General features: G+C 51.8%; 1 protein-coding gene and 1 pseudogene across 1 annotated transcript; one reads left to right on the forward strand and one right to left on the reverse strand.

Moving 5' to 3' along the window:
* The first annotated feature begins 17,532 nt into the window (after window positions 1-17,532).
* Window positions 17,533-45,065, forward strand: tex261 (testis expressed 261). Its single transcript, XM_085976372.1, has 6 exons — window positions 17,533-17,713; window positions 28,301-28,380; window positions 35,437-35,590; window positions 42,083-42,150; window positions 43,922-44,024; window positions 44,546-45,065. The coding sequence occupies exons 1-6, from the start codon at window positions 17,644-17,646 to the stop codon at window positions 44,659-44,661; spliced, it is 591 nt and encodes a 196-aa protein (XP_085832498.1). The 5' UTR covers window positions 17,533-17,643; the 3' UTR covers window positions 44,662-45,065.
* Window positions 45,066-51,163: 6,098 nt separating this feature from the next.
* On the reverse strand, window positions 51,164-54,215 carry LOC147123838 (uncharacterized; annotated as a pseudogene).
* Between the last annotated feature and the right edge of the window lie 6,733 nt (window positions 54,216-60,948).

A 60,948-nucleotide genomic window follows, 5' to 3' on the forward strand; every position in this document is an offset into this window, starting at 1 on the left:
TTCTCTATCCAAGTCAATACCTTGCCCCCAATCCCATGTGCCTTAACTTTACATGCTAATCTCTTATGTAGGACCTTATCGAAAGCCTTCTGAAAGTCCAATTACACCACATCCACTGGTTCTCCCTTATCTATTTTACCAGTTACATCATCAAAAAATTCCAGTAGATTAGTCAAGCATGATTTACCTTTTGTAAATCCATGTTGACTTTGTCCGATCCTGTCACTGTTTTCCAAGTACTCTGCTATTACATCTTTTATAATGGACTCTAACATTTTCCCCACTACCGATGTCAGGCTTACCGGTCTGTAATTCCCCGTTTTCTCTCTACCACCTTTTTTGAATAGTGGGGTAACATTAGCTACCCTCTAATCCATGGGTACTGTTCCAGAGTCTATCAAATTTTGCCTTGTAAACATTCAAATTCATTTTCTTCCAGGCACATTGGCTGAAGCTTATCTTTTGTAAAACAATTAACAAACTTAAAACAGCACACGCTTGTCCATCAGTCAAGACAAGTCTTGAAAGGGTTAAACAGCTTTTAACTCTCTGTACAAAAGAGTGGGCGGAGCTAAAACAAACACAACAGACACTTTCTTTCAAAGACAGAAAACTTCCACACTTAAAACACACACTTTCACACAAACTGAGATGCCAGCATTCCTGTTAAGATTCCTTTCACTCAGCAAATCCTGTATTTTACTTGTTTTGGACAGAAACTGATAGCGTCTATGTCGATAAAACTTATAAGTTTCCCTCTGCCATTAGCCATTTTGGTTTTTGGTCCATATTCAAGTACGTCTACTCAACTCATAATATGCGCAAGCCACTAAAATGATGGCCTTTTCTTTCTTTAATTTTGTTTCCTTGGCCCACCATTCTCTTTGTTTGGCTGGTGAGTTGTTCGGTTGCCAATCATTTTTAACCATTTTGTCAATTAATCTTTTATTCTTGACCGTTAAATAGTGTGTCAGAGACCCCACCGGTCCCCTCAAGTTTTTCACTTCCCGTGGTTAATTGTTGTCAGAGGTACGTCCCTGACTTACTCTCGCAGAGTGAGACGGTACTTGTAACTGGCGTTGTCAGAGGTACGTCCCTGACTTTACTCTCGCAGTGTGAGACAGTACTTGTAACTGGCGTTGTCAGAGGTACACCCCTGACTTTACTCTCACAGCGTGAGACCTTACTTGTAACCGGCGTTGTCAGAGGTACGTCCCTGACTTTACTCTCGCAGAGTGAGACCGTACTTGTAACCGGCGTTGTCAGAGGTACGTCCCTGACTTACTCTCGCAGAGTGAGATGGTACTTGTAACTGGCATTGTCAGAGGTACCTCCCTTACTTACTCTCGCAGAGTGAGACGGTACTTGTAACTGGCGTTGTCAGAGGTACCTCCCTTACTTACTCTCGCAGAGTGAGACGGGACTTGTAACTGGCGTTGTCAGAGGTACGTCCCTGACTTTACTCTCGCAGAGTGAGACGGTACTTGTAACCGGCGTTGTCAGAGGTACCTCTCTTACTTACTCTCACAGCGTGAGTCCATACTTGTAACCGGCGGGTTTTAGAGGTACCTCTCTTACTTACTCTCGCAGCGTGAGACGGTACTTGCAACTGGCGTTGTCAGAGGTACCTCCCTTACTTACTCTCGCAGAGTGAGACGGTACTTGTAACTGGCGTTGTCAGAGGTACGTCCCTTACTTACTCTCGCAGAGTGAGACCGTACTTGTAACCGGCGTTGTCAGAGGTACCTCTCTTACTTACTCTTGCAGAGTGAGACGGGACTTGTAACTGGCGTTGTCAGAGGTATGTCCCTTACTTACTCTCGCAGAGTGAGACCATACTTGTAACCGGCGTTGTCAGAGGTACCTCTCTTACTTTACTCTCACAGAGTGAGGCGGGACTTGTAACTGGTGTTGTCAGAGGTACCTCCCTTACTTACTCTCGCAGAGTGAGACGGGACTTGTAACTGGCGTTGTCAGAGATACCTCCCTTACTTACTCTCGCAAAGTGAGACGGTACTTGTAACTGGCGTTGTCAGAGATACCTCCCTTACTTACTCTCGCAGAGTGAGACGGTACTTGCAACTGGAGTTATCAGAGGTACCTCTCTTACTTACTCTCGCAGCGTGAGACGGTACTTGTAACCGGCATTGTCAGAGGTACCTCTCTTACTTACTCTCACAGAGTGAGACCGTACTTGTAACCGGCGTTGTCAGAGGTACGTCCCTTACTTACTCTCGCAGAGTGAGACGGTACTTGCAACTGGTGTTGTCAGAGGTACCTCCCTTACTTACTCTCGCAGCGTGAGACGGTACTTGTAACCGGCGTTGTCAGAGGTACCTCTCTTACTTACTCTCGCAGTGTGAGACAGTACTTGTAACTGGCGTTGTCAGAGGTACGTCCCTGACTTACTCTCGCAGAGACAGTACTTGTAACTGGCGTTGTCAGAGGTACCTCTCTTACTTACTCTCGCAGTGTGAGACGGTACTTGTAACCAGCGTTGTCAGAGGTACGTCCCTTACTTGCTCTCGCAAAGTGAGACGGTACTTGTAACTGGAGTTGTCAGAGGTACGTCCCATACTTTACTGTCGCAGAGTGAGACCGTACTTGTAACCGGCGTTGTCAGAGGTACCTCTCTTACTTACTCTCGCAGAGTGAGACGGTACTTGCAACTGGCATTGTCAGAGGTACGTCCCGTACTTTACTCTCGCAGCGTGAGACCGTACTTGTAACCGGCGTTGTCAGAGGTACCTCTCTTACTTACTCTCGCAGAGTGAGACCGTACTTGTAACCGGCGTTGTCAGAGGTACCTCCCTTACTTACTCTCGCAGAGTGAGACGGTACTTGTAACTGGCGTTGTCAGAGGTACCTCTCTTACTTACTCTCGCAGAGTGAGACGGTACTTGCAACTGGCGTTGTCAGAGGTACCTCTCTTACTTACTCTCGCAGTGTGAGACGGTACTTGTAACCAGCGTTGTCAGAGGTACGTCCCTTACTTGCTCTCGCAAAGTGAGACGGTACTTGTAACTGGAGTTGTCAGAGGTACGTCCCATACTTTACTGTCGCAGAGTGAGACCGTACTTGTAACCGGCGTTGTCAGAGGTACCTCTCTTACTTACTCTCGCAGAGTGAGACGGTACTTGCAACTGGCATTGTCAGAGGTACGTCCCGTACTTTACTCTCGCAGCGTGAGACCGTACTTGTAACCGGCGTTGTCAGAGGTACCTCTCTTACTTACTCTCGCAGAGTGAGACCGTACTTGTAACCGGCGTTGTCAGAGGTACCTCCCTTACTTACTCTCGCAGAGTGAGACGGTACTTGTAACTGGCGTTGTCAGAGGTACCTCTCTTACTTACTCTCGCAGAGTGAGACGGTACTTGTAACTGGCGTTGTCAGAGGTACCTCTCTTACTTACTCTCGCAGTGTGAGACGGTACTTGTAACCAGCGTTGTCAGAGGTACGTCCCTTACTTGCTCTCGCAAAGTGAGACGGTACTTGTAACTGGAGTTGTCAGAGGTACGTCCCATACTTTACTGTCGCAGAGTGAGACCGTACTTGTAACCGGCGTTGTCAGAGGTACCTCTCTTACTTACTCTCGCAGAGTGAGACGGTACTTGCAACTGGCATTGTCAGAGGTACGTCCCGTACTTTACTCTCGCAGCGTGAGACCGTACTTGTAACCGGCGTTGTCAGAGGTACCTCTCTTACTTACTCTCGCAGAGTGAGACCGTACTTGTAACCGGCGTTGTCAGAGGTACCTCTCTTACTTACTCTCGCAGCGTGAGACGGTACTTGTAACTGGCGTTGTCAGAGGTCCCTCTCTTACTTACTCTCGCAGAGTGAGACGGTACTTGTAACCGGCGTTGTCAGAGGTACCTCTCTTACTTACTCTCGCAGCGTGAGACGATACTTGCAACTGGCGTTGTCAGAGGTACCTCTCTTACTTACTCTCGCAGCGTGAGACCGTACTTGCAACAATTTTGTTCAGGTAATTTGTTGTCAGAGGTATGATTAAACCTTCTGCACTACTTGCAACTCATACCACGCCTATACATCCGCGCGGTTCACCCGAACCCCATGAACGCTTGACTTATCAATTCAAACCTTTTAGTTCTTTGATTCCAAAGGGGGTGGTGGACATGAGACGGTTTTGCCTTGCCCTAACTGTATGTGGTATTTGAAAGTACTCACGTTTTTTGGCTCAGCTTCACTCGCCCGTGCCTCCCGTCCGTGTGGAATCCTGTTCGTGATGCCAATTGATGTGGAGTATTTTAAACCAACACTCGACACAAGGTTTTCAGATCGCTAGTCAAGTTGTCTTTATTACACCGGTGGGGAGACAATCTACTCTGTCTTTAGCCAGACTTCTCCAAATTGTTACAGCAAGCCCTACATTTTTATACATTCAAATAAGCACGGCAGCCTCGTGCACAATTCATTCCCGCAACCTGATTGGGGATCTTGGCCCGCATGCACCTTCACGGATTGGGTTACATGTCCTAAGGTAAGCTGCATACTCAATTATTAGCGCAAACTGCTGAATGCTGATTAAAAGATAACTTGGAAGCATTGTGACCCAGATAATAAAACCCTAAGGGCAGCTGAAGTGCCAGACATCATGGGCTCGATTTTTATTGAGCCGTGGAGTCGGGCTTGGAGGCATGCGGGGGGTTGAAATTGCAAAAACTGGCGGGCAGGCGGGACCCCCCCCCCCCGGCCTGGTTCCCCACTCCGAGTAATTTTAACTCAGGCGTGTCTGATGGTCCCGACTCCGTCCTGCATCCAACAGGTGGGACTGGTCTTTAAGCCCTTAATAACCACTAAATGGCCTCTATTAACCTATTTTAACAGGCCCTTGCAAATTTAACCCTTTTCCCACGTAAAACACGCCTAGTGGGAAACACGAATGTGAAACCTGGCGGGAGCACTATTGGATTGCTGACTATCAACTGCAGGTCAACCATTGAAGAAATTTGATCAGCCATCATTTGCAGGTGCCAGGACTTAGTGGTCTCAGGTCTGGGGCAACTTTTAGAAGGCTTAACCACACCTGTGGAAAGTTGGAGCCTCACACCCATCTCCAGTGTGACCTCCTGGGAAACCCCTCTCACCACCTTCACTCAGCGCTTCCTCAACGGAGGCATATACCAGAAGCATGGGAGCCATTTATTTCCTTCCCATCTGGGCATTAGAGGAGCTCGAGCACCAGCCACGGCAGCAGCAGAACCAGGAGCAACAGCAGCACCAGCAACAGCAGCAGCAGCAGGAGCGCCAGGCTGCTGCTCACCCACCTGAAGCTGCACAGACCAGAAGGGGCCAGCGCCTGGAAGTGGCTGGAGTGCACCTTGCTGCACATCAGGGGGGCCATGGGGACCCATATCTGCAATGGCAGTCCTACTCAGAAGGACTTCTATGAAGGTCTGGTTTATCTGTTCAATAGATGCCCATCGCTCCTCAAGAGATGTCATTCTATTCTGAACAATGACCATGTTTTTCATACCCTGGCGACTAAGCTCCTCCATGGCCGTAGCCATCCTCTCCTCTACCGTAGCCATCCTCTCCTCTACCGTAGCCATCCTCTCCTCTACGGTAGCCAGCCTTACCATGGAGGTAGCAATCCTTTCCACGGAGGTAGCCATCCTTTCCGTGGTGATGTGTTCATGCGCCAATGACTCCACAAAGGCTGTGCTCATGTTCACTATGGACTCCTCCATTCACTCCACGCTCGCAGCGACCCTAGAGACAAAACCTGCCAGAGACTCCTGCATCTGTGCCTGGAGTTCCATCACCTCTGATCTTATGGCTGGACCCAGAGGCAGAGGGTTGACATGCTGCTGAGCCGAGCTGGCAGAGTCCTGCGCCCTCCAACTAGGACTCTCCACTGCTGTCCCTGTCTCCACAATCTGCTGATGCTCACTTGTGAGCTGTGATACACCAGGTGACAACACTACTCTATGTCCCGAAAGTCCCACCGAGGTGTGAGTGTCTGCGCTGGTGCTGGGTGTGCTGAATTCTAGTGACGCTGCGCCCTCAGAGGTTGCAGCTTCCTCTGAGGAGTCTGGCTGCTCAGCCTCTTCTTCCTGGCTAGGGGGGATGGATGCTTGTGATGGTCCTGTGGGGGTGTAAAGGAAAGAGTCAGAGATGTGATGCAAAGGCTACATGCACATAGCTTTTTGCAGATGCTCATAAGTCCATCTGTTACAGCTTCACAATCATTATCAGCGACTCATGCAATGTCAAAGAGAGAGATGGGAAACTTTTCTGTCACCAGCTTGCTGTGATGCACCCATCTGTCCATCCCCCACGCGCGAATCATCCTCAATGCCCATGATTTCCAGGATGGCCTCCTCCCAGGGGGTCAGGTGGGCTATTGAGGCTGTCCCTCCTCCTGTCCTGGCTCGCGCTCTTTTGTTGTGAGCTCTCTTTTCCTGCAATGAGACAAGTGGAGGTTGAGTGAGAATGAAGGAGTGAGTGTAGAGATTGCATAGCATAGATACTTAGAAAGAGAGAAAGATGGCGTGAGGTTGCAAGACCAAGGGCCCTCCCTGTGTGTTGTCAGTTGTGTTCAAAGCATCAGAGTGATAGGGAGTGTGAGGGCTGCATGGTCGAGTAGTTATGTGAATGTGAGCATAGAGAGAGAGGGAATGGGCAAGGGTGCATGGATGTCAGTGTCAAGTGGGATGTGGAGGAAGAGATTGCTAAAGCTGAGTGCTGGTGAGGAAAGGCAATGGGGATCAGATTGAGGGTGATGGGAAATTCATACTCACTTTTCCAGTGCGCTGAAGGTCATGAAATCTTTTCCTGCACTGTATCCAGGTTCTGCGGGTGACTCCCAAGGAGCTGACCTCCTCAGCCACCTGCATCCACACTGCCTTGGTCTGAGTGGGAGGCCTCTTCCTCCCTGAGGAAGGGAAGAGCACCTCCCTGTTGGCCCAAGCCCCATCCACTAATGCCCCGTCAAAGCGAGGAGCTGATCTGGCCCTCCCGCTTGTCATTTTTGCTGCAGCTCCCTCACACTGCACAGTCAAGAAGCTTGGCAGTCTGCAGCAGAAGCAAGGCTTGCTGTGGACCTTAAATGCAGCAGCAATGATGACGTCATCGGAGGGGACTTTCAGTCATGAAAAACCTATTTGCAAAGGCTTCCCACACGTTGGAAATCAATTGGCCAATTGAGTTAAAATTGCATCAATCTCCCACATCCACTTAGATTCGTGTGGGAAACACAAAATTCAGATAACATGACACCATCCCGCACCTGAATTAAAATCCACCCCCCCACCCCACAAGTCTCAACCGAGTTGTTTTTAGTCTCAAAGGTCAGTTATCTTGACCACACCTTATGGATGTGGTCTTTCATGTCAGCAACTGCCTCTCTTACACCATTCTGTGAGCTGCCAGCGATGTTATTTTAAATCTTTCCCCACTTCAGCTTGCATCCCAGGTTGCTAAGGGAACTGGGGGAGGAGATTGCCGAAGTGCTTGCCACATTTTTCCAATCTTCCCTAGGGGGAGGTGCCTGAGGATTGGAAAGTGGCAAATGTGACACCATTGTTCAAGAAAGGGTGTAAGGACAATCCTAGTAACTACAGGCCGGTCAGTTTAACATCAGTGGTGGGTAAAGTTTTAGAAACAATAATCAAGGAAAAAATTAACGGGCACTTTGGAGAGGTTTAAGCTAATTAAGCGGATTTGTAAAAGGCAGATCGTGTTTGACTAATCTAATTGAATATTTTGATGAAGTAACAGGAATGATTGATGAAGGGAATGCAATGGATGTTGTCTACATGGGTTTTAGGAAGACGTTTGACAAAGTACTACATAGAAGGCTGGTTAATAAAATTGAGGCTCATGGAGGTGGGTCAGTGGCAGATTGGATAAGGATTTGGCTTAAGGACAGAAAACAGCGAGTTATGGTAAATGGCTGTTTTTCAGACTGGAGGATGGTAGACAGTGGTGTTCCCCAAGGGTCAGTGCTGGGGCCACTGCTTTTTTTGATATATATAAAGGACCTGGATATTGAAATACAGACTAGAATTTCTAAATTTGCCGATGACACCAAACTTGGGGGTGTGGCAAACAGTGAGGATGATACCAATCGACTGCAACAGGACATAGAAAGGCTAGCAGAATGGGCAGACAAGTGGCAGATGGAATTTAATACAGAGAAGTGTGAGGTGATGCATTTTGGCAGAAGGAACAGGGAGAGACAATATACACTTAATGGCACAGTTTTATAGAGTGTGCAGGGACAGAGGGACCTGGGAGTTAATGTGCATAGGTCCCTGAAGGTGGCAGGACATATTGAGAGAGTGGTTAGCAAAGCATATGGGATCTTGGGCTTCATAAATAGAGGTATTGAGTACAAAAGTAGAGATGTTATGCTGAACCTTTATAAAGCGCTGGTTAGGCCACAACTGGAGTATTGCGTCCAGTTCTGGTCACCACACTTTAGGAAGGATGTGAAGGCCCTTGAGAGGGTGCAGAGGAGATTTACCAGAATGGTTCCGGGGATGGGGGATCTTAGCTACAAGGACAGGTTGGAGAAGCTGGATTTGTTTTCATTAGAGCAAAGGAGGTTGAGGGGTGATTTGATCGAGGTGTACAAGATTATGGCAGGTTTGGATAGGCTAGACGGGGAAAGGCTGTTCCCACTAGTTGATGGTACAAGGACTAGGGGACACAGATTTAAGGTTCTGGGCAAGAGATACAGGGGGGAAGTGAGGAAAAACTTTTTTACGCAGCGAGTGGTGAGGACCTGGAACTCGCTGCCGACGGAAGTGGTGGAAGCGGAGACACTCAATGTTTTCAAGGGGAGACTGGATAGGCACTTGAGGGAAATAAACTTGCAGGGCTACGGGGATAGAGCGGGGGAACGGGACTGACTGGATTGCTCAACAGAGAGCCGGCACGGACTCGATGGGCCGAATGGCCTCCTTCTGTGCCATAATGACTCAATGAAACACATTCTCTTCTCTCTCACACACACACACACACTCTCACAGTCTCTCTCTCTCTCACTCTCTCTCTCACACACTCTCTCTCTCTCACACTCTCTCTCACTCACACTCTCTCTCACTCACATTCTCTCTCACTCACACTCTCTCTCTCACTCACACTCTCTCTTTCTCACTCTCTCTCACACACACTCTCTCTCTCTTACACACTCTCTCACTCACTCTCACACAGAGAGTATGTTAGTTCATTTAACCCTTAATAAACCACAAAGTATTTTGAGTGTGTTTCCAACTCATTATTGGCTCACAGACACGACTGCAGCCTTTGCCTGTACAGTGCAACACGAACACATTCCCAACAGGGTGACTGTGGAGGGCGGTCAGTGCTTGTGGAAACCCTACCCCAGCGAGAATCAGCGCCTTCAGGAGACGGCTGAAGAGAATTGGCAGGGCAGGATGTACCACTTGGGGCTAAGGAGAGGGGGGAGACAGCAGAGGTTCCCACATCTGGAGGCTCTCTGTGGGGCAGCCCAATCGCAAGCTGTGCCAAGTCACCTGTATGTATAATCACAAGCCCTTAACACAGCTTGAGATCCATAAATTCCTCCTCATCTCAGTCCTAAATGGCCGACCCCTTATCCTGAGACTGTGACCCCTGGTTCTAGACTCCCCAGCCAGGGGGAAACAACCTCTCAGCATCTACCCTGTCAATCCCCCTCAGAATCTTGTATGTTTCAATGAGATCACCTCTCATTCTTCTAAACTCCAGAGAGTATCGGCCCATTCTACACAATCTCTCCTCATAGGACAGCCCTCTCATCCCAGGGATCAATCTAGTGAACCTTCGCTGCACCGCCTCCAAGGCCAGTATGTCCTGACTCAGATAAGGAGACCAAAACTGTGCCCAGTACTCCAGGTATGGTCTCACCAAGGCCCTGTACAATTGTAGCAAGGCTTCCTTACTCTTGCAATAAAGACCAACATGCCATCTGCCTTCCTAATTGCTTGCTGTACCTGCATGCTAACACTCTGTGTTTCCTGTACGAGGACACCCAAATCTCTCTGAATACCAACATTTAATAGTTTCTATAGTCTTATAATAGACATTGATAAATTGATCTAGTGTTAGTAAATTGATCGTTACATCTGGCTTCAATTGTGATGCCTGGCAACAGGGTGTATTGCACTCAGCTCTGTACATCATTCTGGTTGTGATTGGTTTAGGCTTGTGGAATTTAAAAAAAAAATTTGTTCATGGGATGTGGGTGTCACTGGCAAGGCCCGCATTTATTGCCCATTCCTAATTGCCCTTGAGAAGGTGGTGGTGAGCCGCCTCCTTGAACCGCTGCAGTCCGTGTGGTGAAGGTACTCCCACAGTGCTGTTAGGGAGGGAGTTCCAGGATTTTGGCCCAGTGACGATGAAGGATCGGCCGATATATTTCTAAGTCAGGATGATGTGTGACTTGGAGGGGAACTTGGAGGTGGTGGTGTTCCCATGCGCCTGCTGCCCTTGTCCTTCTAAGTGGAAGAGGGCGCGGGTTTGGGAGGTGCTGCCGAAGAAGCCTTGGTGAGTTGCTGCAGTTGCATCTTGTAGATGGTACACACTGCAGCCACGGTACGCCGGTGGTGGAGGGAGTGAATGTTTAAGGTGGTGGATGGGGTGTCAATCAAGCGGGCTGCTTTGTCCTGGATGGTGTCGAGCTTCTTGAGTGTTGTTGGAGCTGCACTCATCCAGGCAAGTGGAGAGTATTCCATCATACTCCTGACTTGAGCCTTGTAGATGGTGGAAAGGCTTTGCGAAGTCAGGAGGTGAGACACTTGCCGCAGAATACCTAGCCTCTGACCTGCTCTTATTGCCAGTATTTACGTGGCTGGTCCAGTTAAGTTTCTGGACATTGGTGACCCCCCAGGATGTTGATGGTGGGGGATTCGGCGATGGTAATGCCGTTAAATGTCAAGGGGCAGTGGTTAGACTCTCTCTTGCTGGAGATAAGAACTTAAGAAATAGGAGCAGGAGTCGGCCATTCGGCCCTTCGAGCCTGCTCCGTCATTCGATGAGATCATGGCTGATCATCCAAATTCAGTACCCCGTACCTGCCTTCTCCCCATATCCCTTGATCCCTTTTGCCTTAAGAAATATATCCAACTCTTTCTTGAATATACTTAATGAACTGGCCTCCACCGCCCTCTGTGGCAGAGAATTCCACAGGTTCACCACTCTCTGGGTGAAGAAATTCCTCCTCATTTCAGTCCTAAATGGCTTACCCCTTATCCTTAGACTATGACCCCTGGTTCTGGACTCCCCGGCCATCGGGAACATCCTTCCTGCATCTAGTCTGTCCAGGCCTGACAGAATTTTACAGGTTTCGATGAGATCCCCTCTCAATCTTCTAAACTCCAGTGAGTATAAGCCCAATCGACACAATCTCTCCTCGTACGTCATTCCTGCCATCCCAGGTATCAGTCTGGTGAATCATGGCTGATCTTCTGCCTCAACTCCATTCACCGGCCCTATCGCCATATCCCTTGATGCCCTTACTATTCAGGAATCTATCGACTTCTGTTTAGAATATACCCAATGACTGAGCCTCCACAGCCCTCTGGGGTAGAGAATTCCAAAGATTCACCACCCTCTGTGTGAAGAAATTTCTTCTCATCTCAGTCCTGAATGGCCTACCCTTTATCCTGAGACTGTGGCCCCTGGTTCTAGACTTCCCAGCGAAGGGAAACATTCTCCCAGCATCCACCCTATCAAGCCCTGTAATAATTTTGTATGCTTCAATGAGATCCCCTCTCATTCTTCTGAATTCAAGAGAATACAGGCCTAGTTTACTCAATCTCTTCTCATACGACAGTCCCGCCATCCCAGGAATCAATCTCGTGAACTTTCATTGCACTCCCTCTATGGCAAGTATATCCTTCCTTAGGCAAGGAGACCAAAATTGTACACAGTACTCCAGGTGTGGTCTCACCAAGGCCCTATATAATTGGAGTAAGACTTCTTTACTCCTGTACTCAAATCCTCTTGTAATGAAGGCCAGCATAACATTTGCCTTCCTAATGGCTTGCTGCACCTGCACATTCACTTTCAGTGACTCATGTACAAGGACACCCAGGTCCCTTTGAGCATCTGCATTCCCCAACCTTTCACCATTTAGGAAATACTCTGCCTTTCTGTTTTTTCTACCAAAGTGGATAACTTCACATTTATCCACATTATATTCCATCTGCCATGTTCTCGCCCACTCACTGAGCCTGTCGAGCTCCCCTTGAAGCCTCTTCACATCCTCTTCACAACTGACACTGTCACCTAGCTTTGTATCATCAGCAAATTTGGAAATGTTACATTTAGCCCCCTCATCCAAATCATTGATATAGATTGTGACTAGCTGGGGCCCAAGCACCGAACCTTGCGGTGCCCCACTAGTCACAGCCTGCCATCCTGAAAGAGATAGTCATTGCCTGGCACGTCTGTGGCACGAATGTTAACTGCCACCTGCCAGTCCTAGCCTGGATGTTGTAGGCTGGCATGGGCTGCTTCGTGTCGGAGGAGGTGAGGATGGAGCTGAACATTGTGGAATCGTCAGCGAACAGCCTGACCTTATGACGGCGAGAAGCCCATTGATGAAGATGGTTGGACCTAGGACACTGCCCTGAGGAACTCCTGCAGCGATGGTCTGGGGCTGTGATGATTAGGCGATAGACCTGTCCAATGTTTCCATTATTTTTGAACTACTTTCAATTCCTTGGAAGGTTTATTCGGCTTGTTCAGTGGCAACAAGAGTCAACCACGTGGGCCGAGCTGGGACTGGACCATGTGGGCCATAGAAACATAGAAGATAGGAGCAGGAGTAGGCCATTCGGCCCCTCGAGCCTGCTCCGCCATTCAATGCGATCATGGCTGATCATCCAAATTCAGTACCCGGTCCCTGCTTTCTCCCCATACCCCTTGATCCCTTTAGCCTTAACATAAGAACATAAGAAATAGGAGCAGGAGTAGGCCAATCGGCCCCTCGAGCCTGCTCCACCATTCAATAAGATCATGGCTGATCTGATCCTAACCTCAAATCTACGATCACTCTCCATCCCACCCGAACCCATGTGATCTCCCGGGAGAGGCGAAAAACCAGATAAAAAACCCAATGGCCAATTTGGGAGAAAAAATCTGGGAAATTCCTCTCCGAACCATCTAGGCGATCGAAACTCGTCCAGGAGATCACTCTGTCCCTGTATTTCCTACAGTACTTACCTTCTGTAAAAGGTGATCTCCACCCCAGCCAGGAACAGGCCCAATTTACTCTTGAAGGACTCCTAGCTGGCAGCCTGTTCGATGTCTCCACTAATCCCTGTGAATAGAACCATCTCCTGAAATCTAACACAGAATTAGAACACAAGAAGTAGGAGCAGGACCAGGCTACACGGCCCCTGGGCCCGCTCCGCTACCCACAGGGCCATCACCGTTCCAAACCTAGACTCATGTCCAATTTCCTGCCCGCTCCCCGTATCCCCTAATTCCCTTTACTTCTAGGAAACTGTCTATTTCTGTTTTAAATTTATTTAATGATGTAGCTTCCACAGCTTTCTGGGGCAGCAAATTCCACAGACCTACCACCCTCTGAGTGAAGAAGTTTCTCCTCATCAGTTTTGAAAGAGCAGCCCCTTATTCTAAGACTATGCCCCCTAGTTCTAGTTTCACCCATCATTGGGAACATCCTCACCGCATCCACCCGATCAAGCCCCTTCACAATCTTATGTTTCAATAAGATCGCCTCTCATTCTTCTGAACGCCAATGAGTAGAGTCCCAATCTACTCAACCTCTCCTCATATGTCCATCCCCTCATCCCCGGGATTAACCGAGTGAACCTTCTTTGTACTGACTCGAGAGCAAGTATGTCCTTTCTTAAGTATGGACACCAAAACTGTATGCAGTATTCCAGGTGCGGTCTCACCAATACCTTGTACAACTGCAGCAATACCTCCCTGTTTTTATATTCTATCCCCCTAGCAATAAAAGCCAACATTCCATTGGCCTTCTTGATCACTTGCTGCACCTGCATACTAACTTTTTGAGTTTAATGCCCCAGGACCCGCAGATCCCTTTGTACTACAGTACTTTCCAGTTTCTTGCCATTAAGATAATAACTTGCTCTATGATTTTTCCTGCCAAAGTGCATAACCTCACACTTTCCAGTATTGTATCCCATCTGCCAAATCTCTGCCCACTTACTTAGCCTGTCTATGTCCCTTTGCAGGTTTTTTATGTCCTCCTCACTCACTACTTTCCCTCCCATCTTTGTTTCATCTGCAAACTTTGATATGTTACACTCGGTCCCCTCCTCCAAATCGTTAATATAGATTGTAAAGAGTTGGGGACCCAGCACTGACCCCTGCGGAACATCACTAGTTACTGATTGCCAGTCTGAGAATGAACCATTTATTTAAGAAATATATCCAACTCCTTCTTGAATACATTTAATGAACTGGCCTCCACCGCCTTCTGTGGTAGAGAGTTCCACAGGTTCACCACTCTCTGGGTGAAGAAATTGCTCCTCATTTCTGTCCTAAATGGCCTACCCTTTATCCTTAGACTGTGTCCCCTGGTTCTGGACTCCCCGACCATCGGGAACATCCTTCCTGCATCTAGTCTGTCCAGTCCTGTCAGAATTTTATAAGTTTCAATGAGATCACTTCTCATTCTTCTAAACTCCAGCGAGTACAAGCCCAATCGACCCAATTTCTCCTCATACGTCATTCCTGCCATCCCAGGTATCAGCCTGGTGAATCTTCGCTGAACTCCTTCCATGGCAAGAACATCCTTCCTTAGATAAGGCGACCAAAACTGCACACAATACTCAAGATGTGGTCTCACCAAGGCCCTGTACAACTGCAGCAAGACATCCTTGTTCCTGTACTCAAACCCTCTCGCTACGAAGGCCAACATACCATTTGCCTTCTTAACCGCCTGCTGCACCTGCATGCTTACCTTCAGCGACTGGTGCACAAGGATACCCAGGTCTCATTGCACTTCCCCTTCTCCCAATCTATTGCCATTTAGATAATAATCTGCCTTCCTGTTTTTGCCACCAAAGTGGATAACCTCACATTTATCCACGTTATATTGCATCTGCCATGTTTCTGCCCAATCACCCAACATGTCCAAATCATCCTGGAGTTTCTCGACATCCTCCTCACAGCACACACGCCCACCCAGCTTTGTGTTATCTGCAAATTTGGAGATATTACATCTAGTTCCCTTGTCTAGATCATTAATATATATTGTGAATAGCTGGGGTCCTAGGACCGATCCCTGCGGTACCCCACTAGTCACTGCCTGCCACTCGGAAAAAGACCCGTTTATTCCAACTCTTTGCTTTCTGTCTGCCAACCAGTTCTCTATCCAAGTCAATACCTTGCCCCCAATCCCATGTGCCTTAACTTTACACGCTAATCTCTTATGCGGGACCTTATCGAAGGCCTTCTGAAAGTCCAGATACACCACATCCACTGGTTCTCATCTATTTTACCAGTTACATCCTCAAAAAATTCCAGCAGATTAGTCAAGCACAATTTACCTTTTGTGAATCTATGTTGACTTTGTCCGATCCTTTCACTGTTTTCCAAGTGCTCTGCTATTACATCTTTTATAATGGACTCTAGCATTTTCCCCACTACCGATGTCAGGCTTACCGGTCTGTAATTCCCCGTTTTCTCTCTACCACCTTTTTTGAATAGTGGGGCAACATTAACTACCCTCCAATCCATGGGTACTGTTCCAGATTCCATCGAATGTTGGAAGATGATCAGCAATGCATCGACTATTTCTAGGGCCACTTCCTTAAGTACCCTAGGATGTAGATTATCAGGCCCTGGGGATTTATCGGCCTTCAATCCCATCAATTTCCCGAACACCATTTCCCTACAAATACTGATTTCTTTCAGTTCCTCCCTTTCATCAGACCCTATGTTCCCCGGCATCTCTGGGAGGTTATTTGTGTCCTCCTTTGTGAAGACAGAACCAAAATATGTACTTAGTTGGTCTGCCATTTCTTTGTTCCCCATTATAAATTCCCCTGATTCTGACTGCAAGGGACCTACGCTTGACTTCACCAATCTTTTTCTCTTCACATATCTATAAAAGCTTTTACAGTCAGTTTTTATGTTCCCTGCAAGCTTACTCTCATATTCTATTTTCCCTTTCTTAATTAATCCCTTTGTCCTCCTTTGTTGAATCCGAAACTGCTCCCAATCCTCAGGATTATTGCTTTTTCTGGCCAATTTATATGTCCTCTCCTTGGATCTTATGCTATCCCTAATTTTCCTTGTTAGCCACGGTTGGATCAGCTTTTTTGTTTTATTTTTATGCCAAACTGGGATGAACAAATTCTGTAGTTCACCCAGAGAGTGGTGAACCTGTGCAATTCTCTACCACAGAAGGCAGTTGAGGCCAATTCATCAAATATATTCAAGAAGGAGTTGGATATATTTGTTAAGGCTAAGGGGATCAAGGGGTATGGGGAGAAAGCAGGGACAGGGTACTGAATTTGGATGATCAGCCATGATCGCATTGAATGGCGGAGTAGGGTCGAGGGGCCGAATGATAGCTTTCTGTTAACCAAATGTATTAAGGGACATGGGGCAAAGGCGGGTATATGGAGTTAGGTCGCAGATCAACCATGATCTCAATGAACGGCGGAACAGGCTCGAGGGGCTGAATGGCCTACTCCTGTTCCTGCAGGCAGCGCTGTCCCTGGAGGTTCCGGTGATGCCATTTCCAGGCTCTCCGCCAGGTGGTGCTATACCCGGACGTCTCCACGCTGTCGCACTCGCCCTATCCACCAGGTGGGGCTATGGGAGGAGAGCATTCTGTTCTGCCGCTCTCTTCCCCACCGGCGACGGCGCTGTCTATGGAGGTCTCGGCGCAGCTGATCTCCTCCCCGCCGCGGGTGGCGCTGTATCTTGCGGCGCTGCCGTTCTCCTCCCCGCCGCCGGTGGCGCTATCTCTGGAGGTCTCGGCCCTGCTGCTCTCCTCCCCACCGGGGGCGGCGCTGTTTCTGGAAGTCATGACGCTGCCGTTCTCATCCTCCCCGCCTGCAGCGCTGTCTCTGGAGGTCTCGTCGCCGCCACCCTCATCCCCGCCGCGGGTGGCGCTGTCTCTGGCGGTCTCGGCGCCGCCGCTCTCCCCGCCGCTGTCGGCGCTGTACCTGGAGGTCACAACGCTGCCGCTCTCCTCCTCTCCGCTGGCGACGCTGTATCTGGAGGTCCCGGGCGCTGCCGCTCTCCCCGCCGCTGTCTCTGGAGGTCTCTGCGCTGCTGCTCTCCTCCCCGCCGCGGGCGGCGCTGTCTCTGGAGGTCTCCGCGGTGCCACTCTCCTCCCCGCCGCAGGCCGCGCTGTCCCTGGCGGTCACAACGCTACTGTTCTCCTCCTCTCCGCCGGCGGCGCTGTCCCAGGAGGTCACGACACTGCTGTTCTCCTCCTCTCCGCCGGCGGCGCTGTCCCAGGAGCCCCCGGGCGCTGCCGCTCTCCTCCCCGCCGCTGGCGGCGCTGTCTCTGGCGGTCTCGGCGCTGCCGCTCTCCTCCCCGCCGCTGGCGGCGCTGTCTCTGGAGGCCCCGGGCGCCCGCCCCGCTCTCCCAGGCCCGGCTGTCGGTGTTTATTCCCGCCCAGTGCCAGGCCGCGGGCCCCGGGCGGTAGGATGTGGTTCCTCTACCTCCTTAGCTGGCTCTCGCTGTTGCTGCAGGTCGCCTTCGTCACGCTGGGGATCGGTGAGTACCGGGGGTCCGAGGCCTCTTACTCCAACTCCACCCGGGGCCTCGGCCTCTCGCTGGCTCGGCACGGCCCGCGGACCCGCACACCCGGCTCCTAGCCACCCCCCGTTATTGCTACGGCCGGCGGGGCGGTTGCCATGGCTCCGGGTGTGCAAGAGGGGCATTTTACCCCCAACTGGGGCAACTGTGGGGGGCAGGGAACCAGCAACGTAGGCACAGGCCTCCCAGCCAATCACAGCGCTGGATACTTCGGGTGGTGAGCAGCCTAGCCAATTAGCGTACTGTATACATCAGGCGGTGGGAGCCGGACCAATCAGGGAGCTCCATAGATCAAGAATTCCATTGGTGCTTAGGGGAGGGGAATGCAGCCAATTAGAGGGCGCTATAGATTGGGCGAGGAGCAGTTCAGCCAATCAGAGAGGCTGTTAGTTGGGGCGCTAACTTTCCAAAGTCCCATTGCCCCCAACATCAAAGTAACACAGGAGCAGCAGGAGGAGGCCATTCAGCCTCTCGAGCCTGTTACACAAGAACAGGAGGAGGCCATTCAGCCCCTCGAGTCTGTTACACAGGAACAGGAGGAGGCCGTTCAGCTCCTCGAGTCTGTTACACCAGAACAGGAGGAGGCCATTTAGCCCCTCGAGCCTGTTACACCGGAACAGGAGGAGGCCATTCAGCCCCTCGAGTCTGTTACACAGGAACAGGAGGAGGCCGTTCAGCTCCTCGAGTCTGTTACGCAGCAACAGGAGGAGGCCATTCAGCCCCTCGAGTCTGTTACACAGGAGCAGGAGGAGGCCCTTCAGCCCCTCGAGCCTGTTACATAGGAACAGGAGGAGGCCATTCAGCCCCTCGAGTCTGTTACACAGGAACAGGAGGAGGCCATTCAGCCCCTCGAGCCTGTTACACAGGAACAGGAGGAGGCCATTCAGCCCCTCGCGCCTGTTACACAGGAGCAGGAGGAGGAGGCTATTCAGCCCCTCGAGCCTGTTCCACAGGAACAGGAGGAGGCCATTCAGCCCCTCGAGTCTGTTACACAGGAACAGGAGGAGGCCATTCAGCCCCTCGAATATGTTACACAGGAACAGGAGGAGGCTATTCAGCCCCTCAAGCCTGCTCCCCCATTCAATAAGATCATGGCTACCTCATCACCACTTTCCCACCGGATCCCCATATCCCCTAGACTCTAAATATCTATAGATCTCAGCCTTGAATATACTCCCTGACTGAGCATCCACAGCACTTTGGGGCAGAGAATTCCAAAGATTCACAACCCTCTGAGTCACCTGGGGGTATATGCACACAAATTGTTGAAGGTGGCAGGGCAGGTTGAGAAAGCGGTTAAAAAAGTATGGGGTCCTGGGCTTTATAAATAGAGGCATAGAGTACAAAAGTGAGGAAGTTATGATTGAACCTTTATAAAACACTGGTTCGGCCTCAACTGGAGTATTGTATCCAATTCTGGGCACCGCACTGTAGGAAGGATGTTGAAGGGGCGCTAGGAATTAAGGTGATTGGCAGAAGAACCAAAGGTGACATGAGGAAATACTTTTTAATGCCGCGAGTGGTTCGGATCTGGAATGCAATGCCTGACAGGGTGGTGGAGGCAGACTCGATCACTGCTTTCAGAAGGGAGTTGGATAAGTACCTAAAGGAGAAAAAAATTGCAGGGCTATGGGGAAAGGGTGGGGGAGTGGGGCTAGAAGTAGGGAGTAGAAGAATGAGAGGTGATCTCATTGAAACATACAAGATTCTGAGGGGGATTGACAGGGTAGATGCTGAGAGGTTGTTTCCCCTGGCTGGAGAGTCTAGAACTAGGGGGCATAGTCTCAGGATAAGGGGTCGGCCATTTAAGACCGAGATGAGGAGTAATTTCTTCATAGGAACATAGAAACATAGAAGATAGGAGCAGGAGTAGGCCATTCGGCCCCTCTAGCCTGCTCCGCCTGGATGAGTGCAGCTCCAACAACACTCAAGAAGCTCGACACCATTCAGGATGAAGCAGCCCGCTTGATTGGCACTCCATCCCCCACCTTCAACATTCACTCCCTCCACCACCGGCGCACTGTGGCTGCAGTGTGTACAAGATGCACTGCCGCAACTCGCCAAAGCTCCTTCAACAGCACCTTCCAAACCCGCGACCTCTACCACTTAGAAGGACAAGGGCAGCAGACGCATGGGAACATCACCACCTACAAGTTCCCCTCCAAGCCACACACCATCCTGACTTGGACCTGTATCGCCGTTCCTTCACTGTCGCTGGGCCAAAATCCTGGAACTCCCTTCCTAACAGCATTGTGGGTGTACCTACACCATATGGACTGCAGCGGTTCAAGAAGGCGGCTCACCACCATCTTCTCAAGGGCAATTAGGGATGGGCACTAAATGCAGGCCTAGCCAGCGACGCCCACATCCCAGCAATGAATTAAAAAAATGAGATCATGGCTGATCATCCAAATTCAGTACCCGGTCCCTGCTTTCTCCCCATACCCCTTGATTCCTTCAGCCTTAAGAAACTCCTTCTTGAATATATTTAATGAATTGGCCTCCACTGCCTTCTGTGTCATAGAGTCATAGAGTTATACAGCACAGAAAGAGGCCATTCGGCCCATCGTGTCTGCGCCGTCCATCAAGCCCTGTCCAATCTAATCCCATTTTCCAGCATTTGGTCCATAGCCTTGTATGCAATGGCATTTCAAGTGCTCATCCAAATGCTTCTTGAATGTTGTGAGGGTTCCTGCCTCTACCACCCTTTCAGGCAGTGAGTTCCAGACTCCAACCACCCTCTGGGTGAAAAAGTTCCTCCTCAAATCCCCTCCAAACCTCCTGCCCCTTACCCTGAATCTATGCCCCCTTGTTATTGACCCCCCCACTAAGGGGAAAAGTTCCTCTTTATCGACCCTATCTATGCCCCTCATCATTTTGTACACCTCAATCAGGTCCCCCCTCAGCCTCCTTTGCTCCAAGGAAAACAACCCCAGCCTGTTTAGTCTTTCTTCATAGCTGAGGCGCTCCATCCCAGGTAACATCCTGGTGAATCTTCTCTGCACCCTCTCCAAAGCAATCACATCCTTCCTATAGTGAGGCGACCAGAACTGCACACAGTACTCCAGCTGTGGCCTCACCAGTGTTTTGTACAGCTCCATCATAACCTCCCTGCTCTTATATTCTATGCCTCGGCTAATGAAGGCAAGTATCCCATATGCCTTTTTAACCACCTTATCTACCTGTTCCACTGCCTTCAGGGATCTATGTACATGTACACCAAGGTCCCTCTGACCCTCTGTACTTCCTAGGGTCCTACCACTCATTGTGTATTCCCTTGCCTTATTTGTCCGTCCAAAATGCATCACCTCGCACTTTTCAGGGTTAAATCCCATTTGCCACTTTTCCGCCCATCTGACCAACCCGTTTATATCGTCCTGTAGCCTGAGGCTTTCCTCCTCGCAATTTACCACCCCACCAATTTTCGTGTCATCTGCGAACTTACTGATCATACCTTTTACATTCTCATCCAAATCATTAATGTAGATCACAAACAGCAAGGGACCCAGCACCGATCCCTGAGGTACCCCACTGGACACAGGCTTCCAGTCACAAAAGCAACCTTCGACCATCACCCTCTGCCTCCTGCCACTCAGCCAGTTTAGGATCCAACGTGTCAAGGCACCCTGGATCCCATGGGCTCTTACCTTCTTGACCAGTCTCCTATGCGGGACTTTGTCAAAAGCCTTACTGAAGTCCATGTATACCACATCCACAGCATTTCCCTCATCCACCCGCCTAGTCACCCCCTCGAAAAATTCAATCAGATTGGTCAGACATGATTTACCCTTGACAAAGCCATGCTGACTATTCCCGATTAATCCTTGCCTCTCCAAGTGGAGACTAATTTTGTCCCTCAGAATTTTTTCCAATAATTTCCCTACCACAGATGTTAGGCTCACTGGCCTGTAATTCCCTGGTTTATCCCTGCTACCCTTCTTGAATAATGGTACTACGTTAGCTGTTCTCCAGTCCTCTGGTACATCCCCTGTGGCCAGAGAGGTTCTGAAAATTTGTGTCAGAGCCCCTGCAATCTCCTCCTTTGCCTCACACAGCAGCCTGGGATACATCTCGTCCGGGCCTGGGGATTTATCCACTTTTTGGCCTGCTAAAACCGCTAGTACCTCCTCCCTCTCGATGCTAATATGTTTAAGTATATCACAGTCCCCTTGCCCGATTTCTATGTCTACATCGTCTTCCTCCATAGTGAACACAGATGCAAAAAATTCATTTAAAACCCCGTCTACATCATCTGGCTCTACACACAGATTGCCACTTTGGTCCCTAATGGGCCCTACCCTTTCCCTGGTTATCCTCTTGCCCTTAATATACTTATAAAACATCTTAGGATTTTCCTTTATTTTGCTCGCCAGTGTTATTTCATGGTCCCTCCTCGCTCTCCTAATTTCTTTTTTAAGTATGCCCCTGCACTTTTTATACTCCTCTAGGGCTTCTTCCGTCTTTAGTCTTTTGTAACTGCCAAAAGCCCCCCTTTTTTTCCTAATGCATTTTTGTATATCCCTTGTCATCCAAGGTTCCCTTTGCTTGTTGGTACCACCCTTGACCTTTACGGGAACATGTTGGCGTTGTACTCTCTCTATTTCCCTTCTGAAAGTCTCCCACTGCTTTGATGTGGATTTTCCTATAAGTAGCTGCTCCCAGTCCACTTTGGCCAGATCCTGCCTTATCATATTAAAATCGGCCTTCCCCCAATTTAGAACCCTTATTTCCGGGTCGTCTTTGTCTTCCATGACCACCTTAAATCTCACCGAATTATGGTCACTGTTGCCAAAATGCTCTCCTACTGACACTTCCACCACTTGCCCGGCTACATTCCCTAGAATTAGGTCCAGTACCGCCCCCTCTCTTGTAGGACTTTCTACACGCTGGTTCAAAAAGCTCTCCTGGATGCACTTTAAGAATTCTGCACCCTCTAAGCCTTTCACACTCTGACTATCCCAATTAATATTGGGGAAGTTGAAATCCCCCACTATTATTACCCTATTATTTTCGCACTTCTCTGAGATTTGCCTACATATCTGTTCCTCTATCTCCCCCTGACTGTTTGGGGGCCTATAGTACACTCCCAGCAAAGTGCTTGCCCCCTTTTTGTTTTTAAATTCTACCCATATGGCCTCATTAGAGGAACCCGCTAATATATCATCCCTCCTTACAGCAGTAATTGACTCCTTAATTAATATTGCAACACCCCCTCCCCTTTTACACCCCCCTCTGTCTCGCCTGAAGATTCTATACCCCGGAATATTGAGCTGCCAGTCCTGACCCTCCCTCAACCATGTCTCCGTGATAGCAACAATATCGTACTCCCATGTGTTCAACAACAACTTCAGTTCATCCACCTTATTTGCAAGACTCCTTGCATTAAAATAAATGCCTTCCAGCCTTGCCATATTCCCTTTTGCCTTCACATATTTGCTCTGCCTTCCCAGCTGACTTGTTTTTTCCTCCGTATTTGGCTGTAATTCACCCCCTACTATAGCTGCACTCTGTGGTAGAGAATGCCACAGGTTCACCACTCTCTGGGTGAAGAGGGTTGTGAATCTTTGGAATTCTCTACCCCAGAGGGCTGTGGATGCTGAGTCTTTGAATATATTCAAGTCTGAGATCGATAGATTTTTGGATACTAAAGGAATCAAGGGATATTGGATCGGGCGGGAAGGTGGCGTTGAGGTCGAAGGTCAGCCATGATCTTATCGAATGACTGAGCAGGCGCGAGGGGCTGTCTGGCCTACTCCTGCTCCTAACTCTTGTGTTCAACGACTGTTTTGGAGCATGGAATGGTTTTCCATAGGTTGCGGCAAAGACCATTGCACCCTTTCAGAGAACATTGGATATATATTTGAAGCAGACTATGAGGTCAGGGAGCGGGGGGGAGCGGGGCAGTGGGATTAGTTTGGGATTGATACAGGGCTATGGGGAGAGAGCGGGGCAGTGGGATTAGTTTGGGATTGATACAGGGCTATGGGGAGAGAGCGGGGCAGTGGGATTAGTTTGAGATTGATACAGGGCTATGGGGAGAGAGCGGGGCAGTGGGATTAGTTTGAGATTGATACAGGGCTATGGGGAGAGAGCGGGGCAGTGGAATTAGTTTGGGATTGATACTGGGTTAAAAAGAAAGAAGGTAACATTTGTACTTTTAGCACCTTATCACATCTCTGGGACAGTTCTCAGTGCTTAATCCAAGTCATAGGCAATAGATTCAATCAACTGAATTTTAAAAAGTAATAGCTCTGGGCTTTAGTTTAGTACTTAAATCAGCTCGTCTTATTTTTAACGCCTTACCTGCTGGTGAAGTGACAGTTAGAGGATTAATTCCAAAGTTAAGGATCGCGCGACTGAATTCAAGGAAATCCACAGCCTAACATTCTTTCTTCACCGGTACCATTCGAAAACAGCTCAAGACTTCTCCACCTGTTTGTGTGATCTGTATTGTCGCAGGGCCGAGGCCCGTCCCCACGGCCTCGAGGCCCAGTCCCCTCCCCACGGCCTCGGGCCCGTCCCCTCCCCTCCCCACGGCCTGGGGCCCCTCCCCACGGCCTGGGGCCCGTCCCCTCCCCTCCCCACGGCCTGGGGCCCGTCCCCTCCCCTCCCCACGGCCTCGGGCCCGTCCCCTCCCCTCCCCACGGCCTCGGGCCCGTCCCCTCCCCTCCCCACGGCCTCGGGCCCGTCCCCTCCCCTCCCCTCCCCACGGCCTCGGGCCCGTCCCCTCCCCTCCCCACGGCCTCGGGCCCCTCCCCTCCCCACGGCCTCGGGCCCGTCCCCTCCCCTCCCCTCCCCACGGCCTCGGGCCCCTCCCCACGGCCTGGGGCCCGTCCCCTACCCTCCCCACGGCCTCGGGCCCATCCCCTCCCCTCCCCTCCCCACGGCCTCGGGCCCGTCCCCTCCCCTCCCCACGGCCTCGGGCCCGTCCCCTCCCCTCCCCACGGCCTCGGGCCCGTCCCCTCCCCTCCCCTCCCCACGGCCTCGGGCCCGTCCCCTCCCCTCCCCACGGCCTCGGGCCCGTCCCCTCCCCTCCCCTCCCCACGGCCTCGGGCCCCTCCCCTCCCCACGGCCTCGGTCCCCTCCCCTCCCCACGGCCTCGGTCCCGTCCCCTCCCCTCCGCCTCGGGCCCGTCCCCTCCCCTCCCCTCGGGCCCGTCCCCTCCCCTCGGCCTCGGCCCGTCCCCTCCCCTCCCCTCGGGCCCGTCCCCTCCCCTCCCCTCGGCCTCGGGCCCGTCCCCTCCCCTCCCCTCTGCCTCGGGCCCGTCCCCTCTCCTCCCCTCGGCCTCGGGCCCGTCCCCTCCCCTCCCCTCGGCCTCGGGCCCGTCCCCTCCCCTCCCCTCGGCCTCGGGCCCGTCCCCTCCCCTCCCCTCGGCCTCGGGCCCGTCCCCTCCCCTCCCCTCGGCCTCGGGCCCGTCCCCTCCCCTCCCCTCGGCCTCGGGCCCGTCCCTCCCCTCCCCTCGGCCTCGGGCCCGTCCCCTCCCCTCCCCTCGGCCTCGGGCCCGTCCCCTCCCCTCCCCTCGGCCTCGGGCCCGCCCCCTCCCCTCCCCTCGGCCTCGGGCCCGCCCCCTCCCCTCCCCTCGGCCTCGGGCCCGCCCCCTCCCCTCGGCCTCGGGCCCGTCCCCTCCCCTCGGCCTCGGGCCCGTCCCCTCCCCTCGGCCTCGGGCCCGTCCCCTCCCCTCGGCCTCGGGCCCGTCCCCTCCCCTCGGCCTCGGGCCCGTCCCCTCCCCTCCCCTCCCCTCGGCCTCGGCCTCGGGCCCGTCCCCTCCCCTCCCCTCGGCCTCGGGCCCGTCCCTCCCCTCGGCCTCGGGCCCGTCCCCTCCCCTCGGCCTCGGGCCCGTCCCCTCCCCTCGGCCTCGGGCCCGTCCCCTCCCCTCGGCCTCGGGCCCGTCCCCTCCCCTCGGCCTCGGGCCCGTCCCCTCCCCTCGGCCTCGGGCCCGTCCCCTCCCCTCGGCCTCGGGCCCGTCCCCTCCCCTCGTCCTCGGGACCATCCCCTCCCCTCGAGCCCGTCCCCTCCCCTCCCCTCGGCCTCGGGCCCGTCCCCTCCCCTCCCCTCGGGCCCGTCCCCTCCCCTCCCCTCGGCCTCGGGCCCGTCCCCTCCCCTCCCCTCGGCCTCGGGCCTGTCCCCTCCCCTCCCCTCGGCCTCGGGCCCGTCCCCTCGGCCTCGGGCCCGTCCCCTCCCCTCGGCCTCGGGCCCGTCCCCTCCCCTCGGCCTCGGGCCCGTCCCCTCCCCTCGGGCCCGTCCCCTCCCCTCGGCCTCGGGCCCGTCCCCTCCCCTCGGCCTCGGGCCCGTCCCTTCCCCTCCCCTCGGCCTCGGGCCCGTCCCCTCCCCTCCCCTCGGGCCAGTCCCCTCCCCTCCCCTCGTCCCCTCCCCTCGGCCTTGGGCCCGTCCCCTCCCCTCCCCTCGGCCTCGGGCCCGTCCCATCCCCTCGGCCTCGGGCGCGTCCCCTCCCCTCCCCTCCCCTCGGCCTCGGGCCCGTCCCCTCGGCCTCGGGCCTCTCCCCTCCCCTCGGGCCCCTCCCCTCCCCTCGGCCTCGGGCCCGTCCCCTCCCCTCCCCTCGGCCTCGGGCCCGTCCCCTCCTCGGCCTCGGGCCCGTCCCCTCCCCTCCCCTCGGCCTCGGGCCCGTCCCCTCCCCTCCCCTCGGCCTCGGGCCCGTCCCCTCCCCTCCCCTCGGCCTCGGGCCCGTCCCGTCCCCTCCCCTCGGCCTCGGGCCCCTCCCCTCCCCTCGGCCTCGGGCCTCGACCTCGGGCCCCTCCCCACGGCCTCGGGCCCCTCCCCTCCCCTCGGCCTCGGGCCTCGACCTCGGGCCCCTCCCCACGGCCCCTGGCCCCTCCCCACAGCCTCGGGGCCCGTCGCTTCGCCACAGTCTTAGGCTGAGATCCTGGACGGGCAGTAAATGGCGGCCTCACCAACATGCCGAGAAGATTTTTTTAAAGTCCAATTTCATTCATTGTGTGTAAAGCACCTCAAGACGTTTCTGTGACTCGAGGCATGGTTTTCACATGCGGGCGAGACCAGAACCATGGAGTCTTTAAATAGGTGCAAGAAAGATCTACAGGGATCATACCAGAGCTGAGAGGTTGTAACTATCAGGAAAGGTTGAACAGGCTGGGGCTCATACTGAGGGGAGACCTGATAGAGGTCTTTAAGATAAAGGGTTCGATGGGGTAGGCAGAGAGAATGTTTCCACTTGCAGACAAGACCAGAACTAGAGGCCATCAATATAAGATAGTCACTAATAAATCCAATCGGGAATTCAGGAGAAACTTCTTTACCCAGAGAGTGGTGAGAATGTGGAACTCGCTACCACAGGGAGTGGTTGAGGTGAATAGTACAGATGCATTTAAGGGGAAGCTGGATAAACACATGAGGGAGAAAGGAATAGAAGGATATGTTGATGGAGTGAGATGAAGAGGGGTGGGAGGAGGCTCGTGTGGAGCATAAACGCCAGCAAGGATCTGTTGGGCTGGATGACCTGTTTCTGTGTTGTACGTTCTATGTAATGAGCATCAATTGAAGTCTCTCTCTTTTATTAGGAGTGCGGCCTCCAGTCTCATACAAGCACGTTGCAGGATCTGAGATAGATGCCAGTCCCATTTATTTGAACGTCTCTCCCTTTTTCTGAACCCCCCCTTCTCGCTCTCTCCCCCCTTCTCGCTCTCTCCCCCCTTCTCGCTCTCTCCCCCCTTCTCGCTCTCTCCCCCCTTCTCGCTCTCTCCCCCCTTCTCGCTCTCTCCCCCCTTCTCGCTCTCTCCCCCCTTCTCGCTCTCTCCCCCCTTCTCGCTCTCTCCCCCCTTCTCGCTCTCTCCCCCCTTCTCGCTCTCTCCCCCCTTCTCGCTCTCTCCCCCTTCTCGCTCTCTCCCCCTTCTCGCTCTCTCCCCCCTTCTCGCTCTCTCCCCCCTTCTCGCTCTCTCCCCCCTTCTCGCTCTCTCCCCCCTTCTCGCTCTCTCCCCCCTTCTCGCTCTCTCCCCCCTTCTCGCTCTCTCCCCCCTTCTCGCTCTCTCCCCCTTCTCGCTCTCTCCCCCCTTCTCGCTCTCTCCCCCCTTCTCGCTCTCTCCCCCCTTCTCGCTCTCTCCCCCCTTCTCGCTCTCTCCCCCCTTCTCGCTCTCTCCCCCTTCTCGCTCTCTCCCCCCTTCTCGCTCTCTCCCCCCTTCTCGCTCTCTCCCCCTTCTCGCTCTCTCCCCCCTTCTCGCTCTCTCCCCCCTTCTCGCTCTCTCCCCCCTTCTCGCTCTCTCCCCCCTTCTCGCTCTCTCCCCCCTTCTCGCTCTCTCCCCCCCTTCTCGCTCTCTCCCCCCTTCTCTCTCTCTCTCCCCCCTTCTCTCTCTCTCCCCCCTTCTCGCTCTCTCCCCCCTTCTCGCTCTCTCCCCCCTTCTCGCTCTCTCCCCCCTTCTCGCTCTCTCCCCCCTTCACGCTCTCTCCCCCCTTCTCGCTCTCTCCCCCCCTTCTCGCTCTCGCTCCCCCCCTTCTCTCTCGCTCCCCCCCCCCCCCCCTTTGCAGTGGATCGGGTTGCCGGTATGTAACGTGTGTGTCTCTCTCTGTCAACAGCTGCAGGCTTGTACTATCTGGCAGAATTAATAGAAGAATACACGGTCATCACCAGTCGTATCATCAAGTATATGATATGGGTGAGTGTCTCGCACGTGACTGGGGGGGAGGGCTGGGGCTGTGAGCACTGGGGGTGGGTGGGCGGGATCCTTGTTTACACTGGGATTGTGGGACACAGCAGACAGGGTAACTGGGGTTCCCTCTCCTGATCACTGGGCAGGAATTCCCTCGTAGCTGGGCACAGTGCATGTCCAGTTGCCTTTTGAAATGATACCCAGACTCCAAGGGTTAAGTTACGAGGTGAGCTTACACAAACTAGGGTTGTATTCCCTGGAGTTTAGAAGGTTCCGGGTGATCTGATCGAAGTTTTCAGGATATTAAGGGGAACAGATAGGGTCGATAGAGAGAAACTATTTCCGCTGGTTGGGGATTCTAGGACGAGGGGGCATAGTCTAAAAATGAGAGCCAGACCTTTCAGGAGTGAAATTAGGAAACACTTCTACACACAAAGGGTGGTAGAAGTGTGGAACTCTCTTCCGCAAACGGCAATCAATGCTAGATCAATTGTTAATTTTAAATCGGAGATTGCTAGCTTTTGTGAACCAAAGGTATTGAAGGATATGGGGCAAAGGCGGGTCTATGGAGTTAGGTCACAGATCAGTCACTGAATGGTGGAACAGGCTCGAGGGGCTGAATGGCCGGCTTCTGTTCCTATGAAATCCAATTGCACCACCCTTTCAGGGAGTGCATTCCAGATCATATCAACCCTCTGTGTGGAAAACAAATGTCCTCATTTCTCCTCTAGTTCTTCTGCCAATTATTTTAAGTCGATGACCTCTGGTTACTGACCCCGTGCCAGAGGAAACAGTTTCTCCCAACTTGCTCTATCCAAACTGCTCATAATTTTGAATACCTCTATTAAATCTCCCCTTAATCTTCCCTGCTCTAAGGAGAATAATTCCAGCCTCTCCACATAACTGAAATCCCTCATCCCCGGTACCATTCTGGTAAATCTCCCCTGCACCCTCTCCAAGGCCTTGACATCCTTCCTAAAGTGCGGTGCCCGGAATTGTCCACAATACTCCAGCTGGGGCCCAACCAGTGATTTGTGAAGGTTTTGATGACTTCCTTGTTTTTGTATTCAATGCCCCTATTTACAAAACCAAGTATCACATTCGCTTTCTTAACTGCCTCATCAACTTACCCTGCCACCTTCAAAGATTTGTGAACAGGTCCCTCTGTTCTTGCACACCCCTCAAAACAGTACCATTTAGATTATACTGCCTCTCGTGCATCACTTCACACTTACCCTCATTAAATTGCATCTGCCATGTGTCTGCCCATTTCACCAATCTGTCTATGTCGCTGGCAAGGCTGATTTTTATGACCCATCCCTAGTCGTGGCCTCTGACCCTCCTTTCAGGTTTGGACAGGTTGGGTGATTGGGCAGAAGCGTGGCAGATGCAGTATAATGTGGATAAATGCGAGGTTATCCACTTTGGTGGCAAAAACAGGAAGGCAGATCTGAACGGCAATAGATTGGGAGAAGGGGAAGTGCAACGAGATCTGGGTGTCCTTGTGCACCAGTCGCTGAAGGTAAGCATGCAGGTGCAGCAGGCGGTTAAGAAGGCAAATGGTATGTTGGCCTTCGTAGCGAGAGGGTTCGAGTACAGGAGCAAGGATGTCTTGCTGCAGTTGTACAGGGCCTTGGTGAGACCACACCTTGAGCATTGTGTGCATTGTGTGCAGTTTTGGTCGCCTTATCTGAGGAAGGATGTTCTTGCCATGGAGGGAGTGCAGCGAAGATTCACCAGACTGATACCTGGGATGGCAGGAATGACGTATGAGGAGAGATTGGGTCGATTGGGCTTATACTCGCTGGAATTTAGAAGAATGAGAGGGGATCTCATTGAAACTTATAAAATTCTAACAGGACTAGACAGACTAGATGCAGGAAGGATGTTCCTGATGGCCGGGGAGTCCAGAACCAGGGGTCACCGTCTAAGGATAAGGGGTAACCCATTTAGGACAGAGATGAGGAGGAATTTCTTCACCCAGAGAGTGGTGAACCTGTGGAATTCTCTACCACAGAAGGCAGTGGAGGCCAATTCATTAAATATATTCAAGAAGGAGTTAGATATCTTTCTTAAGGCTAAAGGGACCAAGGGATATGGGGAGAAGGCAGGGACAGGGTACTGAATTTGGATGATCAGCCATGATCTCATTGAATGGCAGAGCAGGCTCGAGGGGCCGAATGGCCTACTCCTGCTCCTGTTTTCTATGTTTCTTCCACTTGACCTCTTCGGCACCCATGAAATTCGTTGCCACCAACACCGGCAAAGCTGCCCGCTGAGGCTGAACCAGGTGCTGCCTAACCTGGGTGTCTGGTTCAATCCACAACAGAGCTTCCAACCACCTACTATCCACCACCACACCAACCCTCAGTCCTCGCACGATCCTCAGCTGACACTTCACTTCCTTTGCGCCCACCTCGATGGCCCCCTCCCCCCGAGCCCCGCCCTACGCAAAACCCGACCATCCAGAACTCGTGGCCTGTCTGCACTCCGTCCCCCGCGCCTATAAGCCTATTCCCTCCCACTTGCTCCAAACACGTCAAATTCAAACCCCTCCAAGGCCTTGTGCCATCCTACCGCTGCAGTCTCCTGGCCCTTACACGCCACCCCATGCCCTCGGTTGCTTTCCCTTGCATCCCCTCCCTGCCCTATCACCATACAGTTGCCGGCAGAGCCTTGCGCTGCCTCGGCCTCGCTCTCTCAATGCCGCTTTGTGCCCATTTCTCCCGCTGTGAAGTGCGTTGGGCCGTTCGACCACACTTGGCATATAGTGAACTGTTCTGGTCTCCATATTACAAAAAGGATGTGGAGTCACTGAAGCAGGTGCAAATAAGATTCACTAGAATGATGCCAGAACTGGGAGGTTATAACTAACAGGAAAGACTGAACAGGCCGGGGCTCTTTTCTCTAGAAAAGAGAAGACTAAGGGGTGACCTGATCGAGGTCTTTAAGATTATGAAAGGGTTCGATAGGGTAGACGTAGAGAAGGAGTTTCCACTTGTGGGGGAGACCAGAACTAGGGGCCATCAATATAAGATAGTCACTAATAAATCCAATCGGGAATTGAGGAGAAACTTCTTTACCCAGAGAGTGGTGAGAATGTGGAACTCGCTACCACAGGGAGTGGTTGAGGAGAATAGCAGAGATGCATTTAAAGGGAACATAACATAAAGAAGTAAGAGCAGGAGTCAACCATTCGGCCCCTCGAGCCTCCTCCACCATTCAGTAAGATCATGGCTGATCTTTGACTTCAACTCCACTTTCCCGCCCGATCTCCATATCCCTTGATTCCCCTGGAGTCCAAAAATCTATCGATCTCGGCCTTGAATATACTCAAAGACTCAGCATTCACAGCCCTCTGGGGCAGAGAATTCCAAAGATTCACAACCCTCTGAGTGAAGAAATTCCTCCTCATCTCAGTCTTAAATGGCTGACCCCTTATCCTGAGACTATGCCCCCCAGTTCTAGACACTCCAGCCAGGGGGAAACAACCTCTCAGCATCTACCCTGTCAATCCCCCTCAGAATCTTGTATGTTTCAATGAGATCACCTCTCATTCTTCTAAACTCCAGAGAGTATCGGCCCATTCTACACAATCTCTCATCATAGGACAGCCCTCTCATCCCAGGAATCAATCTAGTGAACCTTCGTTGCACCGCCTCCAAGGCAAGTATATCCTTCCTTAGATAAGGAGACCAAAACTGTGCCCAGTACTCCAGGTGTGGTCTCACCAAGGCCCTGTACAATTGGAGCAAGACTTCCTCACTCTTATACTCCAACCTCTTGCAATAAAGGCCAACATGCCATTTGCCTTCCTTATTGCTTGCTGTACCTGCATGCTAACTCTCTGTGTTTCTTGCACAAGGACCCAAATCTCTCTGAACACCAACATTTGAAAGTTTCTCACCATTTAAAAAATATTCTGTTTTTCTATTCTTCCTACCAAAGTGAATAACCTCACATTTCCCTACATTATACTCCATCTGCCACCTTACTGCCCACTCACTCAGTCTATCTATATCCCTTTGCAGATTCTTTGTGTTCTCCTCACAGCTTACTGTCCCACCTCGCTTTGTATCACCAGCAAACTTGGATACATTACACTCGGTCCCTTCATCTAGGTCATTAATATAGATTGTAAATAACTGAGGCCCCAACACTGATCCTTGCGGCACCCCACTAGTTACAGCCTGCCAACCTGAAAAAGATCTGTTTATCCCTACTCTCTGTTTTCCAATCCTCTATCCATGCTACTATATTACCCCCAACCCCATGAGTCCTAATCTTGTGTAATAATCTTTTATGTGGCACCTTCTCGAATGCCTTTCGGAAATCCAAATATACTACATCCACTGGTTCCCCTTTATCTACCCTGCTAGTTACATCCTCAAAAAACTCTAATAAATTTGTCAAACACGATTTCCCTTTCCTAAAACCATGTTGACTCTGCCTAATCATGTTATGATTCTCTAAGTGACTTGATTCCACTTCCTTAACAATGGATTCCAGCATTTTCCCGGTGACTGATGTCAGGCTAACTGGCCTGTAGTTCCCTGTTTTTTCTCTCCCTCCTTTCTTGAATAACGGTGCTACATTTGTGACCTTCCAATCCACTGGGACCATTCCAGAATCTGGGGAATTTTGGAAGATCAAAACCAATGCATCCACTATCTCTTCAGCCACTTCTTTTCGAACCCTAGGATGTAGGCCGTCAGGTCCGGGGGATTTATCGGCTTTTAGTCCCATTAGTTTCTCTAGTACTTTTTCTCTACTTACATTAATTACGTTCAGTTCCTCACTCTCATTAGACCCTTGATTCCCCACCATTTTTGGAATGCTTTTTGTGTCTTCTACTGTGAAGACAGATACAAAATATTTGTTTAACGTTTCTGCCATTTCCTTATTCCCCATAATAATTTCCCCTGTCTCAGCCTCTAAGGGACCAACGTTTACCTTTGCTACTCTTTTCCTTTTTACATACTTGTAGAAACTCTTACAATCTGCTTTTATATTTCTTGCTAGTTTTCTCTCATTCTATTTTTAACCTTTTTATCAATTTTTTGGTCAACCTTTGCTGGTTTCTGAAACTCTCCCAATCCTCAGGCCTACTATTATTCTTTGCAACATTATAAGCTGCTTCTTTTAAACTAACGCTATCCTTAACTTTTTTTAGTTAGCCACGGTTGGATCACTTTTCCTGTGGAGTTTTTGTTTCTCAATGGAATCTATTTTTGTTGAGAATTATGAAATATTTCTTTAAATGCTAGCCTCTGCTTACCTACCGCTATACCTTTTAATCTATTTTTCCAATCTGCCTTAGCCAACTCACCCCTCATACCTATGTAATTGGCTTTATTTAAGTTTAAGACTCTAGTTCCAGACTTAGGCAAGTCACTCTCAAAATTAATGTGAAATTCTATCATATTATGATCACTCTGCCCCAGAGGATCCTTTACTATGAGATTGCTAATTAACCCTGTCTCATTACACAATACAAGATCTATAATAGCCTGTTCCCTGGTTGGTTCCATGACATATTGTTCTAGGAAACTGTCCCGAATGCATTCCATGAACTTGTCCTCCAGACTACTTTTGCCAATTTGATCTGTCCAGTCTATATGAAGATTAAAGTCCCCCACGTTTATTGCATTACCTTTGTTGCAAGCTCCTAATATTTCTTGATTAATATTCTGTCCAACGGTATAGCTACTGTTAGGAGGCCTATATACTACCCCTACCAGTGTCTTCTGCCCCTTGTTATTCCTTATCTCCACCCATACTGATTCTACTTCCTGATCTTCCGAGCCGAGATCTTTTCTCGCTTCTGTCCTTATGTCATCCTTTATTATCAGGCTACTCCCCCTCCTTTTCCATTATGCCTGTCTTTTCAAAATGTCAAGTACCCTGGAACATTTAGTTCCCAACCTTGGTCACCTTGCAACCACGTCTCTGTAATGGCTATTAGATCAAACCCATTTATCTCTATTTGTGCCTCTAGTTCGTCTATCTTGTTACGAATGCTTCGTGCATTCAGATAAAGAGCCTTTAATTAAAAACATTTTTTACCATTATTCCCTGCTTTGACCTTATTCTCTGCTGCACTGCTACCGTTAAACTCTCTGTCCCTTCCTGTCACACTCTGCTTATTTTTACCCAAATCGCGACCCTGCTCTATTGTCTTGACCTTTCTCTTTAGATTTCTAAATTTCCCCTCACCTGACCCCTCCCCCCCCTTTTTTTTAGTTTAAAGCCCTATCTACAGCCCTAGTTATTCAATTCGCCCGGACGCTCCCTCTTTCCCCAGTACTGGTGCCAGTGCCCCATGAATTGAAACCCCTTTTTCCCACACCACTCTTTGAGCCACGCATTTAACTCTCTGATCTGCTTGACCCTATGCCAATTTGCACGTGGCTCAGGTAGTAATCCAGAGATTATTACCCTTGTGGTTCTGCTTATTAATTAATTTAGACCCTAGCTCCTCAAACTCCCTCAGCAGAACCTCATTCTTAGTTCTACCTATGTCGTTGGGTCCTACATGGACCACAACAACTGGATCCTCCTCCTTCCACTCCAAGTTCTTCTCCAGCCGCGAGGAGATATCCTTAACCCTGGCAGGCAACAGGACTCTCTTTCACGGCTGCAGAGAACAGTATCTATCCCCCTGACTATACCGTCCCCTACTACTACCACATTCCTTCCTTCTCCCCCCACTTGGATGGCCCCCTGAACCACGGTGCTGTGGTCAGTTTGCCCATCCTCCCTGTAGTCCTTTTCCTCATCCATACAGGTAGAAAGTACCTTGTACCTGTTGGACAAGGTCCAGGGCTTGATAAGCACATGAGGGAGAAAGGAATAGGAGGATATGTTGATGGGGTGAGATGAAGAGGGCTGGGAGGAGGCTCGTGTGGAACATAAACACCGGCATGGAGCAGTTCGGTGGATGACTTGTTTCTGTGCTGTAGACTTGCTGTAACTCGATGTAATTCTATGTGTTTCTACATTAATGGTGATCTATAAATGCAAGTTGTTGTTTGTCTTCAAATCTCTTTCTTGACTCCTCAGTTCTCCACGGGAGTGCTGGTTGGTCTCTACCTCTTCGAGAATTTCCCCATGTTAATGATTGGAGTCGGACTCTTCACAAACCTCGTCTACTTTGGTCTTTTACAGACGTTTCCATACATCCTGCTCACATCACCCAATTTTATATTGTCCTGCGGTAAGTACCCATCTCAGTGCTTGGTGTATGACCCTGTCTTCTTCTTTGCCAATTGGCTCATCAGTGCGTGACTGTGGCTGGGGTACGGGCACCCGCTCAATGCCGCTACCCTTCACTCCCCACTGGGGTACAGTACTGGTGAATACAGGTCTGTCACAGTATAACACTGGGGTACAGTACTGGTGGGGACAGGTCTGTCACTGTATAACACTGGGGTACAGTACTGGTGGGGACAGGTCTGTCACTGTATAACACTGGGGTACAGTACTGGTGGGGACAGGTCTGTCACTGTATGACACTGGGTTACAGTACTGGTGGGTACAGGTCTGTCACTGTATAACACTAGGGTACAGTACTGGTGGGTACAGGTCTGTCACTGTATAACACTGGGGAACAGTACTGGTGGGTACAGGTCTGTCACTGTAACCACTGGGGTACAGTACTGGTGGGTACAGGTCTGTCACTAACACTGGGGTACAGTACTGGTGGGGACAGGTCTGTCACTATAACACTGGGGTACAGTACTGGTGGGTACAGGTCTATCACTGTATAACACTGGGGTACAGTACTGGTGGGTACAGTTCTTTCACTATTACACTGGGGTACAGCACTGGTGGGGACAGGTCTGTCACTGTATAACACTGGGGTGCAGTACTGGTGGGTACAGTTCTTTCACTATAACACTGGGGTACAGCACTGGTGGGGACAGGTCTGTCACTATAACACTGGGGTGCAGTACTGGTTTATACAGGTCTGTTACTGTATAACACGGGTACAGTACTGGTGGGTACAGGTCTGTCACTATAACACTGGGGTACAGTACTGGTGGGTGCAGGTCTGTCACTGTATAACACGGGTACAGTACTGGTGGGTTCAGGTCTATCACTGTATAACACTGGGGTACAGTAGTGGTGGGTACAGTTCTTTCACTATAACACTGGGGTACAGCACTGGTGGGGACAGGTCTGTCACTGTATAACACTGGGGTGCAGTACTGGTGGGTACAGGCCTGTCACTGTATAACACGGCAGTATAGACCTGTACCCACCAGTACTGTACCCCAGTGTTATACTGTGACAGACCTGTACCCACCAGTACTGTACCTCAGTGTTGTACAGTGACAGACCTGTACCCACCAGTACTGTACCCCAGTGTTATACTGTGAAAGACCTGTACCCACCAGTACTATACCTCAGTGTTATATAGTGACAGACCTGTACCCACCAGTACTGTACCACAGTGTTATACTGTGACAGACCTGTACCCACCAGTAATGTACCCCAGTTTTATACTGTGACAGACCTGTACCCACCAGTACTGTACCCCAGTGTTATACAGTGACAGACCTGTACCCACCAGTACTGTACCCCAGTGTTATACAGTGACAGACCTGTACCCACCAGTACTGTACCCCAGTGTTATACAGAGACAGACCTGTACCCACCAGTACTGTACCCCAGTGTTATACAGTGACAGACCTGTACCCACCAGTACTGTACCCCAGTGTTATACTGTGACAGACCTGTACCCACCAGTACTGTACCTCAGTGTTATACAGTGACAGACCTGTACCCACCAGTACTGTACCCCAGTGTTATACTGTGACAGACCTGTCCCCACCAGTACTGTACCTCAGTGTTATACAGAGACAGACCTGTACCCACCAGTACTGTACCCCAGTGTTATACAGTGACAGACCTGTACCCACCAGTACTGTACCCCAGTGTTATACTGTGACAGACCTGTACCCACCAGTACTGTACCCCAGTGTTATACTGTGACAGACCTGTACCCACCAGTACTGTACCCCAGTGTTATACAGTGACAAACCTGTACCCACAAGTACTGTACCCCAGTGTTATACAGTGACAGACCTGTACCCACCAGTACTGTACCCCAGTGTTATACAGTGTGATACGCTTATCAATTACTTCATAAAAGGTGATGAGTCGAAGAAGAGATGATGAGTCGAAAGAAGAGATGAATAAGGCTTTTATTAGCTAAGAAGAGACCATGCTTCTTCGTGAGTGACTGAACAAGTCTGAACGAAACCCACACAGTGGTGGGTGGAGTCAGCTGAGGCATGCCTCCATACACAGCGCCACCCAGAGGTGGCAATATACAATACAGTGGTTTACCACATTCACCCCTTGTTTAATGTGAAGTCTGGCGGGGTGAAGGGTACTACAAGTTAAGTCTATCAGGAGGCCTTGTCTGACGTCCTGATCGTCGTGGTGGCGGCGGTGGTGTTACAGCATCCGACGTCGGGTCTGGTGTCTGGGTGGTTGGCGAAGATTCCTGGGGCTTTGGCATGCCGTCTGCAAGGGTTGGGTTGGGAGGGGTGGTGGGGGATAACAGTGGTAAGGGGGATAACGGTGGTAAGGGGGATAACGGTGGTAATTCAGGGGTACCCGAGGGTGCGAGATCTCGTATGGAGACCGTGTCCTCCCGCCCGTCTGGGTATGTCACCCAGGCATACTGGGGGTTGGCGTGTAGGAGGTGCACCCGCTCGACCAGGGGGTCCGTTTTATGCGTCCTCACGTGCCTCCGCAGTAGGACGGGCCCAGGAGAAGTCAACCATGCCGGTAGCGAGGTTCCCGATGTAGACTTCCGGGGGAAAACGAACATTTTCTCATGAGGGGTCGCATTAGTGGCAGTACAAAGCAGTGACCGAATGGAGTGGAGCGCTGCAGGGAGGACCTCCTGCCAGCGGGAGGTCGGAAGGCCCTTAGATTTTAGTGCTAAGAGGACTGCCTTCCAAACCGTCGCGTTCTCCCTTTCCACCTGGCCGTTCCCCCGGGGGTTGTAACTGGTGGTCCTGCTCGTGGCGATACCTCTTGTTAGCAGGTACTGCCGAAGTTCGTCGCTCATGAACGATGAGCCCCTGTCGCTATGTATATAGCTGGGGAACCCGAACAGAGCGAAGATGTCATTCAGACACTTGATGACCGTGGTACTGGTCATGTCTGGGCAAGGGATGGCAAAGGGGAAACGGGAGTACTCATCAACTATGTTGAGGAAGTACACATTGCGGTCAGCGGAGGGGAGGGGCCCTTTAAAATCGACGCTCAGGCGTTCGAAGGGGCGGGTGGCCTTGATCAGGCTTGCTCTGTCCGGCCTATAGAAGTGCGGTTTGCACTCGGCGCAGATTTGGCAGCTCTTGGTCATGGTCCTGACCTCCTCGATGGAGTAGGGCAGGTTACGGGATTTGATAAAATGGAAAAACCTGGTGACCCCCGGGTGGCAGAGGTCATTGTGGAGGGACTGCAGCCTATCACTCTGCGCGTTGGCGCATGTACCACGTGATAGGGCATCTGGGGGCTCATTGAGTTTCCCTGGCCGATACAAGATATCATAATTGTAGGTGGAGAGTTCGATTCTCCACCTCAAGATCTTGTCGTTCTTGATTTTACCCCTCTGCTTATTATTAAACATAAAAGCTACTGAACGCTGGTCAGTGAGCAGGGTAAATCGTTTCCCGGCCAGGTAATGCCTCCAGTGACGCACCGCTTCTACAATAGCCTGGGCCTCCTTTTCGACGGAGGAGTGTCTCGTCTCGGGGCCCTGGAGGGTCCTTGAGAAAAAGGCCACGGGTCTGCCCGCCTGGTTAAGGGTCGCGGCTAGGGCGAAGTCGGAGGCATCGCTCTCCACTTGGAAGGGGATGGACTCATCCACCGCGTGCATTGCGGCCTTCGCGATATCGTTCTTGATAAGAGTGAAGGCTGCACACGCCTCTGGTGTCAGGGGGAAGGAGGTGGCTTTGATGAGGGGCCTGGCTTTGTCTGCATAGAGGGGCACCCACTGGGCGTAGTAGGAGAAAAACCCCAGGCATCTCTTCAGTGCTTTTTGGCAGTGGGGAAGGGGTAGCTCCATTAGGGGGCGCATTCTGTCGGGGTCGGGCCCGATGACTCCGTTCTCCACCACGCAGCCGAGGATGGCCAGGCGCTTGGTGTGAAACATACATTTTTCCTTATTGTACGTTAGGTTCAGCCGTTGGGCCGTACGGAGGAAATTTGCTAGATTAACGTCGTGGTCATGCTGGTCGTGGCCGCAGATGGTGACGTTATCCAAATAGGGGAAGGTTGCCCGCAGCGCGTTCTGGTCAACCATTCGGTCCATCTCCCTTTGGAAGACCGAAACCCCGTTGGTGACGCCGAAGGGGACCCTAAGGAAGTGGTAGAGGCGGCCGTTTGCCTCGAAGGCAGTATACTGGCGGTCCTCATGGCGGATGGGCAGCTGGTGGTACGCTGACTTAAGGTCGATGGTGGAGAATACTTTGTATTGCGCAATCTGATTGACCATATCAGATATGCGAGGGAGGGGGTACGCGTCCAGCTGGGTGTACCGGTTTATGGTTTGGCTGTAGTCGATTACCATGCGGCGTTTTGCAGTGGTTTTAACGACTACAACCTGGGCTCGCCAGGGGCTAGTGCTACCTTCGATAATGCCCTCCTTCAAGAGCCGCTCCACCTCAGAGCTGATAAAAGCTCTGTCCCCGGCACTGTACCGCCTGCTTTTGGTAGCGATGGGTTTACAGTCGCGGGTGAGGTTAGCGAACAGGGGAGGGGGGGGGACTTTTAATGTGGAAAGGCTGCAGGTGGTTTGCAGCGGGCGATTTAAAAGTTGTTGGTTGCAGACTGTGAGTGGGGGGAGGGGTCCACCGTATGCTAGTGTGACACTCTTAAGGTGGCACTGAAAATCCAACCCTAGCAGGACGGCAGCGCAAAGACGGGGCAGGACTAGCAGTTTAAATTTTTTATATTCAGTGCCCCCTACTGACAGGGTCACCACACAGTAGCCGCTGATGTCCATTGACTGGGACTTGGACGCCATAGAAATGCGATGGTGCGTTGGCAGAATCGTGAGGGAGTGGCTACGTACCGTGTCGGGGTGGACGAAACTCTCTGTGCTCCCGCTGTCGATCAGGCAACTGGTGGCGCGGCCGTTTACCGCGATATCCATCATGGAGCTGGATAGATGGTGAGGGAGGGCTTGATCCAGCGTCACGGAGGCCAGTATGTGGCTTAGTGAGTCACTATAGTCATCCGCCGAGACGGTGGTCGGTTCCGGTGACGAAATGGCGGTTGAGTGCGTTGGATACGATGGCGGCGGATGCCATGCGGCCGGGGGTACACAAAATGGCGGATAAGATGGCTGCTCCCACGGCCCGCACGCTGCGCTGCTGGCTGGCTTCCCCTTGCAGGCGTTAGCGTAATGGCCTTTCTTCCCGCAGCCCGAGCAGGCAGCTGTCTTAGCTGGGCAGTGCGCTCTGGGATGTTTTAACTGGCCACAGAAATAGCATTTTTGGGCCTGGTTACTGGGCATCGAAGCAGTTCTTACCGGAGGCTGCTGTCTCGGTTGGGTCGCTGCAGCGGTTGGTGCCGGGGGCGGCGGTCCCGTGTCCCACGGTTTCGATTGCCATGTCTCGGCGCCGTTACGGGGGTATGCCTCGAGGTTTCGGTGGGCCTCCTCTAACGAGAGCGCAAGGGCAATGGCCGTCTTCAGGTCGGGTTCCTTGCTTTCTAGCAGTCTCTGCCGGGTGTGGTCTGACTGGAGGCCCCTGACGAAGGCATCACAGGCGAGTCCCTGCGCGTGCTCCACAGCCGTTACCGCTTTACAATCGCAGTCTCTGCAGAGTGCCAGTAGCGCCCGTGCAAATGCCCCTACCGATTCTCCCGGTTGCTGCCTGCGGGATCCCAAGAGGTGTCGGGCGTAAATTGTGTTCACTGGGCGCGTATATTGCCCTTTTAGTAGCTCGAGGGCCGCCACGTACGTATTAGAGTCCCGGATTAGCATATATACTTGATGGCTCACCTGGGCGGTCAAAATTTTCAGTTTGTGATCCTCCTCTGTAACCTGTGAGATTGCGAGGAAGGATTCAAAGCAGCTCAGCCAGTGTTCAAACTTGGCTGATGCACCCACATCTTGAGGGTCGAGGTCCAGGCGTGGTGGTCTGAGGGCTCTCAGCAATGTCTGCTGTATCCGTTGCTGTTGTTGCTCCTCAGGTGTCGCCATTTAACTTTTAGCTAATAAAATTGATACGCTTATCAATTACTTCATAAAAGGTGATGAGTCGAAGAAGAGATGATGAGTCGAAAGAAGAGATGAATAAGGCTTTTATTAGCTAAGAAGAGACCATGCTTCTTCGTGAGTGACTGAACAAGTCTGAACGAAACCCACACAGTGGTGGGTGGAGTCAGCTGAGGCATGCCTCCATACACAGCGCCACCCAGAGGTGGCAATATACAATACAGTGGTTTACCACACAGTGACAGACCTGTGCCCACCAGTACTGTACCCCAGTGTTATACAGTGACAGACCTGTACCCACCAGTACTGTACCGTATTATACAGTGTCAGACCTGTGCCCCCCGCAGTACTGTAGCCTCCTGTTGTACAGTGAACTGACGTCTCTGTGGACATGTATATTATTTAATATAACTAGTGTGCCGTGTGTGTGGAGGTTGATGGTGGTTTTACTTGTTCCCACAGTGCTGGTGGTCTATAACCATTACCTGGCATTTCAACACTTTGCCGAAGAGTACTACCCCTTCACTGAGGTAAGCCAGTGTACTGTGGGCGGCAGTGTCTGTCCGAGTTGTGTTGAGCCGCTCTGTGTGAAGAGACTGAAATGAGTGGCCATCGTTTCCCCTGGGGGAATCTAGAACTAGGGGGCAGTTTCAGAATAAGGGGTTGCCCATTTAAAACTGAGATGAGGAATTTCTTCTCTGAGGGTCGTAAATCTGGAATTCTCTGCCCCAGAGGGCTGTGGAGGCTGGGTCACTGAATATATTTCAGGTGGAGAGAGACAGATTTTTGAACAATAAGGGAGTGAAGGGTTATGGGGAGCGGGCAGGGAAGTGGAGCTGAGCCCAAGATCAGATCAGCCATGATCTCATTAAATGGCGAAGCAGGATCGAGGGGCCGAATGGCCTCCTCCTGCTCCTATTTCTTATGCTCTTTTGACCCCCTCCGATGGATTGGAGACCATCGAGTCACTCGGGCAGTGGCGAAGGTGGGATGTCGCAGATACCCCAACGCACTGAGTGTAGTGGCTTCCTTTAACTGTGTCAGAGTGACAAGTCCCAATTGAAGCTTCTCGCTTGTGAAGAGACCCAAGCAAATAAGGTTCGAATCCCACAAGTTAAAAATGAGGAAGTTGGGGGTCAGTCGAGGGGAAATATATCACCCAACAAGTAACTAAGCTGTGGATTTTTAAAAAAATCATTTTTGGCATGTGAGCATCTTTGGAAGACCAGCATTTATTGCCCATCTTTAGTTGCCCAGAGTTTGAAACAACTGAGTGACTTGTTAGGCCACTTCAGGGTCAGCTAAGAATCAACCATGTTGTTGTGGGACTGGAGTCACATATCAGACCGAGTAAGGACGGCAGGTTTCCTTCCCTAAAGGGTGTTTAGTGAACCAGTTAATTTTCTTAACGACAATCTGACCGCTTCATGGTCACTTTTACTGAGACCAGCTTTTTATTAAGTGAATTCAGATTCTCAAAGGGCCGTGGTGGGATTTGAACTTGCGCGCTCTGGATTACCAGTCCAGTAACATAACCACCAATAAGTTAACCAGGGAAGGATGGTAAAAGCACAGTGGGGCCTGAGCCGCTAGGCTCTGTCTCTGTGGAGAGAGGGGGTGTGGCTTGTCCCAGAGCTTCGTGCGACAGGAGTCCCAGCACGTGGGTTGGGCGAGCAGTCTCACGGCCTCGACCACCTACCGGCCGTTTGAAACTAATGGGCAGACAGTCGTTCCAGGTGTGGTGTCCTCAGAGTCTGAATTCCCAATGTGTTCTTCCGTATGCTGAGGGCAAGCGAGAGGGTTTGTTATATTTTGTTGGTTTTTAGGCGTTGCTGGCAAGGCTGGCATTTATTGCCCATCTAAAGTTGCCCTTGGGGTGGTGAGCCGCCTTCTTGAACTGCTGCAGTTCATGTGGTGAAGGTGCTCCCATAGTGCTGTTAGGTAGGGAATCTCAGGATTTTGATCGAGTGACGATGAAGATATGTTTTGCTCAGTGCCAGTTGGTGTTGGGGCAGTTTCTGGAGATCTTGGAAGTCCATCTGTGGTTGTTTGGCTCTGTCGGGAGGTTGGACGATTGAGTGAAGTCCAGGAGGAGGAATTGCTGCCGGATTGTGTGGAATGAATGGACCGGTGGCTTTTTCCTGCTCCTGTTTGATTCTAGTTACCTTGGCATTGGAAAAGCTACAGCGAAGGGTTTATACATTGGATTGGAAACCTATTGTTGGTTATTCGGTCATTCGTTTGGTTACTCGGTTAATATTTTGGTTACTCAAACGCCTCGTTCTCCTGTGTTCTGTCCAGGTACTAGCTTACTTCACACTGTGCCTGTGGATAACCCCTTTCTCCTTCTTTGTGTCACTGTCCGCTGGAGAGAACGTCCTTCCGTCCACAATTCAGCACGGAGGTGAGTGTCGAGACGCCCGTCCTTAATACTGTCGGCAGGTTTTTGGTTTGGTGGATCGGTTAATGGGTTGAATGGTAGTTTGGTTGATCAGTTTATGGGCTGAATGGTTAATTTACTGGTTGAGTGGTTAGTTTATGGTTTGGTCGATTGGTTCATGGGTTGACTGGTTGGTTGGTGGACTGGTCAATTGGTTCATGGGTTGAAGGGTTGGTTGGTGGATTGGTCGATTGGTTCATGGGTTGAATGGTTGGTTGGTGGATTGGTTCATGGGTTGAATGGTTGGTGGATTGATCGATTGGTTCATGGGTTGAATGGTTGGTTGGTTGGTGGATTGGTCGATTGGTTCATGGGTTGAATGGTTGGTGGATTGATCGATTGGTTCATGGGTTGAATGGTTGGTGGATTGATCGATTGGTTCATGGGTTGAATGGTTGGTTTGTGGATTGGTTTGTGAGTTGAATAGTTAGTTTATAGTTTGGTGGGTTAATTGGTTGGCTTATAGTTTCCTTGATTTTCCACAGATGACGTCGTGTCGAACTACTTCACAAAGGGTAAGAGGAGTAAGCGATCGGGTATCCTAGTGATCTTCACCTTCATCAAAGAGGCAATCCTGCCCAGTCGACAGAAGATGTACTGACAGCCACTGAGTGTATACGTTCACGAGCAGTAGCAGAACTGATGGAGAGGATGGAGGAGGGGAGGGAGCAGAGAGACCAAGAAACTGAATAACACGGAGGATGATGAGCTCCTGCCTTGGACTTTAATTTGGAATTAATGTTTGATTTTTTTTTCTTTAAATGGTCCCTCCTCCCTGAAGGAATTTCTGTTGGAAGGTGATTTTAAACGCATTATTTTTGCACAGATTTTGAAATTTAGAAGGACTTCAAACACACGACAAAAAACAAATCTTGTTCCATTTGGAGGGGTCTCCATCGGAGCTCCCCACGCGATGTATTAAATGTAAACGTTGCCATTTTATAATGGAGTGGATGATTGCTGTACATGGTCATTGATGCTTCCAGTAAACCTTGCTCAGTTTAATGCAAATTTCACTTCAATTCCACTTAAAATGTGGTGTCTCTCCACCTCCGCTCCTTCCAAAAAAACCTCTGCACTTATTTTCTGTTGAATTTTTGCTTTCCAATCGGCAGAACTTGCATTGTGTTGTGCTGAGGCTAACACTAGAAGGGAGTAATATTAACATCAGTAGAGGTGCAGTCAGTAACACAGGGCGCTGGGGGGAGGGGTTACTGAGTGACAGTGTGAGGGAGCTGGATTAACATCAGTAGAGATACAGTCAGTAACACAGGGTGCTGGGGGGAGGGGTTACTGAGTGACAGTGTGAGGGAGCTGGATTAACATCAGTAGAGGTACAGTCAGTAACACAGGGCACTGGGGGGAGGGGTTACTGAGTGACAGTGTGAGGGAGCTGGATTAACATCAGTAGAGATACAGTCAGTAACACAGGGCACTGGGGGGAGGGGTTACTGAGTGACAGTGTGAGGGAGCTGGATTAACATCAGTAGAGGTACAGTCAGTAACACAGGGCACTGGGGGGAGGGGTTACTGAGTGACAGTGTGAGGGAGCTGGATTAACATCAGTAGAGATACAGTCAGTAACACAGGGCGCTGGGGGGAGAGGGGTTACTGAGTGACAGTGTGAGGGAGCTGGATTAACATCAGTAGAGATACAGTCAGTAACACAGGGCACTGGTGGGGGGGGGTGGTTACTGAGTGACAGTGTGAGGGAGCTGGATTAACATCAGTAGAGATACAGTCAGTAACACAGGGCACTGGTGAGGGGGGGGATTACTGAGTGACAGTGTGAGGGAGCTGGATTAACATCAGTAGAGATACAGTCAGTAACACAGGGTGCTGGGGAGAGAGGTTACTGAGTGACAGTGAGGGAGCTGGATTAACATCAGTAGAGATACAGTCAGTAACACAGGGCGCTGGGGGAGAGGGGTTACTGAGTGACAGTGTGAGGGAGCTGGATTAACATCAGTAGACATACAGTCAGTAACACAGGGCACTGGGGGGAGGGGTTACTGAGTGACTGTGAGGGAGCTGGATTAACATCAGTAGAGATACAGTCAGTGACAGGGCACTGGTGTGGGGGGGGGTTACTGAGTGACAGTGTGAGGGAGCTGGATTAACATCAGTAGAGATACAATCAGTAACACAGGGTGCTGGGGAGAGAGGTTACTGAGTGACAGTGAGGGAGCTGGATTAACATCAGTAGAGATACAGTCAGTAACACAGGGCACTGGTGGGGGGGGGAGTTACTCAGTGACAGTGTGAGGGAGCTGGATTAACATCAGTAGAGATACAGTCAGTAACACAGGGTGCTGGGGAGAGAGGTTACTGAGTGACTGAGGGAGCTGGATTAACATCAGTAGAGATACAGTCAGTAACACAGGGCGCTGGGGGAGAGGGGTTACTGAGTGACAGTGTGAGGGAGCTGGATTAACATCAGTAGAGATACAGTCAGTAACACAGGGCACTGGGGGGAGGGGTTACTGAGTGACAGTGTGAGGGAGCTGGATAACATCAGTAGAGATACAGTCAGTAACACGGCGCTGGGGGAGAGGGGTTACTGAGTGACTGTGAGGGAGCTGGATTAACATCAGTAGAGATACAGTCAGTAACACAGGGCACGGGGGAGAGGGGTTACTGAGTGACAGTGTGAGGGAGCTGGATTAACATCAGTAGAGATACAGTCAGTAACACAGGGCACTGGGGGGAGGGGTTACTGAGTGACAGTGTGAGGGAGCTGGATTAACATCAGTAGAGATACAGTCAGTAACAGGGCGCTGGGGGGAGGGGTCACTGAGTGACAGTGTGAGGGAGCTGGATTAACATCAGTAGAGATACAGTCAGTAACACAGGGCGCTGGGGGGAGGGGTCACTGAGTGACAGTGTGAGGGAGCTGGATTAACATCAGTAGAGATACAGTCAGTAACACAGGGCGCTGGGGGAAGCGTTTGTGACAGTGTGAGGGAGCTGGGTTAACATCAGTAGAGATACAGTCAGTAACACAGGGCGCTGGGGGAGAGGTTACTGAGTGACAGTGTGAGGGAGCTGGATTAACATCAGTAGAGATACAGTCAGTGACACAGGGCGCTGGGGGAGGTTTGCTGAGTGACCGTGTGAGGGAGCTGGATTAACATCAGTAGAGATACAGTCAGTGACACAGGGCGCCGGGGGAGGGTTACTGAGTGACCGTGTGAGGGAGCTGGATTAACATCAGTAGAGATACAGTTAGTAACAGGGCACTGGGGGAGGGGTTACTGAGTGACAGTGTGAGGGAGCTGGATTAACATCAGTAGAGATACAGTCAGTAACACAGGGTGCTGGGGGAGAGGGATTACTGAGTGACCGTGTGAGGGAGCTGGATTAACATCAGTAGAGATACAGTCAGTGACACAGGGCGCCGGGGGAGGGTTACTGAGTGACCGTGTGAGGGAGCTGGATTAACATCAGTAGAGATACAGTTAGTAACAGGGCACTGGGGGAGGGGTTACTGAGTGACAGTGTGAGGGAGCTGGATTAACATCAGTAGAGATACAGTCAGTGACACAGGGCACTGGGGGAGGGGTTGCTGAGTGACCGTGTGAGGGAGCTGGATTAACATCAGTAGAGATACAGTCAGTAACACAGGGCACTGGGGGAGAGGGGTTACTGAGTGACAGTGTGAGGGAGCTGGATTAACATCAGTAGAGATACAGTCAGTAACACAGGGCGCCGGGGGAGGGGTTACTGAGTGACAGTGTGAGGGAGCTGGATTAACATCAGTAGAGATACAGTCAGTAACACGGCACTGGGGGAGGGTTGCTGAGTGACAGTGTGAGGGAGCTGGATTAACATCAGTAGAGATACAGCCAGTAACAGGGTGCCGGGGGGAGAGGGGTTACTGAGTGACAGTGTGAGGGAGCTGGATTAACATCAGTGGAGATACAGCCAGTAACAGGGTGCCGGGGGGAGAGGGGTTACTGAGTGACAGTGTGAGGGAGCTGGATTAACATCAGGAGAGATACAGTCAGTAACACAGGGCACTGGGGGAGAGGGGTTACTGAGTGACAGTGTGAGGGAGCTGGATTAACATCAGTAGAGATACAGTCAGTAACATGGCACTGGGGGAGGGGTTACTGAGTGACAGTGTGAGGGAGCTGGATTAACATCAGTAGAGATACAGTCAGTAACACAGGGCGCTGGGGGAGGGTTGCTGAGTGACAGTGTGAGGGAGCTGGATTAACATCAGTAGAGATACAGTCAGTAACAGGGTGCCGGGGGGTAGTTACTGAAACTGACTGTATCTCGACTGTTAAACTCTCAGTTAGATTGAGGCTCACACAAACACCATTACTCAAGTCCTGGATTAAATGCTTGTTCTGATGAGGCAGGCTCAGTTTCGCTAGCTGGTTTCGAGGGCTGTCATCTCCCTCGATAACACTCTCCCCACAGTGTCCGACTCTCCCTTGTGTTTCCCGGGCCGGACGAAAGGTGGGGTGAGAGGGGTGGGGGCTATTCTTCATTTGAGAGATCAGACAGCATGTTGGCAGACTGTTGCACTCTGGGAAGCATCACCAGGTGGCATTCTGAGTATCACACGCGGGTTTACTGGGCAGTGATCAGGAACAAGAACCCTGGCTGATCTTGTCTCCTTTCTACTTAGATCAGCTAACTCGCCAACAATATTTTTTGGTCCAAAAGAATGCAGGATGGAAAGACACCCTCTTTAAGGATGTGTTCTGTGTGGTGTGTATTTTAATCCACCTCCCATTTCTTTGAAGGACAGAATAAACAGGAGCCGCACAGGTTTTATTTGTAAGATGAGAATAATCTGCTGCTTTGCACAGTCGGTGCGTTAAGACAGCGTATAACCTTTAACCTGTCGGCTCGGTTCAAATACAGGCCGGACTCCATGACAGGGATCTGGCTGATACTGGAGTCACCACTGCAACGTGGACTCAAATCTCGTCTCGTTTGATGGGGATCAGTTCTCTCTGGCTGGAGATTGGTGAGGCTCTATTTTATTGCAGAGGCGTCGGTTCAAAGCCAGCCTGGACTCCGGCTGAAGAATAATGGGCCTTATCGGGCTAGAGTCCAGGATAGGGGAGAGTGTACATGGGCTGTGGGAGGAGATTAAATGGGAGGGTAGAGTCCATGATATGGGAGAGTGTACATGGGCTGTGGGAGGAGATTAAATGGGAGGGTAGAGTCCATGTTAGGGGAGAGTGTACATGGGCTGTGGGAGAAGATTAAATGGGTGGATAGAGTCCAGGATAGGGGAGAGTGTACATGGGCTGTGGGAGGAGATTAAATGGGTGGATAGAGTCCATGTTAGGAGAGAGTGTACATGGGCTGTGGGGGGAGATTAAATGGGTGGGTAGAGTCCATGTTAGGGGAGAGTGTACATGGGCTGTGGGAGGAGATTAAATGGGAGGGTAGAGTCCATGATAGGGGAGAGTGTACATGGGCTGTGGGAGGAGATTAAATGGGTGGATAGAGTCCAGGATAGGGGAGAGTGTACATGGGCTGTGGGAGGAGATTAAATGGGTGGGTAGAGTCCATGATAGGGGAGAGTGTACATGGGCTGTGGGAGGAGATTAAATGGGAGGGTAGAGTCCATGTTAGGAGAGAGTGTACATGGGCTGTGGGAGGAGATTAAATGGGTGGGTAGAGTCCATGATAGGGGAGAGTGTACATGGGCTGTGGGAGGAGATTAAATGGGAGGGTAGAGTCCATGTTAGGAGAGAGTGGACATGGGCTGTGGGAGGAGATTAAATGGGTGGGTAGAGTCCATGATAGGGGAGAGTGTACATGGGCTGTGGGAGGAGATTAAATGGGTGGATAGAGTCTGTGATAGGGGAGAGTGTACATGGGCTGTGGGAGGAGATTAATTGGGTGGGTAGAGTCCATGATAGGGGAGAGTGTACATGGGCTGTGGGAGGAGATTAAATGGGTGGATAGAGTCCATGTTAGGGGAGAGTGTACATGGGCTGTGGGAGAAGATTAAATGGGTGGGTAGAGTCCATGATAGGGGAGAGTGTACATGGGCTGTGGGGGGAGATTAAATGGGTGGGTAGAGTCCATGATAGGATAGAGTGTACATCGGCTGTGGGAGGAGATTAAATGGGAGGGTAGAGTCCATCATAGGATAGAGTGTACATCGGCTGTGGGAGGAGATTAAATGGGTGGGTAGAGTCCATGATAGGGGAGAGTGTACATCGGCTGTGGGGGGAGATTAAATGGGAGGGTAGAGTCCATGATAGGATAGAGTGTACATCGGCTGTGGGGGGAGATTAAATGGGTGGGTAGAGTCCGTGATAGGGGAGAGTGTACATGGGCTGTGGGAGGAGATTAAATGGGTGGGTAGAGTCCATGACAGGGGAGAGTGTACATGGGCTGTGGGAGGGGATTAAATGGGAGGGTAGAGTCCATGATAGGATAGAGTGTACATGGGCTGTGGGAGGAGATTGGGTGGGTAGAGTCCATGATAGGGGAGAGTGTTCATGGGCTGTGGGAGGAGATTAAATGGGTGGGTAGCATCCATGATACGGGAGAGTGTACATGGGCTGTGGGAGGGGATTAAATGGGAGGGCAGAGTCCATGATAGGATAGAGTGTACATGGGCTGTGGGGGGAGATTAAATGGGTGGGTAGAGTCCATGATAGGGGAGAGTGTACACGGGCTGTGGGAGGAGATTTAATGGTAGGGTAGAGTCCATGATGGGGGAGAGTGTACATGTGCTGTGGGAGGAGATTAAATGGGTGGGTAGAGTCCATGATAGGGGAGAGTGTACATGGGCTGTGGGAGGAGATTAAATGGGTGGGTAGAGTCCATGATAGGGGAGAGTGTACATGGGCTGTGGGAGGAGATTTAATGGGAGGGTAGAGTCCATGATGGGGGAGAGTGTACATGAGCTGTGGGAGGAGATTGGGTGGGTAGAGTCCATGATAGGGGAGAGTGTACATGGGCTGTGGGAGGAGATTAAATGGGAGGGTAGAGTCCGTGATGGGGGAGAGTGTACATGGGCTGTGGGAGGAGATTAAATGGGAGGGTAGAGTCCATGATAGGATAGAGTGTACATGGGCTGTGGGAGGAGATTAAATGGATGGGTGGAGTCTGTGATAGGGGAGAGTGTACATGGGCTGTGGGAGGGTAGAGTCCATGATAGGATAGAGTGTATACCGACAGTGAGATAATCTGCTATAGTGATGCTGGTTGATGGGTAAATATTGCCCAGGACACCGTTGGGAACTCCCCTGCTCTTCTTCGAATAGTGCCATGGGATCTTATTCATCCACCTGAGAGGGCAGCGGGGCCTCAGTTTAACGTCTCATCCAAAAGACGGTACCTCCGACAGTGCAGCATTCCCTCAGTGCTGCATTGGGAGTGTCAGCCTGGAGTACGGGGCTTAGGTCTCTGGAGTAGGGTTTGAACCCACAACCTAATGATTCAGTCGCGAGAATGCTACTTACTGAGCCATGGTTGAGACTTTGACTCCTTGTTCTACCTTCAAATAAATACTGATTGTCCAAAGACCCAGGTGTCCTTTTGGTACTTGCAGTGGGGATAGTAGACTCCACTTTGCATATGGAGCGTGAGCTGGAAGCGGGGAGGCAGGGTGTGCTCGGCTCCACCCACTCGGGCAGGTGCATGTCTATCTCGGACTTTGCCTTGACCAGGTGCCGTTTCTTGGGAAGGTCGATGACGTGCACCGGCTTGAATTCCTCGGGTATCCTTATCCTATGGTAACTGGAACCCGGGAACAACTCCCTCTTGATGACATCAAAAGGCAGGGTTGGCAGGGGCTCCGATCTCATCCCAACCTTGGCCCTCAGCTCAGGGTGGCCCGCGCTGTCCAGCGCCAGCTCGTGAAAGGGCCCAAAGTCGTGCTGTTGGACCAGGATTTCCGGGCTGATATCCGGATTGGCCTCCACCTGTCTGGAGATATCCGTCACCGGGGGCATAGCCGGATTGGTACTGACGTTCCAGATTGGCTTGATCACGCAGACGGGGGCCTTGCCCTCGCGAGGTGCGTTGCAGGTCACGGTTTGCGAGCCCGGGATCTCGGGGACACCCCCCCCTCTCCTTCCCACTTCGCACCCACAGCAGCCCGGCCTTTACCCATCCCGGACCCCCCTCCGATCGGCAGGGACCCTTGGGCTTTGTGAGCTGCACGACTTTGAGCGTCTTTTTGCCGCTGCTGGTCTCGCCAGTCTTCACCGACTCCCTCAGCTGTTCGAGCACCTGTTCCGCGGCGGTCCTGCGCGGCTTGTAGAAGCTGGAAGATGTCCTCACTATATTGGGCAGGTTCTTCTTCTCTAGCCACAGTGTGTAGGACTCATTGGTGAAGTAACCCTGCTCTTCCTACATCAAAACAAATAAAATCATCAGAACCCTTTAATACATTTAAACCTTAGTAAAAAGCTTGTTTTCATATCTTCGCACTCTTCACTTGGAGAACAGTGTGAAGTGGCAAAGGTTTCGCAGGCTGATCGATGTGAATGATCCTTCCATGGTCATCTCCATCATCCTTAAAAAAGGGAGCATATGGAATGGGAGCCAACCTATTTTAGTTACAAGGAAAGATTGGATAGGCTGGGGTTGTTTTCTTTGGAACAGAGGAGGCCGAGGGGAGACCTTATTGAGGTGTATAAAATTATGAGGGGCCCAGATAGAGTGGATAGGAAGGACCTATTTCCCTTAGCAGAGAGGTCAATAACCAGGGGGGCATAGATTTAAAGTAATTGGTAGAAGAATTAGAGGGGAGGTGAGGAGAACTTTTTTCACCCAGAGGGTGGTGGGGGTCTGGAACTCACTGCCTGAAAGGGTGGTAGAGGCAGAAACCCTCACCTCATTTAAAACGTTCTTGGATATGCACTTGAAGTGCCGTAACCTGCAGGGCTACGGACCAAGAGCTGGTACCTCCCTGGTATTCAAAACTGAAAACCGGTTAGCGAGTGCCACTGGCTTGGGGGATTCCTGCGCTACCTGAGTCTTCCTCCTACCCTGTCTGGTGATCACCCACTCCCTCACCTCCTGCACCTTCTGTGGCAGTAGGGTGACCCACTTCCAGGAAACTCTCGAACTCCCTGATGCACTGCAGTGACTCCAGCCGCTCCTCAAGTTCCGAATCTCACAGCGCGAGCTCGAGCAACTGGCAGAGCTTCGTGCACACCGTGATCCTGCTCTTGGATCACTGTCCAAACCCCCGGGTTAGGGAGAGGATAGCTCAGCCAGGGTCGCTGCTCTGATTACTATCCAGTGCCCCCATCGGAAAGGTGCATGTGTGTGATAGCATGGGCTTGGGCTTCGCGATGAAAATTCCAATGGTTCAATAACCTGTGATCCTCACTGTTTAGACTCTCACATTAAGAATGGCCGCATGAGTGAAGGATCGGAGAGGGCCCAGTCATCGTGGAACAATACCGAATCCCCACCAGAGCCAGCACATTCAGGAGAGGGGAAGTGAAGGCTACAGACACCGCCCCACGCTGGGTACAGGCACCGCCCCGCGCTGGGTACAGGCACTGCCTCACGCTGGGTACAGGCACCGCCCCGCGCTGGGTACAGGCACCGCCTCGCGCTGGGTACAGGCACCGCCTCGCTCTGGGTGCAGGCACCACCCTGCGCTGGGTACAGGCACCGCCCCACGCTCGGTACACGCACCGCCCTGCGCTGGGTACAGGCACCGCCTCGCGCTGGGTACAGGCACCGCCTAGTGCTGGGTACAGGCACCGCGTCGCGCTGGGTACAGGCACCGCCTAGCGCTGGGTACAGGCACCGCCCCACGCTGGGTACAGGCACCGCCCCACGCTGGGTACAGGCACTGCCCCATACTGGGTACAGGCACCACCTTGCGCTAGGTACAGGCTGTGCCTCGCGTTGGGTACAGGCACCATAAGCACAGATTCACGAGGAACATTTTGTCCTAATTGATCAGATCTGGTTCGGTCCAATCAGGTCACATTCAAACATGGCCTCTTCATTCGAGCAGGCCAGGACATGTAAATTTTGATTGGGGCAGAGGGGTGGAAGAGGAAAGACCCACCCCAGGAACTTTGGGCCGTGGAGCGGCCCTTAGCATTATTACTAGCTGGAGTATAACACGTGGGAGGTATCAGCGCTGTGTTACAATGCACTTGGCTTAATACAGACCACTTCCATTACATGAGGTTCCATGATTCCCCTCTGAATACTTACTTCCTTCACAGGCCCTTTATCAGCATTTTACAGCAAAGAGCTGGGCACCTGTTCTAGGGTAGGAGACCAACATAACTCCAGACAGCATGCCATTTTACAGATCTGTGAGGTTTCCCTTGGCTGTCAGGTGGTACTTCTTAGAGGTGGACGGAAGTACTGAGTGGGGTGCCCTAGGGCTCAGTGCTGGGATTATTACTGTCTCGAACTTGCGTCAATGGCTTGGATGCAGAAACTCAATGTAAACTGGTTGAATTTGATGATGATATCAAACTAGGAGGAGCTCGGGAGTTGGAGGGGGCAGCTCCGAAATGATAGAATGAGGTGGACATAATTTGCAAATGTGCAGAACAACGGAAGGTGGAATTTACAGTGTAAGGTCCAGTAAACAGGAAGGAAAAGTAGATAAAACACATACTTCATGAATGGTATTAAAACAGATAAGGATGATGCTGAACGAGACCTAGGAGTCTCCGTCGAATGGACAGCCAACATGTCCAACCAATGCAGAGGAACAGTGAGCAAAGCCCGTAATATGTTGAACAGCATCGTTAGAACAGTAGAATAAAAGTCAGAGGGGATAACGGTCACACTGTACAGGGTCTCTGGTCAGACAGCTCCTTGAGCACAGTGTCCAGTTCCGGTCAGACCCACCTTGAGCACTGTGTCCAGTTCTGGTCAGATCCACCTTGAGCACTGTGTCCAGTTGCGGTCAGACCCACCTTGAGCACTGTGTCCAGTTCTAGTCAGTCCCACCTTGAGCACTGTGTCCAGTTCTGTTCAGACCAACCTTGGGCACTGTGTCCAGTTCTGGTCAGTCCCACCTTGAGCACTGTGTCCAGTTCTGGTCAGACCCACCTTGAACACTGTGTCCAGTTCTGGTCAGACCCAACTTGAGCACTGGGTCCAGTTCTGGTCAGACCCACCTTGAGCACTGTGTCCAGTTCTGGTCAGACAACTACTTGAGCACGGTGTCCAGTTCTGGTCAGTCCCACCTTGAGCACTGTGTCCAGTTCTGGTCAGTCCCACCTTGAGCACGGTGTCAAGTTCTGGTCAGTCCCACCTTGAGCACGGTGTCCAGTTCTGGTCAGTCCCACCTTGAGCACTGTGTCCAGTTCTGGTCAGACCTACCTTGAGCACTGTGTCCAGTTCCGGTCAGTCCCACCTTGAGCACTGTGTCCAGTTCTGGTCAGTCCCACCTTGAGCACTGTGTCCAGTTCTGGTCAGGCCCACCTTGGGCACTGTGTCCAGTTCTGGTCAGTCCCACCTTGGGCACTGTGTCCAGTTCTGGTCAGTCCCACCTTGAGCACTGTGTCCAGTTCTGGTCAGTCCCACCTTGGGCACTGTGTCCAGTTCCGGTCAGTTCCACCTTGAGCACTGTGTCCAGTTCTGGTCAGTCCCACCTTGAGCACTGTGTCCAGTTCTGGTCAGTCCCACCTTGAGCACTGTGTCCAGTTCTGGTCAGTCCCACCTTGAGCACTGTGTCCAGTTCTGGTCAGTCCCACCTTGAGCACTGTGTCCAGTTCTGGTCAGTCCCACCTTGAGCACTGTGTCCTGTTCTGGTCAGACCCACCTTGAGCACTGTGTCCAGTTCTGGTCAGACCCACCTTGAGCACTGTGTCCAGTTCTGGTCAGTCCCACCTTGAGCACTGTGTCCAGTTCTGGTCAGACCCACCTTGAGCACTGTGTCCAGTTCTGGTCAGTCCCACCTTGAGCATTGTGTCCAGTTCTGGTCAGTCCCACCTTGAGCACTGTGTCCAGTTCTGGTCAGTCCCACCTTGAGCACTGTGTCCAGTTCTGGTCAGTCCCACCGTGAGCACTATGTCCAGTTCTGGTCAGACCCACCTTGAGCACTGTGTCCAGTTCTGGTCAGACCCATCTTGAGCACTGTGTCCAGTTCCGGTCAGACCCACCTTGAGCACTGTGTCCAGTTCTGGTCAGACCCACCTTGAGTACTGTGTCCAGTTCTGGTCAGACCCACCTTGAGCATGATGCGCCATCAATTACTCAAAAGACTGAGGTTGAGCGAGTAACAATCAGGCTTTTATTAACTAAAGAATGAAGGTCTTGTCTCGAGTGGTCGACCCGTCCAGAATACTAAGGGACTGGGAGGTAGTCACTTATATACCTGGAATAGTGGGAGAAGTCAGCTGAGGCATGTCCAGACCTGTACCTAGTGGAATACACATACAGACACAGACAGGTATGACAGTGGTTTACCACATTCACCCCTTGTTTAAAAATGAGTCCGGCGGGGTGAAGTGTATTTAAAAGTTCATGTATTGGAGTCTCTCCGGAGGTCTTGTCTGCCGCTGTGATCGACGTGGCGACGGCAGGGGTGGTGGAGCTTCCGGCATCGCGTCCCGTGTAGGCTGGGGCCCTGGAGTGTAGTCCTCGTGGGTGACGGGCTCAGGCGTGCCGGCTGCTGGGGTTGGATATCGGGTCGTGGGGGGGGGTGGTAATGGGTAGTGGGTTACAGCGGTCCCCGAGGGTGCGAGGTCTCGTATGGAGACTGTGTCCTCCCGCCCGTCCGGGTACGCAATGTAAGCGTACTGGGGGTTGGCGTGGAGGAGGTCGACCCTCTCGACCAGGGGGTCCGTTTTATTGGCCCTCACGTGTCTTCTCAGTAGTACCGGCCCTGGGGACGTCAGCCATGGCGGTAGCGATGTCCCCGATGTGGACTTCCTTGGGAAGACAAACATTTTCTCGTGAGGGGTGGCATTGGTGGCAGTGCAGAGAAGTGACCGAATCGAGTGGAGCGCATCGGGGAGCACCTCCTGCCAGCGGGAGGTCGGAAGGCCCCTAGACTTTAAGGCTAGTAGGGCGGCCTTCCAAACAGTTGCATTCTCTCTTTCCACCTGTCCGTTCCCCCGGGGGTTGTAACTGGTGGTCCTGCTTGTGGCTATACCCCTAGCGAGCAGGTACTGGCGGAGTTCGTCGCTCATAAACGATGAGCCCCGGTCGCTATGGATATAGCTGGGGAAACCGAACAGGGTGAAGAGGCTGTTCAGAGATTTAATGACCGTGGCACTGGTCATGTCCGGGCAGGGGATAGCGAACGGGAACCGGGAGTACTCGTCAATGATGTTGAGGAAGTACACATTGTGGTCGGAGGAGGGGAGAGGCCCTTTGAAATCGACGCTCAGGCGTTCGAAAGGGCGAGTGGCTTTTATCAGGTGGGCTCTGTCTGGTCTATAAAAGTGCGGTTTGCACTCAGCGCAGACTTGGCAGTTCTTGGTCATGGTCCTGACCTCCTCAATGGAGTAAGGCAGGTTGCGGGCCTTGATGAAGTGGAAGAACCTGGTGACCCCCGGGTGGCAGAGGTCATTGTGGAGGGCCCTCAGCCTATCGATCTGCGCGCTGGCGCAGGTGCCACGCGATAGGGCATCTGGGGGTTCATTGAGCTTCCCAGGCCGGTACAAGATCTCGTAATTGTAGGTGGAAAGTTCGATTCTCCACCTCAAGATCTTGTCATTTTTGATTTTGCCCCTCTGCTTGTTGTTGAACATAAAAGCAACTGAACGCTGGTCAGTGAGCAGGGTAAATCGTTTTCCGGCCAGGTAGTGCCTCCAATGACGCACAGCCTCCACGATAGCCTGGGCCTCCTTCTCGACCGCGGAGTGTCTGGTCTCTGGGCCCTGGAGGGTTTGGCCTTGCAGACGCTGGCGTAGTGTCCCTTTTTCCCGCAGCCCGAGCAGGTCGCATTCTTCGCCGGGCAGCGCGCTCTGGGGTGTTTGGCCTGGCCACAGAAGTAGCATTTCTGGCCTTGGGATACTGCTGTCTGGCTTTGGGACACTGCTGTGGTAGTTGGGCCGTTGTTGGGCTGTGGCTGGGGTGGCACGGTGCTATGGGGCTGTCCTACCGTGTCCCAGGTTGTCGTTCCCCGCGGCGTCCATGGTGCAGAGGAGTAGGCATCCATGCCCCGGAAGGCTGCGTCCAGCGTTAGTGCGATGTCGGAGGCTTTGTCGAGGGTGAGGTCACTCTGCTCCAGCAGTCGCTGTCGGGTGTAGTTGGACCTGTGGCCCGCTACGAAGGCATCCCGGATCAGTTCCTCCATGTACTTAGTGGGCGTTACCGCCTTACACCCACAGGCCCGGCCAAGCACGGACAGTGCTTGGAGGTATTCCTCAGTCGATTCCCCAGGTTGTTGCTTGCGACTCCCCAGAAGGTGCCTAGCATATACTTCGTTCACAGGGCGCGTGTACTGGGTCTTGAGGAGCTGGAGGGCGTCTGTGTACGAGGTCGCGTCCTGGATGACTGAGTACACTCGATGGTTCACCTTGGAGAACAGGACAGACAGTTTGTCCGCATCCGTTTCGACCGCAGTGGAGGCAGTCAGGAATGTCTCGAAGCACGTGAGCCAGTGAGCAAACTTGGTGGAAGCGTCCGCTTCCCGACTGTCCAGGTCCAGGCATGCTGGTGTGAGGATCTTCTCCATTATAAAAAATTTAGTTAATAAAATTGATGCGCCATCAATTACTCAAAAGACTGAGGTTGAGCGAGTAACAATCAGGCTTTTATTAACTAAAGAATGAAGGTCTTGTCTCGAGTGGTCGACCCGTCCAGAATACTAAGGGACTGGGAGGGAGTCACTTATATACCTGGAATAGTGGGAGGAGTCAGCCGAGGCATGTCCAGACCTGTACCTAGTGGAATACACATACAGACACAGACAGGTATGACAGTGGTTTACCACAGAGCACTGTGTCCAGTTCTGGTCAGACCCACCTTGAGCACTGTGTCCAGTTCCGGTCAGTCCCACCTTGAGCATTGTGTCCAGTTCTGGTCAGTCCCACCTTGAGCACTGTGTCCAGTTCTGGTCAGACCCACCTTGAGTACTGTGTCCAGTTCTGGTCAGACCCACCTTGAGCACTGCGTCCAGTTCTGGTCAGACCCACCTTGAGCACTGTGTCCAGTTCTGGTCAGTCCCACCTTGAGCAATGTGTCCAGTTCTGGTCAGTCCCACCTTGAGCACTGTGTCCAGTTCTGGTCAGATCCACCTTGAACACTGTGTCCAGTTCTGGTCAGACCCACCTTGAGCACTGGGTCCAGTTCTGGTCAGACCCACCTTGAGCACTGTGTCCAGTTCTGGTCAGACCCACCTTGAGCACTGTGTCCAGTTCTGGTCAGGCCCACCTTGAGCACTGTGTCCAGTTCTGGTCAGACCCACCTTGAGCACTGTGTCCAGTTCTTGTCAGACCCACCTTGAGCACTGTGTCCAGTTCTGGTCAGACCCACCTTGAACACTGTGTCCAGTTCTGGTCAGACCCACCTTGAGCACTGCGTCCAGTTCTGGTCAGACCCACCTTGAGCAGTGTGTCCAGTTCTGGTCAGTCCCACCTTGAGCAATGTGTCCAGTTCTGGTCAGTCCCACCTTGAGCACTGTGTCCAGTTCTGGTCAGATCCAACTTGAACACTGTGTCCAGTTCTGGTCAGACCCACCTTGAGCACTGGGTCCAGTTCTGGTCAGACCCACCTTGAGCACTGTGTCCAGTTCTGGTCAGACCCACCTTGAGCACTGTGTCCAGTTCTGGTCAGACCCACCTTGAGCACTGTGTCCAGTTCTGGTCAGACCCACCTTGAGCACTGTGTCCAGTTCTGGTCAGTCCCACCTTGAGCACTGTGTCCAGTTCTGGTCAGTCCCACCTTGAGCACTGTGTCCAGTTCTGGTCAGACCCACCTTGAGCACTGTGTCCAGTTCTGGTCAGACCCACCTTGAGCATTGTGTCCAGTTCTGGTCAGACCCACCTTGAGCAATGTGTCCAGTTCTGGTCAGACCCACCGTGAGCGCTGTGTCCAGTTCTGGTCAGACCCACCTTGAGCACTGTGTCCAGTTCTGGTCAGTCCCACCTTGAGCACTGTGTCCAGTTCTGGTCAGACCCACCTTGAGCACTGTGTCCAGTTCTGGTCAGACCCACCTTGAGCACTGTGTCCAGTTCTGGTCAGACCCACGTTGAGCATTGTGTCCAGTTCTGGTCAGACCCACCTTGAGCACTGTGTCCAGTTCTGGTCAGACCCACCGTGAGCACTGTGTCCAGTTCTGGTCAGTCCCACCTTGAGCACTGTGTCCAGTTCTGGTCAGACCCACCTTGAGCACTGTGTCCAGTTCTGGTCAGACCCACCTTGAGCACTGTGTCCAGTTCTGGTCAGTCCCACCTTGAGCACTGTGTCCAGTTCTGGTCAGACCCACCTTGAGCACTGTGTCCAGTTCTGGTCAGACCCACCTTGAGCACTGTGTCCAGTTCTGGTCTGACCCACCTTGAGCACTGTGTCCAGTTCTGGTCAGACCCACCTTGAGCACTGTGTCCAGTTCTGGTCAGTCCCACCTTGAGCACTGTGTCCAGTTCTGGTCAGACCCACCCTGAGTACTGTGTCCAGTTCTGGTCAGTCCCACTTTGAGTACTGTGTCCAGTTCTGGTCAGTCCCACCTTGAGTACTGTGTCCAGTTCTGGTCAGTCCCACCTTGAGCACTGTGTCCAGTTCTGGTCAAACAGCTCCTTGAGCACTGTGTCCAGTTCTGGTCAGACCCACCTTGAGCACTGTGTCCAGTTCTGGTCAGACCCACCTTGAGCACTGTGTCCAGTTCTGGTCAGTCCCACCTTGAGCACTGTGTCCAGTTCCGGTCAGTCCCACCTTGAGCACTGTGTCCAGTTCCGGTCAGTCCCACCTTGAGCACTGTGTCCAGTTCTGGTCAGTCCCACCTTGAGCACTGTGT

This window comes from Somniosus microcephalus, chromosome 2, assembly GCF_052327205.1.
Source record: "Somniosus microcephalus isolate GS21.2 chromosome 2, FLI_Smic_1.0, whole genome shotgun sequence".
In the NCBI taxonomy this organism is placed as follows: Eukaryota; Metazoa; Chordata; class Chondrichthyes; order Squaliformes; family Somniosidae; genus Somniosus; species Somniosus microcephalus.

What these genes read in the sequence shown, in the direction of transcription:
- tex261 (XM_085976372.1), top strand. Translation starts at nt 17,644, where the DNA reads ATGTGGTTCCTCTACCTCCTTAGCTGGCTCTCGCTGTTGCTGCAGGTC. An exon ending in CTTCGTCACGCTGGGGATCG is followed by an intron (nt 17,714 to 28,300) that starts GTGAGTACCGGG and finishes CTCTGTCAACAG; the next exon opens with CTGCAGGCTTGTACTATCTG. An exon ending in AGTACTACCCCTTCACTGAG is followed by an intron (nt 42,151 to 43,921) that starts GTAAGCCAGTGT and finishes TGTTCTGTCCAG; the next exon opens with GTACTAGCTTACTTCACACT.